The 72089-nt window shown below is 35.2% G+C and overlaps 3 protein-coding genes and 1 long non-coding RNA gene across 4 annotated transcripts; all 4 read right to left on the bottom strand.

Annotated features, from left to right (window-relative positions):
- Nucleotides 1-12417: 12417 nt before the first annotated feature.
- On the bottom strand, nucleotides 12418-26541 carry LOC143564262 (uncharacterized). Its single transcript, XM_077051592.1, has 26 exons — nucleotides 26270-26541; nucleotides 24993-25052; nucleotides 24808-24900; nucleotides 24359-24587; nucleotides 22988-23091; nucleotides 22789-22851; nucleotides 22598-22698; nucleotides 21891-21985; nucleotides 21496-21516; nucleotides 21318-21413; nucleotides 21099-21219; nucleotides 20023-20160; nucleotides 19350-19534; nucleotides 18732-18967; nucleotides 18353-18454; nucleotides 17411-17587; nucleotides 17129-17317; nucleotides 15835-16076; nucleotides 15603-15749; nucleotides 15085-15301; nucleotides 14620-14748; nucleotides 14403-14546; nucleotides 13808-13879; nucleotides 13549-13728; nucleotides 13403-13462; nucleotides 12418-12705 (listed from the first exon to the last, which is right to left on the bottom strand). Exons 1-26 carry the CDS (start codon nucleotides 26498-26500, stop codon nucleotides 12631-12633), a joined length of 3507 nt encoding a protein of 1168 aa, XP_076907707.1. The 5' UTR covers nucleotides 26501-26541; the 3' UTR covers nucleotides 12418-12630.
- A 5501-nt stretch (nucleotides 26542-32042) lies between these two features.
- LOC143564261 (protein PSK SIMULATOR 1-like) lies at nucleotides 32043-39765 on the bottom strand. Its single transcript, XM_077051591.1, has 12 exons — nucleotides 39020-39765; nucleotides 37351-37664; nucleotides 37173-37265; nucleotides 36350-36440; nucleotides 35602-35695; nucleotides 35328-35425; nucleotides 35197-35266; nucleotides 34988-35082; nucleotides 34728-34844; nucleotides 34225-34301; nucleotides 32991-33035; nucleotides 32043-32851 (listed from the first exon to the last, which is right to left on the bottom strand). The coding sequence occupies exons 1-12, from the start codon at nucleotides 39344-39346 to the stop codon at nucleotides 32347-32349; spliced, it is 1926 nt and encodes a 641-aa protein (XP_076907706.1). The 5' UTR covers nucleotides 39347-39765; the 3' UTR covers nucleotides 32043-32346.
- A 17043-nt stretch (nucleotides 39766-56808) lies between these two features.
- Nucleotides 56809-57963, bottom strand: LOC143564255 (cold shock protein 2-like). Its single transcript, XM_077051585.1, has one exon. It carries the CDS (start codon nucleotides 57665-57667, stop codon nucleotides 57077-57079), a length of 591 nt encoding a protein of 196 aa, XP_076907700.1. The 5' UTR covers nucleotides 57668-57963; the 3' UTR covers nucleotides 56809-57076.
- A 1553-nt stretch (nucleotides 57964-59516) lies between these two features.
- LOC143564253 (uncharacterized) lies at nucleotides 59517-60460 on the bottom strand. Its single transcript, XR_013140831.1, has 3 exons — nucleotides 60340-60460; nucleotides 60065-60225; nucleotides 59517-59967 (listed from the first exon to the last, which is right to left on the bottom strand). It is a non-coding gene; the product is annotated as an uncharacterized LOC143564253 (long non-coding RNA).
- Nucleotides 60461-72089: the final 11629 nt, after the last annotated feature.

Here is a 72089-nt window from a genome sequence, read left to right as displayed (position 1 = left end):
TTCAGAAAGGAATCGCTTGCAGGTGAGTATACAGCCTCATTTCCTTGTTTTGTTTTCGGGGCTGTGTGCATACTCGATGTGATTAGTGTCACACCCCAACCTACGGCGGAACTTGCTGGGGCGCGAAAATATTGTATCATAGCTCAGAAGACACTAAGTAAAATACACGTGTCAATATCTAATTTATTCATTCATATATCAAATTTCAAAAGCAAAAACATTGTCTCAAAAGAAATACCATAACAAATAAATATTCAAATCATAAATAACTTATAATAAACGTGTTCTTCATTCATCATAGCAACCTAAGGTATCATCTAACCTCAATACTTGATTCATCCAATAAAGCTACCTGCATCATGCGTGAAAATATATATACTTGTCAACATAAAGTTGAGCAAGTAAATGATAGTTTTGTGTATATATAATATGTAAAAAAGACAATTCCAGGCGATAATTGTAAATCACTACAACTAGTATAACAATAAATAAAAGTTGTCTTTTCACCCGAATCATATTGATAACGAGTTATTTCGACGGCGTATGATCATACTATTGAGGATGAGAATGAGGATGAGATACCAACCACCATAACAAAAGTAAACACATAGTCACATTCACACGTATAAACTAATCGAGTAATTTCAGTAAACTCATATATTGGAATCGTAGTAAAAATCTATAATAATTTTGATTGTGAACACATAACTCCCCCAAAAACGTAAAACGGTAAAAAGGGGGATATTAATTTACTTACCTTTAATGAGTGGATTTGTGAGATAATGAAAAGTTTGGATAGAAGCGGTCAAACTCCTCGAGATGCGTCAACAAGGATTCCTAGTTGTGAATGATAACATTAATTATAAACGAACCACTACTATGACGGATTTGGGATTCGATTGGGTTTCTCGATAAGATTTTGTAACCAAAATTTTATTAGTTAAATTGTCAGTGTTATAATAATAATAATAATAATAATAATAATAATAATAATAATAATTATTATTATTATTATTATTATTATTATTATTATTGTTCATATTATTATTACTATTACTAGTATTATCGATGTTTGCTTTCTTTACATTAATAAAATAGATATTTTATAAAGTAATATATACATAAAAGTCGGAAAAGCTAAGACAAAAAATGAGTCTTTATAATGAACAAAAATTTGGGTTGTTAAGCGAGTTATTATCACATACATATACATACATACATACATACATACATACATGCATGCATATATATATATAAAGATTTTATGGAGAAAATTAAAAGTCAAAGACAAGAAAACAACAAGTCTAGAGGTTCGGTTTATCCAATTTATGTTTATTAAATGTTATTGACATATATTAATATAAAATAAATGGTTTGAAAGTATAAAAAAATAAATAGCAAAAACCAGGTCCAGGGGGCGCGGGCCTGCGCCTGGATCGGTTCCAGAGTTTTAACCAGTTACGCACCAGCAATTAGGTTGGTGTGTTAATCTTGTTAGAGACACCAGTTGATTATTTATAACTAGTTACTCACATTACCCAAATTTAACAAACGAACCGTAAATCCTCAATCGGTAAAACTGATTATCGTGAGTCCGAATTGATTTAGGGTTATTGTTTGATGGTCAAAAACGATTTAAAAACATAAATTTATTACCGATAATGATGATGTATTGAGGGTGAACTGCGAAGTGGGTTTCACGGCTCCAATTTGATATCAAATCTGATATTAACGAACTTGTATGATGTAATTAGGTTAGGGTTTTGGTTTGCGCTGGTTCAAGGAGTCTGTTTGCACGATTAATTGAATTATAAACGAGTTTATATAGGGTTTTAGGAATCCGTTAGCCGTGCTTCGTTTTTTGGTAATGTTAGTTGTCAATTGATCATACATTCTACAATTAAAAACGTTGGTGTATGCGATTTAGGTTAACAATTGATTTGGCAAGATCAATTTCGTTTATTATGCCCGAAAATTAAGGTCCAAGCAATGGGGGGTCTTTGGCCGACGAAAGAGAGGGAGAAAGGAAAGAGATAATATATATATATATATATATATATATATATACATATGGGGATGGATCTTGCGAGAAGTGATATTACAGCGAGAAGTGCGAGAAGTGAAGATATAACTCCATTAATCCTTAATTTCACTCCATTTCATATGATGTTCCATACATATATGTAGGTTGATTGTATTTGTGTCTTAATTACATATTCAAACCTACCTACAAACATATAAATGTACCGAGCCACATTCAAACCTATGTACCTACACACATACATACACATATACAAACATACGTACACATATACAAAACATACGTACCTACACACATACATACGCCCCTACACATAAAAAAGAGAGTGAAATTAGGGATTAATGGAATTACACCTTCACTTCTCGCACTTCTCTCTGTAAAAAAAAACTTCTGAAATGATCCAATACCTATATAGTATATATATATTGATTATTTGCTAGTTGGTCCTTGTAGTTTGGTGTTGGGTACAAAAGTGAATTAAAATTAGTTGTGGGCTGATTTTGTACATGACTCATAGTTATATTCAATTATAAAAAGAAATAAAATAAAAATATTAAACAAATACCGAACTTTATTGATAAAATACCCGAACCCGAACCCGAACCCGGGTCAGGTAATGATTACAAATACGAAAGATTCGAAAACCCAAAATGTTACAATGAGTTAATACACTTACCTTAAGTGGTAAATGTATGCCTTATATGATTTATGTATGAATGAATGGTTGACGGTGCGTGAACGATCTTCGGATATTGCATGTACCGCGAGGTGATAGTTTGAATATGTGATTGTTTATATATGATGTATGGATGATATTTATATGTTATGTATGAAAGTTATAAATAAATATGAAAGAATGGTAAGGTACAGAAGAAGGGACCGGACCCTACTAATATTCGAGGCAGAAAGGGACCGAGCCCTCATAATACTCGATGAAGAAGGAACCGGGCCCTAATAATATCTTAGGCAAAAAAAGGACCGAGCCCTAATAATACTCGAGGCAGTAGGGCGTAATGCTTTTGGAAAGGTATAAGTATGTAAAGTATGAATAAACGTAAAGTATGAAAGAAAGAAGGTATATAATTACGTATGTATGGAAGAAAGATAAGCAGGTTAAGCATATAATATGTATCTTCGGATGCGTATATGAATGTATTGGATGTTACCTGATTAACTAGAACTCACTCAGTGTAGCTGACTTTTAGTATGCACGCAGGTAAATAGGCCGAAGCAGCTAGCCTGAGGGAGACATACGACAGGACTGACGAGACTGGCATCCGAAGATTTGTCATGATGTTTAAATAAGATACTTTTATGTTATGTTTTGAAAAGTGTAGGTCCCGTGACCGGATCAAACAACACAACAAACTAATTACTAGTCGTTCTTGGATCAACCTCTCTACTAGTTGGCGGAAACAACTAGCAAGGACCGAGATCTCGGATCTTGTGGTGTGTTAGGTTAGACCGAAAGTTAGTGAGGGTGAGGGAGGTAGAGAGGGTTTGTAAGTATGTAGAATAAGATTTGCAAAAGGGTTCACAAAGGTTGTGGAGAAATGGGTTAAGTGACCGTTTATATAGGGTCCCCATTTCTCCAACATTTACATTTTGTCCTTACAAAATAAACGTACTGAGGTACGTATTACCCCAAATTTTAGCGAATATAAAGACATATACAATCCTAAAACTAATAAAGAATATTGGCCCTACAATCTCCCTCTAGGATTGAGTATGTCCAGGAACTTTCATCAAGTTCCTTACTTCGTCTTTATTTCTTGAAATCTAGTACTTGCCTTGATCCAAGAGCTTGAACGAGATTGGATCTTGACAATTCTTTATTTTCCAATCTTGAAGACTTGAACTTCAATCTTATTTCCTAAGAAGGATCGGCAACAACAAATTTTAGAAACATCAAATGCGGGAGGCTCGACATCTAATTTTCTTTTGTTGACTTTCTTGTGCTAACATGTTTCTTTGCTTTGTCTTCTAAATGATCGTCAGACATGATCAGCTCCTTTTTAGGTTCAACCCCAACTGTCACCTTCTCGTTTTCTTTTAATTGCTTCAAATCGGCCACTTCAGTCTCTGTAGCCTAGGACACTTGATCTTGACCTACCTGTCCATGTACAGCTGCACAAAACTTAGAGCAAATAAGATTCGTTCACAGACCCCTCTTGAGGGTCAAAGAAGAATTTTCTTTTTCAAAATATGCTCCCTCAACTTGTAAATGATTTATATAAGTCCCAGGTTTCCAACGAACTTTGCATGAACGACCTTAACAACAAAACACATGATTTTGGATAAAAACAAAGATTTAACAAACTATGTGCGAACATAATAAAATCTTAAAATATTTTTGGCATTTTCAAATATTATAATATTTCAAATATATATATACATGATACTTTGACGTTGAAACATAAAATAAAACAAGAAAAATGAAAAAGATAGGAGTAAAGATGAAATTAATATAATATAAAAATAATATTACAGAATTTTCTAACTACTTTAATATTTTTGCGAGAAAGATCACAATATGGAATCACATTGATCGATAACATCCTAGATCACACTTCTATTTGGATATTATTATGCCAAGAACCCAAAGTCGATTGTAGATATATTTTGTCCACTTTAAACTTAACAAGTATTTTGATGTCAATGTGATATGTTAAGATATGAATTAGGCACTGTACTTATGTGGTCCCCTATTAATCCAACATGTTACAAACTCCATTATACCTCGGGCATAGTTTGTGTTCATCAGTATCACCCCGAATTGACTCCGACCCCCTAATGATGGATCAAAACATTTTAATGCTTATTTATACTTTTTGCAAATTTTCTTGTAAACATATGTAAAGGTTGAACCATGGACTTACACGCCATCCGGACTTACAAGCCTTTTCATATAAAGTGTTTTGGACTTACTTGTTTGCCCCACGTTACGTGGTTCTAATGTACCCCTTTTGTTTAATAATTTTATCAACATTTTTGTTGTTGATTTTGAATATTTTTTGAGCATTTTGCAGTTTTTCTTCTTTAACAATTCGATTTTCAATATTTGTTATATAAAGCAAGAACAATTTGTTATGGTGATCAGTCACTAACGGGCTCGTGTATGACTGACTAACTTCATCAATATGACTTATATCGGAGTCGAAAACCGCTTCATGAGAGTGTAACCACTAGCATAGGCGAGTATTTAGGTTTTCATCATTATGACACTTACTCATTTGTCAAACCTATCTACACATCAAACAATGATCTTGTTGCTTTGATCTACTCTTTTCATATGCTAGGATCATTATAGATAATTTCTTATCATTTTCCAAAGGTCGGATCAATTTCTCAAAATTTTATAACTTTTATATTATCTGACTCCCTCTAAATAGAAGCTCCCTCTAAACAAGAGAATATACTTTTAATTTTGGGATATTGGTTTTTAATACTCCCAACTTTCCCACATTGGTAGATAACACTCCCAACTTTCGATTTGTCAGCCACCACTCCCAACTTTCACCCTATTTTCTTGTATCACTCCTCGTCTAAATGAACACTAGCCTCGTTAATGTTTTGGACTAAAAATGTCATTCAAATTAGTTGAGGGGGTAAAACAGAAATTTTATTTTTAACACACAACCTCCATTCCCGGTGACCTCGTTTTTCCGGCTACCTGTTTTTTCTGGCGAATTTGAGTTTTCCGGCTATCTCGTCTTTTAGAACACCATATCCATCATTTCACCGAGCTTCACATATGAATTTGAGTTTTCAGGCGAACACCATATCCATCATTTCACCGCCCAGAACCGCAACCCCCGCCCCACGACACCACCAGTGTCTCACCCAGCCACCTTCCGAGATCGCCTACTGATGTGCTCAAAACAGTTAATTAATTATTAACTAAATTAAACAAGTAATAAAAACTAGACCTAAGACTCAACTAAACAAAACACCGGAAAGTGAACCGGTCAATTGTATTAAGCTAAGTAAGTCCGGAATATCGAACCCACAGGACTCTATAAATTACGTAAATTAACTAATTAGACTCGACTTACGATACGACTATTTATTATTAATGTTTTAAGGGGGTTTTAAAACTAATATTAAACTAAGAAAGTAAATAAACAAGCAAACGAGAAACAAGCAATAAATCACAAGATCAAAACCAATAAGAGAAGGAATCTACCTAGGTAAGAATCCCATGCATCAACAATCATCAAGCAATGGACAAATAACATGATTATGGAAACTGATTTCTAAACGTCTTCATCTAACAAACCCTAAGGACCTTTGACTGAATCAATGAAATCCCAAAGAACAATTATTATATTATTAAGCAATCAGTATTATTGATTTCCGCAAAGTCATCAATTAGGGTTAATTAATAGTATCTAAAGCAAGCAATCTTACGAAACACTAAACCCTAGATAACTCGATAAGCTAACATGACATCATGAACATGGATCAACACAATAAGCAAGAATATTGTCACTAATTATCCTAGCATGCAATTGACCAAGACACATGAACAACTCCTCACCTTACAGCTATTGGAATTTAGCAAAACATTCAAAATCCTAATCAACAATTAACAAGCTTCTATGATCTAATAGGCCTATTCAACCATAATAATCAAAACACCAAGTAAAGATTAAACATAAACCCTAAATCTAAAGAACACAATCAAAAGATAAAAGATCTATGTGAAGCAATAGTTAACAATTAATCAAGATAACAAATACTCATACGCATCATGAAAGCAAAATCAAGTCTTTACTATTAATAAAACGAAACCATAATCAAACAATTGTCCAAAGCAAGAATCAAATCAACACATGCTCATCAAACCTAGGTAGACATGAAGTCTAGCCTAGCATAGTTATAATCAAAGAACTAAACCAAAGAACAAAAGGAAACATCATGAAAGATAATGAACAAGAACAAAGATAAAGAACGAAAGAACCCGTCTTAATCGATCCTTGAACACCTGTATGAAAGCTCGATGATCTCCCTTGATTCCTAGCTCCAAAAAGACCTTCAACTTGGCTCTAACCTCTCCAAAATCGGCTGGAATAATTATCTCTTCGGCTAGGGACATAATGATGTTTATATAAGCGAATACCGGGGTTGGGCTTGCAAAAACGTGTGAAACCGATGTCATTGGCTATTTTTAATATACCGACCGTTCTGTTTTGGTTCGATTATAGTCAGGTTTTTTTTCAATTATGTGTAGACATTGCAAAAAAAGTTCAAGAATTGAAAATGAAGATTTTAAGCTTGTAAGAGCGTATTAGAGTGTTACATATATATTAATTTCAAAAATAAAAATAGACAATTCGAAAAACAAAAATAGGCACGTGTTACGTGGAATCATACGAATACAAAGTTGCTAAAGTAGTAGAGAGTTTAAAATTCAACAAAGTTCTTAATCATAAAACGCTAAAAGTTCCCGGTCTTCATTTATCATCTTATTTATTTTCAAAATTTAGTCTGAATATTCATAATCTTCATTACCATCAATGGTAAATCCTTTTGGTGTTTTGTTTCCAGTCATAACATCTAAGAAAAAAACACATGTAATTGTACATCGGTTCGATTTAGTTTTTTTTATTTTTTTTATTTTTTTTTTTTTGGTTTTCTAAAAATGGGTAACTGAACCGAAATTCGGTTTTTCAAAAAAAACAAAAAAATTAACCGTCGGTTAATGCTTCAGGTCGGTTAATTCGGTTTCGGTTTGGTTAATTTTCTGCTCACCCCCTAGTAAAATAACACCTGAAAAGAGGCAATGAAAGAGAGTAAACCAAAGAGGCAATGAAAGAGAGTAAACCGTAAAGATGTTTGTTTTGAAGTTATCAATTGTTATTGAAACTGAAATGCAATCGCTTTGATGCTTGTAGAATTTCTTCAAATAATGTGTCCTTTCTTGGCCTTTTAGCATTACCAACTTACTTTTTCCATACAGAAAATCTCATATAGGTTTGCATCTTCTAGAATAGACTTGACACATTATACAACCACAGCTTCGTTTGTCTAGTCAACTACTCACTCAAATTCCAGGAATCCAAACCCTTAAATATCCAACCAAAACAACTCGACATACTTGACGAGGAACTAAAACTAGAAATTGCCCCAAATGCGGCTTGGTATTGGTAAATTCCGGTCATTGAACTATGCTTACTTGACAGTTGACACCTCCATACCCAAATCAAGTAATTACAGCAACAGTGATCTAGCCCAAACCAAGCCCATCAAGCCAACGCTAGTCAGCTCTAGAAAAACTATTTTTATCCGAAAAGATAAGTCATTCCCACCGAGACCCTTGGCTCTAGAAAAACTGATTTTATCAAATGAAGTACAGTAAACCAGATATGGCACGTTGAAACAGCAACAGAAGAAAAATGTACTAAAGTAATAGTAGTAAACTACTCATGACACAAAATGGTGAAAAAACTATAGTAATAACATATAAGGAAACAAGAGACATAAATAAGTAATCACAAATCCACTTGAAAGTACCTATGCAAATCCCCTAACAAATCTATATTCCAAGACCGCTCTAAAGACACAACTAAGGCTAAGGGAACCAAAAAGCGTAAGAAAAGCTAAGCATTTAACAATACATGATGATATAGTAACCACTGGGAATGATCATATTCGTATTTAACAACTAAAGGATCATCTGCTTAAGCATTTCCAAACTAAGGATATTGGAAGACTTAAATATTTTCTTGGCATTGAGGTTGCATATATAGTCAAATGATGGGAGTTTCAATATCTTGATAGAAGTATGCATAGATATCCTTGAGAAAACAAGTTTATTTAGATTGCAAGGGAAATATCATATGTTAGATGGAGACATAGTTATCTGCAGGTACAAGACATCTCATTTGATGTGACCGTTGTAGTTCTTAAACTATCATCGTAACTCACATCAAGAAGTTGCGTTACGCTACGAATTCTGAAGGACATCAAAGAAGTTTCTGAAGAAAAATTATTCTACAAAAGTCAATGTCATATAAAGATGCAATGCTATTCAGATGCAAATAATAATGGCTGCCCTTTTATTAAACAAACAACTTTGGGATTCCTTGTCAGGGCCGGCTCAACGGTCTCGGAGGCCTAAAACTAACTAAAATGTAGAGGCCTTTTTCTTTTCTTTTCTTTTCTTTTCTTTATGCGTATAGCGCTATAGAGTATACAAGAACTATATAATATGGATGATATGTACTGATAATGGATATGAAGCAATTTTCATTAGCTTGTAGTCTATCAATGAGTTACTAATTCTAGAAGAACTCTAATATCAAAATCTCATAATACATAACACTAATTTAAAATGGAGGCCCTCTAAAAGTGGAGGCCTAAAGCCATTGCCTCATTTAGCTTGCCCACGAGACGGCCATGTCCTTGTCTAAAGGCAGTTTGGTGTCTGGGAAAGTAAACAAAATGTGGTAAAAAGGTAGGCGCCAGGGGCGGATCTACAGTGATATCGGGTGGTTCCTCGGAACCACCCGAGTTTTGAAATAATAGTGTAATTATATATAGAAAATAATAAAGGAACCACCATATAAATTAAAAAGGAACCATCATATAACCATTTGAAGTGTTTGTCTGTCTGGTAACACGCCGGTTTTGTAACCCGGAGGTCGCGGGATCGAATCTTGTTTTTTTAATTTTTTTTCTTTTTTTTATTAACTTACCTAACATCAGTTAGGGTTTTAAACAAACACAAACACATAACCAGCACAAACAACACAGCGCCTCTCCACCCCTTACCTGATTTCAGCCCCTGACTCGGTCACTCCCGCACTCCGGCAGCCTCACTCAGTCACTCCCGCACTCCGGCACCGTCACTCCGACCATCGCCGTCGGCCATCCCCGTCCTCTGTCAGCCGTCTCCTTACAGTCCTTACTCGAATCCTCTTAATCTCCCACTTTGAAGGTAATTTTACATTTATAATTCATTGTTAAATGTTAATTGTTCTTGATTTCTTGTTAAATGTTAATTGTTCTTAATTGTTAACTGTTAACTACTTAATTGTTTAAGTTATTTATTAAATTTAGTTTTAGTTTGTTAGATTATTGGTTTTAATTTGTTGCTTTCTTAGTTTTAAATTTGTTAGTTTGTAATTGTTGATTTGTAGGTATGTTGAATGTGAAGATATATTATCAAAGTGAACCATCGAACCTTGGATCATAAGCATTTTATTTTTAATTCGTACAGACTACTGTATAGATATTATGTGTTTTTTAATTTCTAATGATGGTGTCTCTTTTATTAATTTATCGTATATTTATTATGTAATGAACTTTTCCCAAACCATCGAACCGACCGGAACCTCAAACTGACCCGGAATTTTTTATACCCGACACGGTGAAATTGAAACATCTAAAAGTAGTGCACCACCCGAAAAAAATTTCTGGATCCGCCACTGGTAGGCGCATAAGCCAAGTATCGAGCAAAGAAAAACGCAGCATGTGAACTTTCATGGTTGGAGCTCAATATTGTAATACATATTACCTCTAACCTATTATTCTATGACCGAATAAAACACAATAAAATTGACTGTCACTTCTCCGGAGTCAAAAAGATAAGCTTTATTGATTATGTTAAGTCTAATGGACATTTCACGAAATCTCTTGGATGTCGGTTGAATATTTTTATGTGACAAGCATGGAGCATTTGACATTATATATGTTCCAGCTTGAGAATAGAGTGTTAAAATATATTTGGGTTAGCCCATTCGCATTAGAGCCTTATACTACGTATACAAGTATTGATAGATTGCAGCATACTAGAAACACAATTACAATAAAACATCTCTTCTCCCTTCACATATCACATAGACAATGATGTTAAATTCAGATAGAGACAGATCTTGTTGCTTGAACATAAGCATGCACATACAAAAAGAGAGAGTTTCCAGCAGCAAACCTTCTCAAACTCACAAATCTGCCCAACCATTGGTAATTTTTTTTTTTGAACGACCAACTAAGTAACGCCGGGTACTCCGTACGCGGCCCCCATTGGCTAAAGGTAGCCCGAGCCGGCCACTAGTCCGGACGGACGGAGCCCCTAGCGGTCCACCTATTGAAGGATTCACCGGATAAAACCCGACCCCCACGCCCGCCAAATGGCACGACAGCGAGGAGCCGGTAAAACCGGGTGAGATCAGGACTCGAACCCTGGCAAGCCAGGGTCATCCCTCATATCTCCCATATAAATTGGTGATAGTGAGGTTTGAACCTCCTACCTCTCACTACTAAAGTGAGTGCTCTACCATTGAGCCACATCCAATTTATATTGGTAATTGATAGTGTCGTTTTGCGCCTACAATCATTGGCTGAAATTACAAAAGGATTTTGGGTACCTCGAATAAAAGGTATTAGTAAAATGAAACAACACAGAAAACTATTCAAAGTTAGAATAGACTTTATGTTCTAGTTATAAGGAATGCACCTTAACATTTCACTGCATTTTACAACCTCAAAACAGATATCGTATTCTAGAATGCATCGAAATAATTTCAAAGCCACATCAATTTTAGTTGACAACTCAACATGGATCTGTTGGCTAGTGTAGCCAGCCGGCCATGTGGACCATCAGCATAGCTAGTATATATGTATTCAGTTTTCTCGGTTGGCCATTTATATTGGCTAGTCGTCATGTATATTTTAGCATGCGACCTCATTTTATATTAATGGTTGTATATCCTATCATCAGCTTAATTAGCTAGCTCTTTTAGCTATCTTAGCAGGCGGCTCCAAATGTTAACCTTCTACAGTTACTGCATGGTAATTAAAATTTTTTTCATATATACTTAAAATGTTTGTAAACATTGTAGTTTTTAGTGATGGAAATGGAATGAAGGATGTTTATTACGTTCCATTTGATTGTACGAATAGTACTTACCTTGATTTGATATCTTCGATTTCAGAACAGTGAGCTTTGGAAATATTGCAAAATTACCTTATATGTTTATGCTTACGTATCCAATCGCTTATATAGAATGACCGGATATAGAGGCTCCAATATGGGTGCTCCAACTAAACGAGTTAAACGATTCAATCCGAACACTACCCGTTTAACTAAACATGCTCACAGGTTTGGTCCTAAACTGACTAGACCTAGTTTTGACAAACACAAACCTGCAAAATTTATGAGGTCATATCTTCAATTCAAAGTAATCTTGATATACAAATTTGTTTTTACTTCCAACCAATTCAGCCTCTTTTGAACAAAAGGCCTGTTATTGTGTCCGGTTTAAGCCGAGGTGTCCAACATTTCCTCATGATTATGTGTTTGCATCGATCTCAACTCACTTTCAAGAACAGGAAACAAAAACGGTTTGTCAAGGCCCAACCAAGGACGATCATTTAACAAAACATGATATCGATCTCATAACAATAACAATTAATAATGATTCGAGTTCCATACAAGATTCTAAGCGTCTAGTTAGATGTACATCAGAAAACAATCAATCACACAGCTCATCACTTCTACACATAATGCACAACATCATGAATGCCTATTCTATCACACCAAAAACCATAATCAGTATCATATACTTATTACCAAAAAAAACACCTCATGATTGGCTAACATACAAAACCGGGACCAAGCCTGCCAGTTTACCATCCCGACCCGGCCTCTTTTTCTTCACCTGTCAGATTTAAACAATCAAAACAAAATATCAAATACCCGTAAAACAAACTTTGATGAACAAAAACTATGAATGCAAACGAGCCGAGCCAAAGAGTACACTACTCAATTCACGCCTATGTGTTTGGGCTCAAGCTAGGCTCAAGTGCAGAAACTGAAGCTCGAGATCGGCTTGGCTCCGCTCAACCCATTAAAACACTTTTAATTCCTTTTTAAACGGGCTTATTGAAAATTAAATAAGATTACAAAGCCATGTAATCAAATTTCTAGAACTAGAGCTGGCTCGTTTCAAGCTTTATTTCTAAAGCTTGAGCTTTGATTGTTAATTGCGTATTATTATATAATTTATATATATATTTATTATATTTGATATATATTTTTTAACTATAATTTTTATATATAACATAAATATATTAAGTTGTATTTATCATAACTTTATATATAATTATAACTATATATAAATATATAATCACAATTTTAAATAAAAACTATATAAATAAAAGGCTCGTAAGGATATATTAATTACTTTATCTACATTTATAATTATTTTTTATTAAACTTTTATGAAATTTTTATATATAACGTAAATTAATTATTAGCTGTTTTTATCATAAATTTATACATAATAATAATTATTATACAAATATATATTTACTATATTAGACAAAATATATAAACAATAGGCTCGTGAGTCTTACGTAGAACCAGCCATCAACTTCGTACTCGATTTCAACCTCTTCTCCAGCAGTTAAGTTCAACTGTAACATAGGAATTCTTAAAGTTATAGGTCAAAAAAAGGTGTAAATTAAAATAAAAAAGGGTGTTGACTAAAAGTCAAAAGTACCTCATCATCACCACCAGCAGTAAAATCATAGAGTGCTGATCCAGTTTGTGCATTCCCTGAAGAAGATCGTTCTTCTTCATGAGAGTCAAAGCTGCTTGACCCCTGTCCAGCCAAAGGATTCTCAAATGACTCGTATCTTTGGTGAACGGGTGATGAGTACGGAGGTGGCTCTTCCGTGATCTGTATATATAGAAAATATAGTCAAATAGTTTGACCAGCTAACTTTAAAGGTTTGAGTTAAGTGGTTAATGACACTAACCGGAGAGCCGTAACCCTCATAAGACGAGGAACCACCAGATGGCTTTTTGTTTCTGCTCGTACCTGACTTCTCCTGAAATTGTGGAGAAAAATCTATCAACACATTTAATTGTAAAACTGGAGAAAATTTTTTCATAAAAATTTATAAAAGATTAGGTATTAAAAACACATATTAAGCAACTTTTGACCTGTTTGGCCCATTGAACCTGTTTCTTTTTCTTAGATATTTTGTATTTCATCCATGGAAAAAATTTGATGTATATATAGGTCGGATCTAGAACAGACGGTTTATCAGCTAAACTAAAACTAAATGGTCCGGTCCGGTCCCGTTTTGAATACTTTATAACGACCCATTAAAAAAACTTTGAAAACCGACTGTAAAACCATTTTCATGGTCTGTTTGGGTGAAACAAACATCTAGTATTCAGGCATCTAGTTAGGATAGAAATAAGCCAGGCATCTTGATAAACGATAAAATGACTTGCAATTACATGGATTATAGAATTAGGATTTAGGAGGATCAGCACCACTTACATCATCTAACCAACTTCAACCATTAATGAAATATTAATTTTCATGATTTACAAGTTACATACCGCAGGTTGTGAAGACCCGTAAGTTGATGGTTTTGAACTGAATAATGAAGGATAATTCATTCCTCCAAAGTGGGACGAAATCGATGTCTCAACTGACCCTACTGAATCTGGAGAAGAAGATCCAGAAGACCTGCCATCATCATCCTGCAAAAAGCAAATATACATTTTACTTCATCATGCATAATGACAAATGCAGATCTAAAGGCACGCTACTTACATCAGCTTCCGCAGTTTCTAAGAGAGTTTTAGCCCACATGTCATCATAACTCATAGAAGGTCTAGATATAATGTTCTCATCATCAACATCAGGTGCGTCAGTACCAGCACCAGCGAGAAACTCGTTAACCTACAAAAACAAAGACCATGTTTATATTTTAAGATCTTCAATAAACCAGACTTAAATAGTTAAATCAAGTCATGCCATTGGTTCATTGCATAAAAGGTAACTACAACCCGTTTACCTATGAACGGGCCCATTTGGGTTATGTTCTTGGTATTTAAAAAGCGTGTAGGTGAGGCATAAAGTACTTATATTTTAATAAACATGGTTTAAGCTAACGATATATTAATAAACGGGCCATATGTTTAGTTTCATTGATCAATACAAAAGAGATTAATGATTAACAGACAAGATCAAAGCAAGAAAGCTTATTAGTGAGTAGCAAACTAGATAACAGCTCACCCTATTCATTGCAGGAGCATTGTTCCACAAACCATCGTCTGCAAGACCTGTTGCCCAAGCATTTACTAGATCATCATCAAGATTGTCAGGCTCCGCAGGTGCTGGTTTAGTAGCCTCGTATATGAGTTCAGATATCCCTGTAGCAACAGCAACATCTCTCATGCCACTTGATGCAGTTATATTATGCCGGTTCCGATAGATCTCAATAAGCTTTGCACTGTTGTACATTGAAAACAACACAATAAGTGAAACAAACTGATCAAAAGACCCAATGAAGGTCAACACTCAACAGCATTGTTACAACTGTAGTAAGTTAGGGTCAAATAGTAAAGGAACTGAATTGTAAATGGTGATGTCCGTTATATACAGATTGAGCTAATAAATAAGGGGTTAGCTTGATATTTGGATTTGGATTAGCTTCTCTCTAGTTTCCTTCTTTCAATTCTAAGCCTAACAAGCATTGGTCAATGAAGGTCAACAAGATACGTCAACGAAGGTCAACAGCATAAGACAGGTACCTTGTGGGCCCAAGAGGTAGATATTTTGATCTTGGGACATAACAGAATAGTGAAACAAGATCGAGAAGCCTCTCATGTGTCTCATATAGCTTCTTCAGTTCATCATCGGTCCACTCTTTTTGGGCATTATCATGGTTACGCATGTCCCTGCCACCACAAATAATGATTACCCACGATTAAAAGAAACAAATTTGAGAAAAAAAAAGTAAGAAAAAAAATCACGTGTGCGCACTTTATGAGATCATCTTGTGCACTGTACATGTCATCAAGGACCTTGAGCATTGGACTGAGCAAAGATCCAAGCCCAGTACCACTAGCTCCTTGATCTTCACCATTGCTAATATGCATATCTGAAAACTGGGACTGCACACCACCTTGTGCTAGAGCATGTAAAAACTCATAGATCTGTATTCTGTAAGGCTCACCCGATCTGATTGCCATGGTGGTAAGAGCTTGTGCAGCAATTATACGAACCTGAAATGAAAACATTGATTATAAGGATAATATAAGAAAAGACAGCCAAAGAATAAACAGTAAATCACCAAAAAGAATCACGCATAAACTGTATCTCCACAGTCTAAAGTCTATGAGTGTGACAGTTCACTTCTTTAAAGCATCTATCTATACTTACTAATACTAAGAATTACTTTGAAAGCCACAAGTGCTTCTATCTGATGTAGCATTCTATTTGATTGTCTTTTTGGAGGGAAAAGGTTTTAGCCCCTTTTCCACCTAACTCCAATTTCATTCATTCAAAACGACCTAGTTTTTTGTAGCCAACCACAAGTTGGCATGTGTTCCACTTCTCTTTTTTTTCGTTTATAATTATCAATATATGATATGTTCTAAAGTTCTAAATATACCGTTGTGACATTTTAACATATCTACATGTCGATGTAATTTTTCATTCAAACAGAGTTGTACATGATAATGTACAAGACAGCTAAACACTTATGTGCAAGTCGTTACAGCTGTATACATAAATCACTTAGCTTTGAATGTTATATTATGGCCTCAAAAACTTACAACACGTCACCTCTACTATTACATAACTTTTTTAAGCGTGGGTTTATGTAAACGTCTTTTAACATATCTAAATATACCGTTGTGACCTTTTAACATATCAAACAGAGTTGTACATGATAATGTACAAGTTCTAAATATACCGTTGTGACATTTTAACATATCTACATGTCGATGTAATTTTTCATTCAAACAGAGTTGTACATGATAATGTACAAGACAGCTAAACACTTATGTGCAAGTCGTTACAGCTGTATACATAAATCACTTAGCTTTGAATGTTATATTATGGCCTCAAAAACTTACAACACGTCACCTCTACTATTACATAACTTTTTTAAGCGTGGGTTTATGTAAACGTCTTGGTTTCGACAACCTCAGTTTAGGGCGCCACGACGTGTGCGGGTTTAATTCTAGTATATGAAATAGTAACATACATTGTAGGTACATGAATGAGACATGCATATTACACTAATATATATACATATTATACTCATATATACCTCCCAACTGCCAATGAAAGCACATCGCTGTAGTCGAGTGAGAGCATTAGCTAGAGTAGGGTTGCGAGAACTAGCAGCTGCAACCATTTTATCTGCATCTAACATCATGAGTGCTGTACCAGGAGGGGTTGCTGATTCCCATGCATACTCAGATGCAGCATAATTTGCATTTTCACCAAGGAACCATACCTATAATAAGTATGTTAAAAAAAGACATTACAATACATACTCAGTACTAAATATGTGTTTGAAAGGATATGATGATGATGGTTAGTATTGTACCGCTGCTTGGACTAGTCTCTGTAAAGCTAAAGCTGACTTTGGATCAGATGCGAATACCCTATCGATTGATGTAAGACCGGACATTGAACCAGGTTGTGGAGGTGGCAGATCAAGAACTATAGTAACTGCCTCAAGTGCTGTATGTTTCCCATCTGGACCAGCTCCAACCAAACATGTCTGAAAAAGAAAAAATATATATATGCATCAAGTATAAGAAAGAATGAGAAGAACAGTTAACATAAAAGTTCAGATTCCACTCAGTGTTACAAAAGTTCCAGATACGACCACTGAAGAAGCCATATTGGATTTCCGCCATTGCTTCATTAGCAGCTAATTGTTGGATTAAACCTCCCAAAATACTAAGCATGGATTAGTCATCTTTTCCATCTTGTTTTTAAAATAGTTTTTTTCAACAAGGAAAGAATATTTCTATTGTTTGAGTAACTGTATTAATGGAATAATGAAACTAGCAATTTAGAAAGTAATTATATTAAAATAGTAATCCTTATAATTTTACAAATCTAAAAACATATATATAGTATAAATTCAAAAGTTCCTTCATGTAAACATACAAGAATCAAATTATTATACGAAGGGGATTCAAATTTACTTCAAACAAAGGACATGGGGGAGTCCTGAGTACTTTTCAGGCAACAAGGTATAAACATTTTATTTTAGAAAAAGCACATTTTACATACATCTTTGTTAAGTATGGTGTTATACATGGGTAGTAGATACCTGCCATATATCATGATTTATGCAAAAACATTAAGCATTTAAGTTTCTCAGTGATCTAGGATATTAGATTGTTAAACTACGTTTTCCATATCAACATTATCTTTTATATAAATACATTGAACACTCTCTCAACTCTTAAGATAGTGTCATACTAATACAGAAGAAGTAACACACTGTAATTGGGAAGAATAAAGAAAAACCTACCTTCCAGAGTAGTTGCAGTACATCAGCATCAATTTTTCCAGGGACTTTAGTAGCAAATACTCTTGCAATTTCAAGTAGTGTAACTGCCATATCTGGAGTAGCCTATAATAAAGTATAGAACAACAAAAAGGGACAATAAGTATAAAAATTAATTAAACAAAACAGGGAATAAGATAGCAGCTTGTACAACAGGTTCAGGTGATGCAGTACATTAAAAAAAACAACTAAGCATGTCCAACCAGAAAATTTAAGATATATGGAAACCAGCTAAAGTAAAAAAAAAGTCAACACGTATCACATCAAAACATGGAATTCCAAAAGGCATCTCTAAAACATTAATACAGAAATAAAAGAGTTATTAGGTATAATAAACAATTACCTTGAAACGAGCATGCAAAGTAAGCAAAATATCATTTAATAAAGCTGCTGACCAAGCAGGATCAGAGAGCTCTGATGCAATCATGGATTCTAATTCAGCAAACGTTTCTTGTGGGCTTTGCATCCATATAAGTGCTTTAATCACCATTGCACGAACATAAACACATTCGCATGCCACAGTTGTACGAACCACCTCCATTAACGAGGCCAATAGACTTGCAACTGTATCCTTGTTACCTGCTCCATTTTACACACAATGAATAACCTAAAGGGAGTGCAAAAGAAGGAAAAAAGAAGTGCAGTAACATATGTATTCTAATGCTTCCTAACATGGATGATGAAAAGTAACATTCAACCCGATGGACCCATTTGACTTATTTCTGTAACAGCTAGTTTAAACTAGTTGTAAGTAGGAAAAACTTCGACCCATTTGAGCTATTTCCTTTACAGCTAGTTTAAACTACTTCACCCATTTGACCCATTATCAAAACAATCCAACACGAATCGACCTGTTTTCGCATGAATAGGTTCAAATTGCAACCTGTAGTCAAATACATAAGAGCTATGGTGCACATATCAATTATCATAAATACTTAAAATTGGAATCATATCCATTTACCTTCATGTTGAGATTTTCCATCTTCCTGATCATTATTATCGGCAAAAGTATTAACATCTCCTCCTTCATCAATTTCATGCACCCCCAAAGAAAAAGCAGCAGCACGACTTTTACCCATCTCCTGCACAACTCTGGCAGCTGCATGAAGTACGGGCCGGGAAAAACTACGAAAAGAACTCTCTAATCTGCAACAAATTAACAGAAAAATGTAGAAGTTTTTTACACGTATAATTAAAAACACAAGACATTATTGTTTTTTAAGAATTACAAACTGGCAATACATGTAATTAAATATAAAAAAGAGAAGACCCACAAACCAAAATCAATATCATCTAGATATGAAAACACGAGAATGGGCAGATAGGCAAACATAGCATAACTTAGCAAAAAAAAATAAGAAAAGAAGTGAATGTTGCTACTAAATAATAAACATTTTTATAGAGAAGAAATTGTAGTATTTTTATGATAAAACAATAAATTGTAGACTGGACTAAGAAACTAGCTTAGAACAAGCCAATAATACATACATATATATGCACACAAACACACATAAAAATAAAAGTGTTTAAAGGTCAACCTGTCCTGTACCAAAATTACCTATTCTGACCCATTACCCGCCCCAGCTCTAGGAATTCAAAAAATATGTATAATTATATTATATAAGCACTCAAACCTTCTCATGACAAGTTTAATAAGGAGCTGTGGACGTCTCGTCTTGGAAGATTTATCCTTGTCCTTCACAGAAGGTGCTTCAGGGGCCTTGAGAACTTCTCTCGTTAGTTTATACCAGCCAAGAGCTCGTTCTTCAGTCCTGTTGGCAAAACATTATTGAAAACCAAAAAGTCTTAATAAACCATAACAAAAAAAGACTGCAAATTACAAGTCAAAATGGGTAGATTTTCTACAAGTCACATCTACCCGAAACATTTATCCAATAACTTTATTTCTACTATGAGTAATTTGTGTGTTAGAATTGACTATGCAATTACAGTAATTCAATAGTAATTTAACTTTTTTCTGAAAAACAACATGCAAGATTAAATGCAAATAAATACATGTTGAGAGATAATTTAGCCGATTAACTTAAGCCGTACATGAACCAAATGTTTAGTGAACCATTCATAAACCGTACGGCATAAAGTTCATTTATGTTCGTTTATTCAATGAAAGAACAAGAACATAAGTTGTTCGTTTAGTTACATGAATGAACATGAAAACATGTCCACTCATCCAATTAACTTTGTGAGCGTTCATTAACGTTCGTTCATCTAACGTTTATACCAATTCGTTCATTTACGTTAGTTTACTTAGGCTTGTAAAGTTTGTTTCTTTACATTTGTTTATATATTCATTTGAATTTCTTAGGCCTATTACAATTCAATCTAGTTTATGTTCATTCACTTATCTTCAGTTATGTTCGCCTGTTCGTGTTTGTGAACCGTTTGTTTATACTGTTAACGAACGAACATAAACGACCACGAACACGTTCAATTTCTTAACGAACGAACATGTACAAGAAAACCCTGTTAAGTTAATTGTTCGTGTTCGATCGTTTGTTCAGTTAAAGGTAACGAACGAAAACGAATATGCCCCGTTTGTGTTCGTTCGGTTAGTTTACAAGCCTAAATTAACTTGTATCATTTTGCTACTTTTTCCCCAATAGTACCCGTTAAAAACAAAAGGTAACCTGAATCGACCCATTTATAATAAATGGGTCGAGATGACGCCAAATAATTCGTGAAAAAGTACCTGTCAGCAGTTTCCGATTTCCCCAATACACAAAGAATAGCCTCAAAACAAACTCTGTCACTGGGATCAAGGAGGAGTTGATACAACAAAGACGTAAACTGGTTTTTAATGTCTGGCCTTTCTGTAAAAAAAATTAATAAAAGAAAAACATTTCAGATCTTGATAAACAGTTACTTTTCAAGAGTAAGCAATAAAAGTTAACAATATCATAACGCTTACCATCCAGTGGCTTAGCTCTAGATATTGAATGACACAATCTGGCCAAAGCAACTCTAGCAAGCACATCATGTAAGTGCAAAACATCCTGCAAAGCTCCTAATTCATATAAGATCCACAAATTAGTGGTGAAATTATTAATGATGATACTACCCACAGATGAGCAAAATATTCAACTTACCACCAGGCTGGGCGAGCTTCCCTGCAATTAAAAAAAAAGGAAGATTTAAATGCTTATTAGTGGTCCAATTACCCTTAAACTACTCATGTATATCTAAATAGTCAGTAGAATTCAAATATGAGAAAGGTATGTATTAGTAAACATGATCATCTTATTACTGATATGAATATAAGCAAATAATATAATGAACATTCTTTCAGCCACATACAAAAACATAAAGCATGCACAGTAAAAGCCTGATCACTTAGAAGACTTAGAAGTTTTGCTTATCGATACCATATCATGTTTAATTTGATTAAATCAAAGATATATGCCTCAAAGAAAAGAAAGAAAGTCACTGAAATAATCAAAACTTCATGGTTTTAAGTTTCAATCTTTTGATATATTAACATTACCTAAAGCCATTGCAACAGCATAAGGATCTTTTGTAGCTAGCTCAGAGATAATCTCCAAAGAATGTCTAACAGCCACAGGATCAGAAAATGAAACTCTGCAATTGATAATGAGATTAATTTAGAGTAAAATCATTTTATTAGCATTAGTAGAAAGATGCAAGTAATCCTCAAATGAACTTTTAATACCCGTAACTCAAATCAAGAACTTTCAAAATGTTTATGACTCTTTGAACTGTTATTCAGGTTAACACATAGCAAGTGTTGAGGTGGTTTTGACACTTTGTCCTTTATTGTGCATTTAATCATAATAAAACCATGTATTATACTATTATTTACATAAAGGCCACTAGAAATAGAAAGCAAACCCTGGAGTTTCCAGAAAATTGCCTGAACCTATAGTTTCTGGTGTGATGGCTTATTTTCGTGGGAATAGAGTTTGAGCCAAACATCACCATTTAAAAGAAGAGCCAGTAAAAGAAGTTTTCACAATTCAGACCTTCAGCCGGTCCGCATAAAAAATTAACAAAATAAAGCATGACATTGATTAAATCAATTGTTGCTTTAAGGGATAGAAAATATATTACTCATTTATCATAAGAGGTGCCAAAAGAACGATAACTGAAGCATAAAGCTAATTATAAATGTTAAAGAGGCCAAGTAGTTACTGGTGAAATCAAATATTATAGAGTAGGAAAAAACGAACTAACCCCTGAACAGCACGATGGAGAAATATAGGATTTCCTGGATCCAAAGGAAGTCTTCTCAATGCACTTATGGCACCGTATTGGAGATTACTTCGAATTACAGACTAATATTTTAAATTAAATTAATAAGGACACATAAGAGCATTAACTCATCAAATGCTGAAAAAGTAGAAACTGCAATTATCCAAGATTACCTCTTTATCACCACCCTTTGCCCCAAATATGCCTTTCTTACGCTTATCAGGTGTATCAGCAACCTAATCATCAACATAAAAAAGCAACAAAACATTATTCACAATTTATTGCTACTTTGCTAGTCCCTAAAAAAACACATAGGAACAATATTTAAACTAAAAAATCAGGAATAACGTGTAGGTGTTTATATGAACAAACCTTATCAAGAATACCAAATACAATTTCGTACAATTTTTGCAAAATCTCAGGACTATTAGACGCATATGTAAGAGCCTTCAGTGCTTGAAGCCTTCGTGCATGAACTTCAAAAGGGAAAAAAATTCCATTAAATTAATATCATTACAAAAAAGCACATATATAAGTAAAAAGTGAATTGTATGATGATCACTTGAAGACAGATGATAAGCAATTACTTGTTATTATGCTAACTATATTAGTAGAGAAAATTGCTTTCAGAAGAAAGCGTAGAGGCTAACAGTTTTGGCTAATGGTTACTAGTACAATGAGTAAATTTCATGAAATAAAACTTGAGTTGACTAGCAATAAGTTATATTAATTCAAGTTTTATTTCTTATTTGTTATGTTTTAAGATAAAAAGGGTTCACGGCTGAAGTCAAAAAAGAAGTCCCTGAATAACCACACCAACTATATCATTGGTTAGATATTGAATGTATAAACATTTAAACAAGTTAAGATTCAACATCTCATAAATATTTAAATGTCAGTCATGCTAACACTTGAAGTTCAAATTCAAGGGTACTAAGTTTTTGTGTTACTTAGAAACTGAGTTAATCAATGGCAACTGAAAGAATAAGTTACTTTAGTCTTATCAGAAAATAGCAATCAATTACACAAAATAATAAAAAAGAACACTAAGCAGGATATTATTCATAGTTCATAAGGTGAAATTTGCAGCAAACATATGTCAATGACTCAATGGCATGATTAATTACACAATTATAGTGGCATACATCTCCAAATGAAGATTGACACAAGCTATAAAGTGGTTAATTACTTATAGCATAGAAATTTCTTCCCTTCAATTTACAAAAAGCAAAAAAGATACCACAAATTAGAGACCTCCATGTGGACCAAGAGCACCATCATTAGATGATAAATCCACTGCAATATACCAGCATAAAAACTGACCACCAATTTTGGTTTGCTTATTAACCTGATAGCTTCTAAGAAACTTATTTCTAAATCTCGATTTTCAGCAATTACCCATTGCATTGTAATATGATCATGAATTCCTTAAAAGTATTTTCATACCATTAGGGTTTTCATCTTTCCTGCATTTGACTCTTAGCAACTCCTATGTCCAGCCTAGTGAATATCAAAAAACCTATAAATTTTCCTTTTGACACAGAAATGTGATCAGACCCTAGTTGTGCTTAGTGCATAGAGCCAAATATTAGACATTACAATCAAACTCATAAAATACCTCAAAGATTGCCTTCTAAACTTGAAATCCACAAAAATGTAACCAATAATGGAATCTGATGGATATATAATATTAAATACTTAAAACTAACACCACAATGCAAACTAAAATAGATAATCACTTACATTCAGGATCAGGATTTACAGCTTCTGTAGAAAGACGATCTAGTATTCGAGGTACAACATCTGCTCGAGTGACCCCACCAACAGCATCAACTTCAGCTAAAGCGTCCCAGTTTGGTGTGGGAATCCCACCACCTGGAGTTAAACCTTGTGCTCCAGTATCAGGCAATATTCTTGCTAAGTAATAATAAACATACCGTAGAATAGTCCTATCTTCACATTGCTGACCAAGCTACAAAATAAAACATAAAAGAAGACAAAAAGAAATTAAGTGTAATTGCACTTTTAACTAATCAGCAACCAAACCCAAGCCAAAGTTTTTTTTAACATAGAAAGGGTGTAGCATTAATTGTAATTATGAATACCCTTACCATTTGTAACTCATCAACAATCATCCAAATTCCAAATGTTTGTATTTTAGAAAAGTAAAGCTTATGCAAGTAAGTTCATACCATAAGAAGAGAAGGTGCAAGAGATGGATCAACAGAGTTGTACACAGCAAGTTTCGGGAACACATGATGCACCAACTGTCTCTGTGACTTTTTCTGCAAATCACATACAATAACCACTATTTAGTGGCTACCAAATGTAATATAGACTTTCAACAGTTATTCAAGTTTAGGCAAGAAACCCATACTTGGTCAGATGAAGCAGCTAATTCATGAATACTCCTTGCAAGTTGTGCATAAGAAACCGGCTACACAAAATAACTAAAAAGAATCAACCAAAATAAAATAACCTCAAACTGTAAATATAACCATATACTTAACTCTAACATAGAAAGAGCACACTGAAATCAACTCAATTAACCTAAAACTCCGCTTAATTAATCATAACTCCAGACGATTATTTATCTCTCATAAACATTGCAGCGATTTTCATACTGTGATGCCTCGCATCACTAGATATATGTGAACAAAAACAAACTGTAATAAGCTCAGGGGCTGGTTGGCAACCTCTGCACCAGTAAGTGTCGTAAGAGGTATGAATGGTTAAGAGACTCCGAGACAGTAAGTGTTGAATCAGTATCAAGTACCCCAATGTAATGGTGAGGGAGGTGGTGCGTGAGTGGCAGATTGAGGGCTATGAACACATGTGAAGGGAAAAATGGGTAAAACTTTCATTCAGCGTCATATTAAAGCTTATTTGGTAAGAGGTTTGCTGACCGATTCAAAGGTGTCATTCTGGTGAACCAAAAACACTTAATGCTTACCAGTTCACAGGTAGCCTCTTAACGGAAACATTAAGAGGCTACCAAACAATTAACCAAAAACTCTGCTTAATTAATCATTATTCAAAATTACTAGTTATGTCTCAAAAACATTGCAGCATTTTCTATACTGTGATGCCTCACATCACAAGATATAATAAGAACAATAACAAACTATAATCAGCTCAGTTAACCTAAAACTTTGCTTAATTAATCATAATAATTATGTCTCATAAGCATTGCAACATCTTCCATACTGTGATGCCTCACATCACTAGATATATGATGAGCAAAAACACACTAAAATCAGCTCAGTTAACCTAATGATCAGCTTGCAACATCTTCCATACTGTGATGCCTCACATCACTAGATATATGATGAGCAAAAACACACTAAAATCAGCTCAGTTAACCTAATGATCAGCTGCAATGATCATTAGGTTAACTAATCATCACTAGATATTCTGCTTAACTAATCACTAGATATTCTGCTTAACTAATCATATTTCCAAATGATCAGCTGCAACAATTTCCATACCGTGATGCATCAAACTAAAATTGGCTCAGTTAACCTAAAATTCTGCTTAACTATTGTTTATTTGCAATATCAAAATCTATCATCACACATTCATATAATAGCTAAACATCTACAAAATAATATCCTGCTTTAAAGTAACAATTCAACATAATATACAGAACTTTACCTTCTTCTTCCTATGCTTATGCGGTATCCGAACAGCGGAACGTGCAGCGGACACCGCATCACTCTGGATCTGCATCAGCGTGGACCGCTTAGACTTCCGGTCAGTAGTGGCGGTGGCCGTAACCGGCTTACTAAACGGACTAGCGGCCCTTGCCGGCTTGGCAGTTGAAGGCTGTGATGACGTGGAAGAAGGCGGAGGCGCAGAAGTAGGATCGGAACTGATGAGATCCATGAGCGTTGTTCCGGAAGAGTCCTGATCAGATCAAGTATACGAGTCAGTCAGATTAATAGATCAAGGTTTGAATTGATGTAATTATTAATAGAGATTGAAGGTCTTACTGCCATGATAATTATCAACAGAATGAATGAATGAGAATTCGGTTAATTCGATTGTATTGAGTATTGTATTGACTCGGAATCGAATCCGATCTCGTTTTCGCTGTCTTCCGTCCGGTGAGTTTGGCTCCACGATATGGGCTCCAAATGAGTCTCAGTTTGTGAGCCTAATAATATTGTTGGGCCAGAGTAACGGGTACTACCGGGTCGGGTTCGGGTTTGAACCGATTTTCATATAAAGGGGTGGAATCGGGTAGGCTTTTTACGGATATGAACAGGTCTAAACAGAGTAGGGGTGTGTATAGTTCGGTTTGGTTCGATTATTAGTATTAAAAATACATTAAATGTGTATAAATATATGAAATTGAGATATTAGTACATGAAATGGAGATATAAATACAAAAAAAAGATAGCATTAAACTATTAATACATGAAATAAATGAAATAGAGGGAAAACGGTTTAAAAATCTAGAAAAAAAATGAAGAGTTCGATGGGGTTTGGTTCATCTCGATTATTTTGGTTCGGTTACGATTAACGATTCGGATATTGCTCACCCCTTTAACAAAGTATTTGTCCCACGGGTACTAATACCTTACCTAGTCCTTTTTGTGTTTATGAAGATTCTTTTTTCATGAGTATCATAGCTGGGATAATATTATTACTTCAAATTCAAATAAAGTCGGTTATGCTTTTTAAAAAAGAAATCAAATACTATTCTTTTTCCTATATACTTCTTATGTATGTCAACATGAATTTGGCTTCCTCTTTCTCATTTACGATCAACATCTTCTCGAGCCCTTATTGATCGAATATATTTCTATGGAAAAATAAAGCAGAAGTCTTTGTTAGGGCTTTTCAAGCGAATTTATTATTGTTCAAGATTCTTTCATGCATTAATGTTTGTATCAAGGAAAATCAATTATTGCATCAAAAGTAGGGTTGGCAATTCGTGTCTTAACAGGTTTAACAGGTAAGAGGCGACGCGCGTAACACAAATATCAAACTTGAATAAAACTCGTTTAACTACTTTATATATCATGGCTATAAGACAGTTTTAGGTTTTGTGTGCCAATAAGGGATAATGAGTGTGTCTAGCCTACTAATTTCAATTATTTAAGAAAATAAAAAATTAACATACCGCACTTTTTTTATTAACAGGTCTTATCTTGTCTTTAATATGTATCCAATTGTCAGCCCTAATCAAAAGGGGTGTTTCGTTTGATAAGGGTTTCGGATCAAGTACAAAGTGTAAGGTCAAAAACCTGGTATTTTGCTCCTCTATTACCAACAATATATAGAAATACTTGCTTAAAACTCGCACATTGTACAAAGACACGACACAAAATCAGTTGATATTGGTTGGCTTCGTTAGAATATTATGGAAATCGGTAGTTATTGCTCGTCTCTAGAAGAAAACCTGCGCATTGTGGCGGGTCTTCGGTCTCAAACTAACAGGTTGGCTTACTATGTTAAAAACTTGTGGGGTTGTTTGTGCAACTTAGTGGAACTTGAGAGTTACTGTATTAAAAAGTTGTAGAATTAAATTGTGTAACTTAGTAAAAGTTATGGAATACTATATGTAAATAGGTGCGTGAAGTTAATTATGTAAATCGTGGCACTTCAAAAAAACTAATGAGATTATACAATATTACACTATGTAAATACTTTACATGGATTTCGAAAGTTTAATTTCTTTTTTATAAGAATGTATTTTCTTTTAGGTGTAAATTCTAGATTAGATTATTATTTCTTTAAAGAATGTATGTACTTTCTTTTTAGGTTCAAAAAAACTAATGAGATTATACAATATTACACTATGTAAATACTTTACATGGATTTCGAAAGTTTAATTTCTTTTTTATAAGAATGTAATTTCTTTTAGGTGTAAATTCTAGATTAGATTAGACGTGCACAAAAAAACGGGTTTCGGAACCTAACTGGTGGAACCGAACCGGAACCGGTTCCAGTTCCTACCCGGTTGGTCCAATACCCGGTTTGGGTATTTTTGTACCCGAAAATCGTACCCGGTTCTCCTATTTGTATGTCCCCATCGGTTCCAACCCGGTTCCTACCCGGTTCTTAATTGTAACCGGTTCGGTTCGTACCCGAAAAAACCGGTTCCGGCGGGTTTTTTTTTAAGAGTCAAACAAAAGTCAAACTAGCCGTTGGAACCGGTTCCAACGGTAATATAGCCGTTGTAACCGGTTTTTGAGACACCAAATAGCCGTTGTAACCGGTTCCAACGGTAATATAGCCGTTGGAACCGGTTTTTGAGAGACAATAGAGCCGTTGTAACCGGTTCCAACGGTAATATAGCTGTTGGAACCGGTTTTTGATGCCCGAAACCTATATATATATCTTGTTTTCCACCACTTGTTTCACCACCAAACTCAAAAACAAACTAAAATACTACTCCTTTAGCAAACCCGTTCCGTTACCCGACCATCCAACTAAATATTATTATGGCAACCATCAAAAAAACTAACAAGAAGGCTAAGAAGAGTGTTTTTGTTGCCCCCGTTCCTGTTACGGAGGACCCAATGGTTGTTACGGTAGTCAACCATAACCGCAACGAAGACATATGGAAGAATTGGGATTTGATTGTGGATGACGAAGGTTATCAAAAGGCTCGTTGCAAACTATGTGGTTCAATATTAAAGCACGATTCCAACTCTACTTTGAGAAAGCACATCGAGAAGCCATATTGCAAGGCGTTGAAAGGGATTGGCGCGACCGATCAAATTGACTTGGGTAAAGATGGTACACTATTTCGTTACAACACGACTCAAGTTCAAGATAGAATGACAAAGTTCGTTATTCAACGAGGTTTGCCGTTTAACCACTTTGATGACCCGGATTTGACGTCGTTGATTCGCGAAACTCTACAACCGAGATACACACATGTAAGTCGTACTACCTTAAGACGTCATTGTATCAGGTTGTGGGAGTGTGCTAAAAAAGAGTTAATCGAGTCTTTTCATTCTTTAGAAGCCATGGTTAGTTTAACTACCGATGTTTGGTCGGCACCACACGGGTTGCCCGAATCATACATACGTGTCACCGCTCATTGGGTTGATCCGGTGACATGGCAATTGATGAAACGCACCATCGCTTTTGAAAACTTCCCATTCCCACATACCGCCGAAAAATTGTTTGAATTACTTGATGAAGTTATAACGACTTACAACTTGAGAAATAAAATATTTTCGATTTCGTTTGACAACGCTTCAAACAATACTAAGGCGGCTGAAAAATTTATCATTAAATATTCACCACCTTGTTTCGGGGATTTTTTTCATGTTCGATGTGTTGCACATATCATCAACTTGGTTGTTCAAATAGGTCTTGACAATGAAAACATTTGTGATGATTTAAAATACTTTAGACTTATGTTACAAGATGTCTTCAAAAGTGGTAAAAGAAGACATCTTGAATATAAGAACTATTGCAAGTCGGTTGAAAGAAAGTATTTGGGGCCGAATTGGGACGTTCCAACCCGTTGGAACTCAACTTGTCATATGTTAAAGTGTGCTTTTGCCCAACGCCAAACTTTACAAGGTTTTCATAACAATCTTGTTGAAGAACGCGAGGCCGATATGTTTCCGGAAAGTGTTTGGGTCCAAGTCGGTTATTTGTTGGAGTATCTTGACGAGTTCAAAAAGTCAACAACAAAATTATCGGGAGTCTATTACCCTACTAGTTGTTGGGTTTTGCAAGAATTGTACTATATGTCTTGTGTTTTTAAAAGCTTTGCGGAGAAGAACAAACTCTTCAAGAATATTGTTGCGGTGATGAAAGAAAAGTTCATAAAATATTTTGAAAACATACCGCCGGTCTTTACTTGTGCCGCCGCATTAAACCCCTATTGGAATGTTAATGGGGTTGAAACAACGATTGAGGAAATATTCGACAACTTAGGTATGCACGAGATCGACCCGAAGTTGTCGACGGAAGCGAAGGACAAGTTCAACAAAAACCTTCAAGACCTTTATGACAATTATTTTCAAATGTATGGTCCAAGCACGAGATCGTCTTTTGTGAAAAAAACAACAACTAGTAGGCCATGCAATGACCCACTTATAAACTTGATGAATGGGATTCGTGAATCGGCATCTAAGAGGCAAAGAGGAAACACACCAACTAGCGAACTTGGTCGATATAGTGGAGCAAACTATGTTGAGGGCGCAACGGTCGACGAAATTCGCAATATTGATTTGTTGGCTTGGTGGAAAGGTAAACAAAACGAATTTCCCATTCTATCCGCCATGGCTCGTGATTTGCTTGCCGTACAAGCCTCAACGGTTGCTTCCGAATCGGTTTTTTCTCTTAGTGGGAGGGTGTTATCTATGCGAAGAACAAAATTAACTCCCGAGTCTCTAGAGGTTTGCATTTGCCTAAAGGACCATTTGGATGCGGTGGATCGTTTACAACACAAGGCGAACTTTGAAGACGAAATACCATTAGAGCGTCATATTCATGATGAGGAGGCGGAGGACGGGGTTTCTTCCGATAACGAAGACGAGGGTGAAGACGAGAATGAAGACGAAGAAGAGTTGTAATTATTTGTTTTAGTAAAATTATTTGTAACTTGTTCAACTAATATTTAGTTTTGATTTGTTTTATTATAATTACTTTTGCTACTCATGATTAATTTTTGGTTACTTTTTTAATAACGACGAACATTTTATTTATTTAAACAATAACTATTACAAACATTATTAAAACATAAACGATACTAAACATAACAACTAAAACTTAAAAAACAAAGTCCGTCGTTTTAATCCGGGAATACTTATTTTTGGGTTGTAGAGCCGGACGACTCTCCCACTTCCGTTTTTTTAGCATCCAAACTTCTTTTCTCTCGACAATACTTATTCGTATGTTTTCGTAATGTCGAGTTGGACCCTGCTTTAAGAAACTTCGAGCAATATTTGCAACGTGCCATCTCATGTGAGTCGGTCATGAGACACAAATCGTAATGAACCCAAACATCGGGGCATCTTGTTGTTTCGATCACCATAACAACGTCATCATTAGTTGCCATTTGTTGTCGGTTCAAGGTTAATTGTGGTTTGGAGTGTGTTTTATAGTTTTGGAAGTGGTTTAACAAGTACACAAACAAACCTTGCTATTTAGAGTAAAAAAATAACCTATTTATAGTTAAAAAACCGGCTCCAACGATCAAAAACGGCTATATAGCCGTTGGAACCGGTTCCTAACGGCTATAATATTTGAATTTAAAAAAAAACCGGTGGAACCGGTTTTTCCGTAAAAACCGGTCCCGGTTCATACCCTACCCGGTTCCTAAAAGTTAGCATATCTTTTTAGGTTCCGAAAAGTTAGCATATCATTAGATTATTATTTCTTTAAGGAATGTATGTACTTTCTTTTTAGGTTCACCAATCTGTTAACCCGAATCACCAAACCAAAGGGTTGGTGGCGGTGTTGAAAACCCGAATCACCAAACCGAATTCACTATAGTTCACATCCACATCAAATTATTAAATCCGCGACTTTATTATAACTCATCTATTAAAAAATATAACATACTTTATACAATATCATATAAAATATAAAATCATTTGAACACCTCCTTAACATGAAAGTCTATCGATTCCAAAGAAGACAAAGTATTTACATATAAAGCTAGTCGACTCATGTGCAATTGAAATCTCTAAACAACAAAAATCTATCCAGCCAACATTAACTCGTATTCCACATAACCCAACCCAAAACCCGTCTTACTCACACGCTCTAATATCGTCTATAACATCCATAGCCTTGATCCTATCGATATCAAAGTTAATAGTCGGAACAGACGACGGTCTCTTGATCGGAAACGGGTCCCGCTTTATTTCTCGGGTTGGGGAATAACTACAACTTTTAGTTAGCCTATATTGCTGGCTTAACCGGTCTCGATCAAATTCTTGACTTTTACTTATCACAGGGGTCGGTTTTCGTTTGATAACGTCTCGAAGCATTTCTTGGTCTTCGGTTGTGAGTGTCGGTGAGGGAGAATCGGGCCGCTTCACTGAGAGTTGGATTCGTTTTTGATTTGGGGAACAGATAGGGGATTTTGCGGGTGATTTTGTGTCACTGTTTACGGCTTTTGATAGGCAGACGAGATGGTGAAGCAAAATGACTAGTTTAAGGATGCATTCTTCCGTTTTTTCTTTATCCGCGTGGTGGAGTGTCTCTATTTTTAACGAGTCAACCAGGCATGACGGGTTTCGGCTTGCCTCGGACCTACAGAAGATTAATTAGCTGTTTTAATGAAACCTTATAATGCATAAAACCTAATAAATCATTTTATCTAAAAACAAAATTTATATATACTTGAGATAGTATAACTATTGTAATCATCTTTGTTCAATCTCCAACTTACCCTGTATTTGCCCATTCTCCAACCCAGCCAAAGCCATGATGAGCCCTGTATTGACATGATGCAAGAATAATGGTTCAAAAATACTTAAATAACAAAAATAAAACTTCAACTAGTTTTTATATATATTTGACTAGGCTCATGAGCCTATAATTTATAAAGCTTTTATTTAATATACTACATAAACACAAAAATACGCGCACACGCACACACGCATATATATATTTAATATATTATATAAACACATAAATGCACACGCACACGCACACGCATATATATAACAATTATACATGTATATAAATAGAAAACTTAAATAACTAATAAGTAACAAGCGATCCAAACTCGAGCTTCTGAAATAGAGCTTGAAACGAGCCCAGCACGAGCTCCCTTAATTTGGAGTCGAGTCCATGTTTAGATGAGCTTGGGCTCGGCTCGTTTACCATAATTGTAAAAACGTAATATTATCTTTAAGCACCCGTGATTATCTGATAAAATCATTTTCTTTTCTGTACGGGTGCAAACGAGTTGAGCTGCTCACGAGCTACTCAATATTGGATCAATAAGAAGCTTGAAATGAGCCAAGCCTTATCGAGCCCGAGCCTCAAATAAAGCTCGTTTAATTATTGAGCCTGAGCCTTACATGTGAAAATCATTCAGAAGTCTTTTGGAATTCTATGTATTATTTCACACCGCACAACCGAGCTCAAGCCGAGCTTTAAGCCTTTAGCTCGTTTAAGATGCTGCACATGCGATGAGCTCGAGCTTGGGAAAAAGAGATCAAAACTAGCTGAGCTCAAGCTCTTGTAAATCAAAACAAGCCGAGCTCAAACCTAGTTGTGCTCAGGCTCGGCTCGTTTACACCCCTAATTTTCTGTATTTGATTCTCAAGAAGCCATAACCACTTTGAATATGCACACCAAATATCGATTATACAGTGTTTCACAGTTTTTCATGCTAAGTTGACGTTTAGATGTGTACTTAACCGATTATTGTGACATCAAGTCATAGAATTCCAACTGAAGTGCACGGCACAAATTGATTATGCTATGATAACAGTATTCCGGTTAATTGAAAAAAATGGAAGATTAATTAATTGCCCATTATCTCATTATGGATTAAGATTCTATAAGTCATAATAATCACTTTAAAATTCACACCCAAAAGGGCCAGGTCTTTTTGAAATTCCAGACAAAGAATATTGCATTATAAGACCAAGAGAATAAGAGTTAAGAATTACTTGGTTGTGTTTGTTGCAATTGGAACAAGCCACTGCAGAGTTTTCTCCATCTCTGCTTTAAGTCCAGGAATGGTAAGCTACAATCACAAACAAAAACAACTTATTACACATGTAAAACAAATAGCAAAACATTGATAATATCATAATAAGTGTTTGAAAAGCAATGTTTAATTTTGTTGTTCAAATCTTTAAAACAATTTAATATAATTATATATATTCTTTTACATTTTTGGCAACAATTATCTTACTATCCAGAACATATTTCTTGATCCCAATTTTATAACCACCATATAAAAGAACATTTTCTTCTACCGGTATATGTTGTTTAATAATGAAAATGCCTTATTTTACCCTAATGACAAAATTCGTTATAAAACAGTTGCATTTTGTCCTTTCACGTGTTTGATGGGCCAGTTGGCTAAAAAAATGATACAAATTAAAGAATCTAAAGAATCTACTAAATGCAAATTAAAAATGCGCAAAAGCAAATTAAGCATGGGTACCTCTTCCTTTGGGTTAAACGAATGTATTTTGGAACGCATTGCTAACTTAATATTAGGTGGCAGTCCTTGGTACAAAGAATCCCTAGTACTCGGAGGCACAAAACCTGAGCGGGTGACCTGATAAGTATCATTAAATACTTCATTACTAATATTTATTACAAACTTCTATTGTTGTTGTTATTGTTATTATTATTATTACTATTGTTAAAACATCGGCAACTTCCTATTAAACAAAACATCTTTAAAGAATAGAAACTCACCAGTGTATCTATGTGAGTAATAATATTAGCATAATGAAGAGAAAGACCAGCAGCTCCCAGCTTCTGTCGGTTGCTTTTTGCTGTCGTTTGCGTATCTGAAATAGCACTCGGAAGGTAAACAACAATAGTAATAATAATAATAATAATAATAATAATATATTCCTCAATTAAAATCAAAATTAGATGAGTTGCTCTTTTTGGATACCTACCAGCTGTTCCAAAAGCATTATGAATCTCCATGTGTATGAAATGCACAATGTCTACAAGTTGTTCCATTACCTTAAAATTATAGATAATTAGTTAAATATTACAGCCCTTGCAAGTTAGTAACACTTATTACCTCTTCCAAAACCTTGGACCAAAGTGACTTCTTTTGCAAGCTTCTCACGTGCTTCTTTTGACTTTTCAATTCTGCCCTCAAAATAGCAAGGCTGTCGCCTACATATAATATCCAATGGATTTTAGATTAAAATTGCATACTTAAAGTCAAAACTTTAAAAGCAAATGTTGGTGCATTCAACTTTAACGAGCCATATATAAAATGAACTTGAAAATAGAGAATAATAATAATTATCATAACAGTTATTACTCAGGTGAGTCAGGCCAATGGTTACCTCTTGGAGGAGCGTTGGGATTCTCCTCTTCTATTTGCTTACGTTTAAAATCTTGTTCAAACCGGTTCAACGTGTGTAGCTCATGATACAATTCCTGCATATAAAATACTTTACTCTTTTTTCCCAACACTAAACACACACAACACATATATATATGTAGGGGCGCTGGTAGAAGAGAGACAGATAGACGGTTTTATGTTGTTACATAACCGCAATATGTATCACATTTAAAGCAATGAGTACAAGTGTTTATGCAGTTTCTAGTTAAAGTTGGCTGTGCATCGGACCCCAACACACCTATATATGTTTGTGTGTGTACGTTGTATGGAGAGTTCCAATAAGAACTATTAGAACCATTCAAGGAAGCGCGCAAAAAGTTCCAATATGTATCGCATATTTCACATGCTGGTGTGCAACTTGGATTCATTTGGAAGGAATTTAAATGCATCCAAATTCCACTCCTGCATTTGACAGGGGTGGCTCGCATACACATTCATATATATTATTGAGGTACTATACTCACATCTCATTAGATTTTTTTTTTCTTTTTTTAAATAAGCTTCGGAGTTATTGCTTTGAATTAAAATACTGCATCATCTTTATTAGTTTAATGAATTCCATAATACACTTTATAGTAGTAACGACTGCTATTATTCTTGATATATCTTTTAACTTTATTATTTTATTTTCCCTTTCAAATATGCAAATGGTATAGCACATATTTATTATAAGAGAAACAAATACTCACTGCAGTATACTGAACCAAATTCTTCAAATGCTCCATTGTGGTTTCTGCTTCTTCTTTTAGTTGTTTCTGGGGAGTTAATTCTGATCCCAATCTAAACAATACAACAAAGACACTAGCATCATGCACCAATCGTATTCAACAAAATAGATTTATGCTATTCAACAAAATAGACTTATGCTAAGGTGGCAAAACAGGTCGGTTGGGTAACAGGTCAATACACTAAAACCAGCTATTCTTCAATACAGGTCAGATTGAAAAACTGAAGCACTTTTGTCCATTTTGTATTATTTTTTAAATTAATTAATTAGTGTGTCGAATAAGATTGAAGAAATTAATATTATTTGGATAATAGTATACTCTTTAGAGCAAAATGGTTTAGAAAGTTTGACTCGTTCCTTTTTAAGAAAATTTCTTTTACCTGTTTGACATATTACCCATATGACGAATTCATAAGCAAGGGAGTCAAAATTGCCAGAGGGTGGCGTCATCGGTTCATATATTGGTTTACTCGATTTGTTTTTAATTTTCTTTTGCCCTAACCAAAAACCGAACCAATCCGAATTAGAAATGTGGCTAACCAAACCAAATTAGACCAATATTTGGATTATTTTAGTGTTAAACCGGTTATTTGGTTCGGTTATCCGAAAAAGCAAGATTTGTGGAACCGACATCCGAATAGAAAACCAAATTCCCAATTCAGATATGCATAGGAACCGAAAAGAAAAACAAAAACCGAATTCACACCTCGGTTTTGTTTTTTCTGTTCACGGTTCGGTTTCTGTTTTTTTTTTTGCCACCTCTAATTTATGTCCACAGACATTACTTTTCAAAATAACGCTCCAGATTGTGCCATTGAGGATCTTTGCATCGGTTCCCAAAACGAACCACTTCTCCAGAAAAGATTTTTAATTCTTCCCTACAAACATAATAAAAGCAAGATCATTTAAAACACACCATAATAAACAAAAAAAGCAGTAATATTTTATTGTTGTGGGACCCACCTTTTATCATATGCGGCAATTCTAAGAAGCTCATCCATGTCTTTTGATATCAAAAGTTGCACACCTTCTGAAGGCAAAACAACCTCTTTTAAGTGTTTTATGTTATCCTTTGAAAGTGATTGCATTAAAGTGGCGCCTTTAACGATCGTGTTTGCTACTTCAAATGATAATATTGCTATTTTATTTCCTTTTGTTGCTACCCCCGACACAAAGCCACCGCTGATGTGTAAACTTGACACGCTGCTGCCAAGTGTATCCAGCACTTCTACCGCCTTTCCTAGACCAACGGTCCCCGCTTTGCCCAAAAGTGAAACCTGCAAAACGGGCCGTCGGGCAGGTTAAGTAATGGTTTTAAATGGTAGACTTCTTAATACGGATCAGGTCGGATTGGGGTCAACACTCAACACCTTTTTTGTCATAAGTCATAACTGTTTAATGAAACTGAATAAGATTCAAAACAATAACTTAAGTTTTTTCTTTTTTTGATGAAATGATTTAGGTTATAAGCGCTTTAAAAAACTTTGGGTTTTTGACCCATTTGACCATTTCACATTTTCACCTATTTCCTTTTTTGTTAACTTTTACACTATTCGACTCTGACCCAATGAAGATAAAGCAAAACAGAGTATAAATAGACACGATTTTAAGATGCCTTTGTAATTAATCTGACATAACCAACGTATCTCCTTCATCAACCCATTATTACTCTTACTAAGATTCGTTTATAAATACTCTCTATGTGGGTTTACTTTGACAGCCTAATCATCTTACCTACAATTTCTTGCATATCAGTCACTTTAAATATTAAAAATAAATGAAAACAATCTACCGGACCTTTATACATTCTAGTGTAATATGGATGTAATCGCAATTCGCAACTAAGCGTCACAAAGTTGACATCAGCTCATAGTGCTTTTACTTCTGGTGCTCATATATGAGCAAAGATAGCACTTCTCTCTCAATTTATACTCATTCAAGGTGTTAAACGGACAAAAATCGCATTGCGTCATTGAAACGAAATTTGAAGAATGTTTGGAACCATATGAAATGAGAGATGATTTCATTGGTTGGTTATCTCAAAGGAATCTAGGGCTCGTTTCCTAATATGAATATGCAAATGGGAAATAGTTTTGGAGGTCTTTAACGTTTAAGAACACACGATATCTTCTATACGTCTTTTTATTTAACATTGCTTCATTCTTACATTGATTATTTTATGCATGAAATACTCAATTCATTAATGACAAATCATTCTAATACTTCTATACCAAAGTAGATTCACGCATTCTTCATGCTTAACTTAGAAATTAAGACAACTCAAGTTGTTGGTTATTAACTAATATTGACAATTCAAGTTAAGACATTAATAAGCATACTTGGCTTAACAAAAGCAAAACAATTGAAAGAATTTATCAACTTATTAACTAATGATATTGTCAAATACCTTTTAAGTAGATGGACCCTTTAAACAACATTTAAAATCTTGAAACTCCTAAAAGCTAATATTGTTAGAAATTCGCAAACCTATACTTTACGATACCGATATCAAAGATTAATGCAAATACTAGAGCAGGTTTAGCTTTCTAAAAGTTACATAGGGAGTTCACAATTGTCATTAACTTATGATCATAATATCAACAAAGTCACATTACCAGTCATACATACATACCTTTGAGACTGCAGCCAGATTTGACTTGGTTAACCTTGATTTATCAGATAAAGTACGAGAATATCTAGGAATCCCATCATTATCATCCAGCGCATACGAACCACCACAGTTCACCTCCGGTTCTCTCAAACCACGCTTATTATTATCATCATCATTATCATCCGCACTTTGACCGACAACCAAAGGCGGCTTAGACTCTTCATTCATTCGCTGAACAGGCAACCCTCGAGAGCGGTAAATGACTCCGGAACCAAAACTTAATCCACGAGTAAAGGTTCCATTATCATAATTATCTTCAGTAGATCTCCTTGAACATATTCCCCCCATCTTCAACACCTTATAAATATCAATTTCCACTTCAAATTCATACAGAAACCCTAACCAATCAAACACCTCACTAATAAGCTCAACTGGAACCGGATAACTGCAATCACAAACACAAATAGTTTACACAAACTAAATCGATGAACAATTTAATAAAGAATTAAGCAAAATTAACCTAGAAATTGGATTAAGTGGAATGAATAATACTAGCTAGCGTCAACGGTGATCAGAACTCAGAGGTGAATACGGAAGCATATAATATGAATCGATCGGTGAGGCTACTAGTATATACGATGGAGTATCAAAGGAAGCAAGAGATAATAATAATAGCTCGAAGACGCCATGGATTGATTGACTGTCGGTTCTTCTTCTTCTTTGCTCTTGGTCAAACCTTAACGAAACAACTAATAACAAACTAACTTATTATTATTTAAAGGGTGGCTAGTAATGGTGTGACGGTCAGGTCATCTTTTATGACTATTTGACAAGCTTTTTGTGGCTTAAGTATGATCTGAAATTAAAGGTGTTCAAATTAATGTTATTGGGGTTGACCTTTTCGTCTAATGATAGTTCTAAAAAGGTTTTCTCATGTTAATAAGTTTTTTTGGATTATAAACAATTGACGTTCTAAAAGTTTACTCGAGAGACAATGATAATTTTATTACGTGAGAGATTATAATTCATTTACAATGAGAAAAAATAATGATTACTTGATTTGAAGTAATTTTATCAAACTCGTTCGCATTTACTTTTTTTTTATGTTTAATCCAATATATTTATTATCTATTAAATTTAGAAGTGTTCTTTTAAATTCATATTATTGAGTTTGAAAGAAAAAAAGGTAATAATTGAATTCAAAACTTCAATTAATTTTCATTAAATTCTAATGAACCAAATGATACTTAAATGTACATTTATTTATTAGCAAAGAAAAGCGTTGACTATCAATCTAGATTTTCTTTTAATGAATATCAAACACCCTTATGTGAAAATCTACTCTTTCGCAGGCTTAGAGTTATGTCTAAGGTTGACTCCTCGACATTCGTGAAACCGTATCGTCCCTTCACCCATATATCCTTCGAAACGACTCAAGTGAGAATCGAACATATGTCTCCACTAATGGAGGGCATGCATCTTACCACTAGACCAACTTCTTAGAATGATTATGAATGTAGATGTAAGGAAGAGTATAATTTAAGTCACTTATCAGGTTACTATTGATGGGCTTGCCATTGATTTGTTTCATTGTCGCAAGTTACTAATGAGTTGCGGACGCGAGTTGCTACTAAACAGTAGGTAGTTCTTATCGCACGTACGGTTCATGCTAATCGTGTGAACGTAGGTTGCTAGTTATGTAACATTGTGAAAATTTCGAGTTCAAAATGTCAACTTTCCAAAGTTAAGGGACTGAAAATGCCAAATTCCAAACCTTAGGGTTTAAAATGAAAAATCTGATTTCTTGTCATATCGCGATACGCGATGGACAAAAGAATAAGCCCATCGCGTACCGCGATGGAGCTACTGACACATCGTGACACGTGTGCCACGTGGCACACGGTGGCATCAGGTGCCGCCACGTGTCACCACGTGGCACCACTGCCACCACGTGTCGCCACGTGGCGCAATGGCTCAGACCAACCCTCTGCGTCATCAGACCTATATCGCGATACGCAATAGGTCAGCCCAGGGACCCATCGCGTACCGCGATGAGAGCCAATTTTATGTCTATAAATAGCAAGGTCCGGGATTCATTCTTGGCACACCAAAACTCAGCTTTGCTTTCTCTCTCTAACATCTCTCTAAATCCTGACAATCGTATACTCGATCCACCTCGATAAACGTGCCATAATTCCTCGTTAAACGTGTCCCGATCCTTCGTTTGTAAACCAACGTTTCCTCGAAGTTTGTGCCACCCTCCACCCACACTCAATCAAGAAGGCGTTAATATCATGGTGATGAGTCTCGAGAAACGTGCCAACGTGTGTTGAAGATTGGCGTCCATCGATTTGTGTGTCGAGAAAAGTAAAGCAGCGTTGGAGTGCTGCTCGAATTCCTAGAGTTTCCAATACGCCAATAAGGTTAGGCGTAACGACAAATTAATATAATATAATATTATATTAAAAGGCTTAAGCCCTAAGTCGAGGTTATACTAGATACCTCGATAAAAGAAAAGAAAAGAAAACATAACAAAGAAATGAATGAAAGATAAGATATTGAATATATTGAATACGTATATATGTGTGTAAGTATATATGTATATTCTTTGTTATGAAAATATTATTTAATGAATAATGAGTATTCTTAAATAATAAAAGAAAATGATTACGTTTCTTGGAGAAGAAGAAACGTCAGGTTTCAATATAAACTAAAGGTTTATAATTTACTTTTAAACTAAAGGTTTTCAAGTAAAAGAAAATGAACTAAAGGTTCATCGAGGTTGAGTTATAAAATAAGACTAAAGGTCTTAAGCCGGATCGTGTATCCGACTAACAAATATTTATACTCGTACTATAAGTGCGAAATAAAGAAGGGAAAGACCCTTGGACGGTGAGTGAAGTCGATCCTAAAGAGACAAGGTGAATACGCCCCCAAACTTTTATAAACTTGTTTTCAAATATGTCAAACATGTTATATGAAATTGTTTACAAGGAACTATGTGTTCCTAAAACCGTTATAGATAAGGGTATAAACCTAGCCCTCAGGCTGTGGTATACGTATGTCTGGATCCTTACATAGGTGGTACTATGCGATGAATGGGCACATCGCACCACCCTTGGTCTTAGGACGCTCTCCTGCAGGGAGTACGACCGTTGTGTATATTTACGGGTACTTAACTAAGTTTTCTAACGCTGCGGTGTTTGCTGAGGTGACCGAGTAGAGGCTCGTATTTATAATGTGTTATTTAACTTTGTTATTCCTAAGCCACGTTGGGCCGAGGCAGGCGTAGTCTCGAGGGTAATAAAGTAAAAGAAATATTTTGCGTCAGCGTGTTCACCAGCATTCGTTGCTGACGTATTTCTTACATTTTGCAGGTGAACAAAGTTAGCACTTGGAGTGACGAAGTGCTTTGAATATCCGATGGCTCGGATTTATTTTGTAAACATAATATATGGTGGTTTGTAATTATGAAACAAGTAATACTTTTTGTAACAACTTAAACTGGTATTTTTATAATCCCGTCTTTTGAATATATGTAAATATTATATTTCGATCCTTAAAGTTTTATAAGTCTTCCGCAAATTAACGCAACTCTGATTTATTTACAATTATGGTACCAACTGTTGGATCACACTCCTAGGCCTTAGATGGGGGTGTGACAGGTTGGTATCAGAGCCATCGATCTTAGCGAATTGGGTATCATAAAACAATACCCAAGCTTCGATCCAAGTATAGGAATTAATTGATTATGTGTTTTAGGGATAAGATAGGCTGGTAACCTTTCTTTCCCTCTCTACATTCTAAACCACCCATAATAATAGATGTCATTCAAAGCTCATATAGAAGACTTTATGCGCAAGGCAAAGGAGGCCGGAATTGCCGAACCTTACCCTGAAGACAACATGAGTGATGGGTATTATGAAGCATACTTCAACCAAGATGTGGAACGCGACTTGACCAAACCCGTGTATTACCCCGGAAGCTGGCACTACCCAACAGATGTTCCCGATAGTCCACCGAAGCAAGAAATTGAGCCACAAAGACACTCAAGTTACCATTCACCAATAATACCGATGTATAATCCCTACAAAATACCAACATCAGAGATCCCCACTTACCAACCCTCGGAAATACCACAATACCATCCAACCGGATACCTACCAAACTCTCAATCATCCTCCGAGTGGATGAAATATCTCTCTGAACAACAAGAGTGGCATACCAGAAGCTCCACTTTCAATGAAATTAATTCCCAACCAAACAACGGTGAAGGACCGTCCCGCAAACCAAAGATGAGGGTAATGATACCCTCTGAAATTTTCCAAATGCCCCCAATAAACAATGAAACCACACAACCCATGGATGAAGATGGACTGGAATAAGAAGAACCTGAAGAAGAGGAAGAACCTGAAGACGAAGAGGAGGACCCCGAAGAAGAGGAGTATCATGAGGAAGAACCGGAAGAAGAGCATCCTGAAAACCCCAATGAGATATCAAGTCCAATGGAAAGATCACTCACTTCCCAAAACCCAAGTTATGGTTCTGTGGACCCATATGTTCAATATCTCGAGAAACTTAGGAATCAAGCTTCGTCAAGCTTCCCACCATTTCAAGGAAGGATTCCATCAATTGAAGAGCAAGCTGAAGAAATTCGAGAACAGAACCAAGCTGCCAGATCTTACCTCTACCTTTCATCCGATATGACTTACGTTCCATATCCAGAACCGAGGAATCACTACAAGATGGTGACACTGGGTTACCGTGACCTACCTCCACAGTATGGATACCACAACGTAGTCCCGCAATCGTATGAATAACATTTGGATCGTGCACTGCATGAAACCGACGATTGGAGGAAAAAAGTAGATGAGGAAGGAAAGAAAAAGAAGAAGGTAGGAGAAACACTCATTCGTAAGTGCAGCAAAATAACGAAGGTTGTGAAGAAGTTCTTGAAGGACTGAAGATGGTGAAGGAGAATATTATGTGTAAAATAATTTTGTATGATATGTGTAATAAAGAACGTTAGAAACGTTCTTAGAATAAGGATAAGATGATCTATATATATATATTGTTGGAACGATATATATATATGTGTGTGTGTTTGTATATTATGAAAATATATATATCCTTGTGATATATATAATGAAATAAAGATGCGTGTTTTATAAATAAATTTGCTAAATTTCAGTTAAAAGACATATTGAGAGAAAATGTTTGAACAAAGTAATAACGAGAATGTTCGTAAAAAAAAGAAATAAAAGATAAGGGGAAAGGCCCCGAGAAAGAACAAGAGGAAGAAATTCCCAAAAAATATATAAGTATAATACAAAAGATGATCAAGAAAGCGGTTAGGGAAGAATCTGAGTTTAGATCTCAATCTAGACATTATCAATCTAGACAAACTAGAAATTCTCAATCCGTTCATCTTTCCAAATCCGTTAAATCCCGTCCGAAACAATCTCGTGTCGAGGAGAGTGTTTATGAGTCTAACGCCGATGGAGGAGTTAGACGTGAGTTCAAGAAACTCAAGATTAGTGGGTGTTCGTTTAAAGACTTCAAGTACTATGGACCGAAAGAGTTCCATGATGACAAAGGAGCCATTTAAACCGTGAGGTGGATTGAGGAGATGGAAACAATTGTGATTACTAGTAAGTGTTCCGATGAGGAGAAAATTCAATATTCTGCCCTTATGTTCAAGGGTGAAGCACTTGAATGGTGGAATGCTCTGTTAATGAGCAAAGGGAGAGAGATGATGTATAGCTTGACGTGGGAAGAGTTTAAGGCATTGTTGATGGCAAAATTTTGTCCCATGCATGAAACCGACCATATTCAAACGAAATTTCTCAATCTTAAGGTCGTAGGGACGAAACTTTGTGAATACAACACCAAGTTTCACGAATACTGTCGCCTTGTTCCCCAACTGGTTAACCCTGAGTCCAGCAAAGTCACAAGATATATTTGGGGATTGCCGTGGGAAATTCGCAACATGGTGAGGTCTCACCTACCACAAACCGCCGACTCCTCAATGGAGTTAGCTGGTTATTTGATGGGCGGCTTGGTCCACAACAAGGAAGAAGATAAGAAGGTGACAACAACAACTGCCCAAGGGAGAACTGGAGGAGGCGCCAACTACAAAGGCAAGAGCACAAACCAAAGTCGATTCAATACAAGTGTTATGCCTTGCAAAACATGTAGGAGGTACCACAAGGGTCGATGCAATTTCACCCCGCCTCCTAAGGTTTGTGAATCATGCAACCGTACGAGGCATACAGCTGTTGACTGCTGGAAGAAGAAGATGAATTGCTTCAATTGCAAGGAGATAGGCCATCTCAGTTTCGAGTGCCCAAAGAACAAACCCGCTGTTGGTGGTGCGGGTGGAAGTGGCCAAAACAAGAAAGGAAACGCTCGAGTCTTCGTACTCGACACAAAGAAGGCCGCTGACATGCCGGAAACTATTACCGGTACGTTTCTAGTCAACGACACCTATGCTAGAGTTTTATTTGATTCTGGTGCCAATTTGAGTTTCATAGATTATAATTTTTGTAGTCTATTAAACGAACCTTTAATAAAGTTAAATAAAACTCTAAGCTTCGAGACTGCTAGTGGCGAAATCGTTAAGATCTCCGAAGCCCTTGAAAACGGAAAAATACTTCTAGCTGGTTATATTCTGCCTATTTGTTTGTTACCCATGAGTCTGGATGGTTTTAATATTGTACTTGGTATGGATTGGTTATCCAATAACCATGCCCGTATCATCTGCAATAGCAAAACTGTTGAACTTCATGTCACACCCCGAAAATCTCATAATAATAATTTCAGCTGAAGTCTTTACAACTAAACAAATTTTCGGGCGGTGACCGTTGTAACGAATAGCCAATCATAAAAACACAACGTTTAATATAATTATATTAAACATAATTTAAATATCAGAGTACACATAGTTTTTATTATTTAAAAACTACCATAATGGTCCCATACAACACTTTTATTCAAACACCGACGCCTCGCTCCACGCTATCACACGAAACCGTCATTTACCTGCAAAACATTATCAAATAATATTTGGGTCAACACGAATGTTGGTGAGTTATTCCCGAGAAAAACTTATTATATAAATATAGACAATTTATATATAAACAACACATGAATATAATAGTGTACGGCCATTATACTCCCAACAATACCGATCTTTACATGACACAACACAATAACGAAACCCGCATTTTACCTTTTAGCACAAAAAGCGTTAGTTGTAAGCTAGCTAAGAATACAACACGTGTATGACTACCAATTTGAAAACTCGAAACGTACCATACTCGAAATATTCCCACTTTTAACCCAACGCGAATGGAAGTGGGGGGCGTCACCCCGATAGATCTACCAACATTTCTATGCCCTCAATTCGGTTAACAGTTATTTAACCAAATTGATACATCCCACAATAACGACAATTTATAAAGTATAATGCGCTTTCAAAACATATATATAAATACGAATATAGATATACAATATGCTTTTCGGAGGAAGAACTCACCTTTGAATCCGATGTTTGTATAAACGCTCGTGTCGTATATTAGTACTCGTTCGTTAATTTTAAATTCGGGTTTGACCAAAATTGGTTAATTATATACATGTTTGACCAATATATATATATATTCTTATTCTAAAAACCCACACAAGCACACAACACATAAAGTTTACTACTTATAATTATATAAATACACACTTAAAAATATAAACAAGAAATAATCAACTAATAATTGTTTTATTTAATAATTTAAATTAATTATTAAAATTTATAAAAATTATTACTTTTAGTTGCTGGAGTGTTTTGGAAAATTTAAGTTATTATTTTATTTAAAATTTTGACTCTATTATAATCGGTTTTGCCGGTTTCGTCGGTTTTGAGCTTAAAAACGAACCGGTTGTTATTTTGTGAAAAAATTTAGTCTAAATTATCTAAAACGCTTTTTATATAGTTTTTAGTCAAGTTTTATTGGTTATTAAATAAAAATGTTATGGTTTTTGTTTTGTTGCCAATTTCTTAAAAATGCCAATTTTTAACGTTTTCGTGTCGGTTTTCGCGACACGAATCGGGTTGGTTTAAGTTTTGCTATTCTTGACTTTTCTTATACTTTAACTTATGTTAAATATAAGAATATTATGACTTTAGGAGCTGTTTTAGTTCAGTTCCAAAAATTTATGTCGGTTCACTTTAAAAGTCAAACTTTCTGACCGTTAAAGTCACCGACAAGTTATTTAAGTCACAATGTCAAAACCAAACCATTTGGTACAGTAAATATACATATAATAACAAGTAATATATCATCACATCCATGTTTGATCATCTAACACCAAGTATGCACACAAAACAAATTTTTAACTATACATGCTCAAGCCTTAGCTTAAGTTTTCAACTATACAATAAACATGTTATTTCTACAATCTCTACAAGGTGTTTATGTACCAAAATTTCCAGATCTTAATAACCCATATTAACCTCTTATTTCATCCCATTATCATCCTTTAAACAAACACATTCTTGATTCTTTAACAACAAAGTTTCTATTACTAGTAAGTAGCAATTTTTAACAACCTTATTATCATACCAACAATCTTTACAATAGAGTTTACTAAAGTAATCCTAACCACAAGTCTTTAATTATCCACACAAGATTATGTTCACTTATCAAATCATCTTACAAAACATCTTGTACAATTTACAAAGCTTCTTTATTAGTAAGTTTAACACAAACTCTTGTTTATCTAAGTTACCATATTTCATGCATCCTAGTACTTCTAGTAGATTTTATTCTTTTCCATATGTCCCATTCAATCACTTAGTTTGTCATTTTCAATCCATACCAAAATCAATACAAGACAAGTATGAGCTTTATGATCAAAATCAAATTTTGTATTACTTGCATGTGTAAGTAACTTTTCAAAATAATCAAATCTCTACACTTTTGTCAACCCTTTTCCAATATCCTTTTTACCTTTTCAAAACCATTATTAGTATTACTTACAACTTTTCAAGCAATCTTTAATAAATCAACCAAGTGGGTTTTCAAAATTATCATTTATTTTTAACCATTTTAACATTTAATTAAGTTAACAACCTCAATCCAACAGCCAAACCAAAACCCACGGATCTAATGGGTGTTTTTACCCATAACCCATTTCCAATCTTTTGACCATTTACATATTTACTTCCAATACTTAACCCATTTGTTAAACAAACTCAAGTGACATCAATATGGACAATCTATACAAGCTAAAATGCAATCATAATAAGTCCTAAGGTCAAAAAAATCCATCTTATACATTCACATGCAAACTCATGGGTCACAAACATGCATGCATACATCCATATTATAATTGCACGCACACTATCAAGCATACTAAAATCAAGCTTTAAACATCAAATAACAACTAATATACACAAATCTTGAAGTGGATTACCTTAGATTTTCGGATTTGATGTCTAAGGAGGTGATAATATGGCCTTAAGTTAGTTTATGACTCCTTCTTTAGCTTCCTAAACTCCTATTTTGCTTAAGCTTCCATCAAGAACTCTTAATCTTCAACAATGGTGGGGTATGGTGGTTTTGAAATGGTGATGAGGGTGGAATGGTGGTGGTGACCAGTTATATAGAGAGAGAAAGAGGTATAGGTTTATGAGTTGGATAATAGAGTGTGAATGTGTCCATATTTGAAGCTTCCAAGTAATCTAGGTAATCATTGTATGTATGTATATATTAATATAATAATGCAAGTAGGTGGTTTTGGGTGAGAGTGGCGGCCGTAGAGGGGGTAAGTGATGTGCACGAAGTGGTATATAAATCTCTAGCAAATAATGACCAAGCACAACGAGTAATAAAAACCTAGAATACCTTAAACCAAACCACTAGCAACAGGCAAGTAAACCTATCGGGTGTAGAATAACTATGGGAAGACCGGGAATATCGAACCCTAGAGACACTTATTTAAATTAACGAGACTAGTTCTAAAAACTAATTTAAAGTAATAATTAAGAAAGTATATATTTTTGGATTATTTATTTATTTTATTTTAAAAACTAATAACTAATTAAAATAATTACTTAATTAAATTAAAGTAAACTAGAAAATTAAATTACTGAATAAAAACTTTAGTAAATTCAAATGAGAGCAAGAATTATCTAGGCAAGGAATCCGAATTGTGACGACTCGGGATTTTATCGGTTACGGGAAAATGTTACGGGAACCGGGAATATAAAGATATGAAAATCTAAGAAACTTAATGGATCCTTAATCACTCTCAAGATGTCACCGAAAAAGAAATCTTATAGATCATGTAAAAACACCGGCTTATTAGTTCACCTGTCAGTTCACCAATTATGATTAATTACCCTATAAAACAGCTAACCCGTCGGTTTCACTATCTCAATGCACCAAAGTACACGGGGTGGTTTTGAACAGTTTAAAGGACACGGGTAAACAGTGAAATTAAGGCAAAAATAGGCAAACTTCCTATTAGAAAAAAAAAACCTAAAACCCTAACAACGCAGACAAACCCGACAACTTATTACCCGTCGGATATCTAAGTAGGTAAGAATATAAACTTCTAATAATATGCCAAAAATCAGTTTCTATGATGAATGAGCTCAATAAACCATAAACAAGTTGCATACACACAGTAAAAACCCTAACATGCAACCTATAATCGAAAAACAATCAATCAAGTAACATATGAAACATTCATTAAGACACAAATCAAAAGTAAATACGCATGAGACACATCCAATAAAACTGATAAAAACTTTTAATTAATCAAAATCCCATAAACAAAAGCCCGAAAACCGACAAGTCCAAAGCAATCAACAAAACATTATTACAAGCCTAGATAACTAAAAGTGTTTAGCCAATAATCATGTTCAAAGCAATAAAATAAATAAGTTCAAAAACTAACTTCATAATATAATAAATAATTTCAAACCAAAAGAAAACCGTGTTTGGATGTTGAAACCAAGTGCCTTTACTTGAATAAATAAGATCCCTTTTCTGTTACCTTTCTTGCATGTGAACAGAAGCTCAAAATAATAATAATTTTGTTGTGAAACTTCTGCTTGTTGCGTCTGCTGTAACCTCACTTGACCTCCAAGATTGCGGCTCACACACACAAAAAAATCCCACGTAGGGTTTATTAATAATAATATTATATGGCGGCTCACATTCAAAGAATATTAATAATGTTGACGGTGGCTCCCCCTTCCCAAAACCCTCACGTATGGTTTTTATATCATCTGATCTAATTATTTAATATAGATTATGTAATTTGCCATCCAAGAAATCTCACAAGGCTCATCAATCGTTTATACTTTAGTGCGATCCAAGAAAATTATATATGTCGCCAACGTATTCTGTCAATTTGTGACATATAATTAGTATCCACACAATAATTTAACATTTCAAATTTAAATATATATAACTCATACGTAAATCATGTGTGATGTAACAAGCAAATACATACAATAATTAATCTCTCTCTTTTTAACTAATTTACTAGTTTCGGCTCGTTGTCGCTTTAAACCTTTAAAATCCAAATATAAGCCAAATAGAAATATGTTCAGTAAAAACATGGCTCAAAAGTACGAAAAAATGTAGAAAATATGAATAATAATAATAAGTATATAATTTAGACCACATCAGTAAGGGAGTGGAAAGGTTTGTGATAAATAATAATATATGGCATTATTTAGGTGTTAAGGTTTAACGTATCTCGTATTTTATCTAGTCAAACGACTTCCGTTTCTAATAATTTTTATCAGACTTTGAGCGAAATTAGATTACAGTCAATGTCTGTATAAGAACATAATTTTCTGAGAAACTTGGTGTCGGGTCCTTACGGTGTCCTATACTGGCTTTCGGTTACTTATTTTTCTAATTTTTGCGATTCGAACCTTCTAAAATTAAGTTTATATACTATCTCTAATATCCTATCACAAAAATTAATTTTTCGAGGTCATCTTGACATGTTTACGAATTTATCCGTTTCGAGATATTACCCGGTGTCAATCTGTACAGTGTCAGCTACACGACAAAATTGAAATTTTTCGGGTTCCATATTTTAAAACTCAACTAAAATCAAAGATTTTAGGTAAAAATATTATTCCTATATATTTATTTGACTAATTAATACGCGATTACGGTTAAGATAATTACCAGATTAGTCTAATTTTTGGCGGTTGTCACACTTCAAGCCCTTGATAAACGAACGATTCGAATTGAAGGGGACAAAGACGCTGGCCAAGTTAGCATAATCTCCATGATTAGGGCTAACAAATGTTTAAATTAAGGATGCCTCGCATTCATGGCATACGTCACTGAAGAATCCAAGCCAAAAGAAATCAAAGACGTTCCTATCGTTTCTAACTTTTCTGATGTCTTTCCTGATGAACTTCTTGAAATCCCTCCCGATCGTGAAGTAGAGTTTAGGATCGATCTTATTCCCGGTACTGCTCCGATCGCCAAATCTCCGTATTGCTTAGCACCAACCTAAATGAAGGAGTTGAAGAAACAGCTCGATGAGCTTTTGGAAAAAGGTTTTATTCGACCGAGTTCGTCGCCTTGGGGAGCGCCAATTCTATTCGTCAAGAAGAAGGACGGATTTATGCGAATGTGTATCGATTATCGTGCATTGAACAAGGTCACAATAAAAAACCGATATACACTCCCTCGTATCGATGATCTTTTCGACCAACTTCAAAGTGCTAGCTTCTTTTCAAAAATCGATCTTCGTTCCGGCTATCACCAACTCAAAGTCCAATCTGAAGATATTCCAAAGACCGCGTTTCGAACAAGGTATGGACATTATGAGTTCACAGTCATGCCGTTTGGACTTACAAATGCCCCAGTTACGTTCATGGACATGATGACTCGTATTTGTAAGCCATACTTAGATAAATTTGTTATCGTATTCATCGACGACATACTTATTTACTCTAAGTCAAAGGCCGATCATGAAGTCCATCTCCGAACCTTACTTGAAATCCTTAGGACCGAGAAGTTGTACGCCAAGTTCTCGAAATGCGAGTTCTGGTTGCACGAGGTGCAATTTCTTGGTCATATCATTAACGTCAATGGTATTCAAGTGGACCCCACTAAGATTGAAGCTATCTCTAAATGGAAGGTCCCGAAGTCGCCAACCGAGATCCGAAGTTTCTTAGGTTTGGCCGGCTATTACCGTAGGTTCATTGAAAACTTTTCTCGTATCGCCGTTCCTCTAACTTCTTTAACTCGTAAGAACATCAAGTATGAATGGGGAACGAAGCAACAAGAGGCGTTCGATATACTTAAAACAAAAACTCACCCAAGCACCTATACTGGCCTTGCCAGAAGGTACTGAGGATTTTGTTGTCTTTAGTGACGCGTCTCATTCCGGCTTGGGATGCGTACTAATGCAACGCAAGAAAGTAATCGCCTACGCCTCTCGTCAACTTAAAGTACACGAAAAGAACTACACGACTCACGATCTAGAGTTAGGCGCCATAATCTTTGCACTTAAGATATGGAGGCACTATCTCTATGGAGTAAGATTCACCGTGTACACTGATCATAAGAGTTTGAAACACATTTTCGATCAAAAAGAGCTTAATATGCGCCAACGATGCTGGATGGAAACTCTAAACGACTATGATTGTGAAATTGTCTATCATGAAGGTAAGGCCAACGTTGTGGCCGATGCTTTGAGTCGTAAAGAGCACGGAAAGTCAAAAAGAGTCTGAACGTTAAGGCTAGAACTTCAAATTGACCTTATTGACCAAATCAAATCCGCTCAAACTCAAGCGATCATGAAAACCAAATCTCCGACAAAAAAACGTAACGACACCATTAACTCACCAGTCAAAGGTAACGATGGTACCATTAGAATGAGAAACCGAATTTGGGTACCAATCGTTGGAGACTTACGTGAGAAAATCTTGAATGAAGCTTACAAATCCAAGTACATGATGCATCCCGGGAGTGACAAGATGTATCATAATATTAAAGCAAATTATTGGTGGAATGGAATGAAAAAGGATGTCGCTTCGCATGTTGCGAAATGTTTGACGTGTTTGAAAGTCAAGGCTGAACATCAAAAGCCTTCGGGATTACTTCAGCAACCTGAACTTCCCATTTGGAAATGGGAGTTAATCACGATGGATTTCATTACCAAACTCCCGAAGACGACTCGACAACACAATGCAATATGGGTAATTGTGGATCGTTTGACAAAATCCGCACACTTTATACCCATCAATGAGTCATATTCAATTGATAGACTAGCGCGTATTTATGTAAACAACATCGTTGCTTTGCATGGAGTACCGTTGTTTATAATCTCTGATCGTGACAGTCGTTTTACGTCTCACTTTTGGAAAAGCTTCCAACAAGCTCTTGGTACGAAACTAAACCTTAGCACCGCCTATCATCCGCAAACTGATGGGTAAAGCGAAAGGACGATTCAAACGTTGGAAGACATGCTTCGGGCTTGTGTGATCGACTTAGGTGGAAGTTGGGATGACCACTTACCCCTAATGGAATTCTCGTACAATAATAGCTATCACACAAGTATTCAAGATGCACCATTCGAGGCGTTATATGGTCGTAAGTGTAGAACACCCGTGTGTTGGTCTAAAACCGGAGACAATCAATTATCTGGACCTGAGATAGTCCAATAAACCACCGTTAAAATTCTCCAAATCCGAGAACGACTTAAGATGGCACGAGATCGCCAAAAGAGTTATGCCGATGTTCGTCGTAAGCCACTAGAATTTAATATCGGTGACAAAGTTTTATTAAAAGTCTCGCCTTGGAAAGGCGTAGTTCGCTTCGGTAAGAAAGGAAAGTTAAGTCCACAATTCGTTGGACCTTTCAAGGTACTTGAACGAATCGGCACTGTTGCATACCGATTGCGACTGCCCAAGGAAATTCAAGGAATACATGATGTATTTCATGTTTTGAATCTGCGTAAGTGTTTGACCGATGAATCTTTGGCTATGCCATTAAAAGACGTTGAAATAAATGAGAATTTAAAATTTGTAGAACGTTCAATTCAAATAGAAGATTCGAAAACAAAGAAATTAAAAAGAACTTTGAAAATTGTGAAAGTAAAAAGGGACTCGCGTAGAGGGCCTGAATATACTTGGGAACTCGAATCGGAAATGAAAAAGAAATACCCCCACTTGTTCTTGTAAAGTAATCTCGAGGACGAGATTTATTTCAAGGTGGGGAGGATGTAACATCGTGAAAATTTCGAGTTCAAAATGTCAACTTTCCAAAGTTAAGGGACTGAAAATGCCAAATTCCAAACCTTAGGGTTTAAAATGAAAAATCTGATTTCTTGTTCTATCGCGATACGCGATGGACAAAAGAATAAGCCCATCGCGTACCGCGATGGAGCTACTGACACATCATGACACATGTGCCACGTGGCACACGGTGGCATCAGGTGCCGCCACGTGGAAACACTGCCGCCACGTGTCGCCACGTGGCGCAACGACTGCCACGTGTCGCCACGTGGCAGACCTACCCTCTGATTCATCAAACCTATATCGCGATACGCGATAGGTCAGCCCAGGGACCCATCGCGTACCGCGATGAGAGCCAATTTTATGTCTATAAATAGCAAGGTCCGGGATTCATTCTTGGCACACCAAAACTCAGCTTTGCTTTCTCTCTCTAACATCTCTCTAAATCCCGACAATCGTATACTCGATCCACCTCGATAAACGTGCCATAATTCCTCGTTAAACGTGTCCCGATCCTTCGTTTGTAAACCAACGTTTCCTCGAAGTTCGTGCCACCCTCCACCCACACTCAATCAAGAAGGCGTTAATATCATGGCGATGATTCTTGAGAAACGTGCCAACGTGTGTTGAAGATTGGCGTCCATTGATTTGCGTCTCGAGAAAAGTAAAGCGGCGTTGGAGTGCTGCTCGAATTCCTAGAGTTTCCAATACGCCAATAAGGTTAGGCGTAACGACAAATTAATATAATATAATATTATATTAAAAGGCTTAAGCCCTAAGTCGAGGTTATACTCGATACCTCGATAAAAGAAAAGAAAAGAAAACATAACAAAGAAATGAATGAAAGATAAGATATTGAATATATTGAATACGTATATATGTGTGTAAGTATATATGTATATTCTTTGTTATGAAAATATTATTTAATGAATAATGAGTATTCTTAAATAATAAAAGAAAATGATTACGTTTCTTGGAGAAGAAGAAACGTCGGGTTTCAATATAAACTAAAGGTTTTCAAGTAAAAGAAAATGAACTAAAGGTTCATCGAGGTTGAGTTATAAAATAAGACTAAAGGTCTTAAGCCGGATCGTGTATCCGACTAACAAATATTTATACTCGTACTATAAGTGCGAGATAAAGAAGGGAAAGACCCTTGGACGGTGAGTGAAGCCGATCCTAAAGAGATAAGGTGAATACGCCCTCAAACTTTTATAAACTTGTTTTCAAATATGTCAAACATGTTATATAAAATTGTTTACAAGGAACTATGTGTTCCTAAAACTGTTATAGATAAGGGTATAAACCTAGCCCTCAGGCTGTGGTATACGTATGTCTGGATCCTTACATAGGTGGTACTATGCGATGAATGGGCACATCGCACCACCCTTGGTCTTAGGACGCTCTCCTGCAGGGAGTACGACCGTTGTGTATATTTACGGGTACTTAACTAAGTCGAACGCTGCGGTGTTTGCTGAGGTGACCGAGTAGAGGCTCGTATTTATAATGTGTTATTTAACTTTGTTATTCCTAAGCCACGTTGGGCCGAGGCAGGCGTAGTCTCAAGGGGTAATAAAGTAAAAGAAATATTTTGCGTCAGCGTGTTCAGCAGCATTCGTTGCTGACGTATTTTCTTACATTTTGCAGGTGAACAAAGTTAGCACTTGGAGTGACGAAGTGCTTTGAATATCCGATGGCTCGGATTTTATTTTGTAAACATAATATATGGTGGTTTGTAATTATGAAACAAGTAATACTTTTTGTAACAACTTAAACGGGTATTTTTATAATCCCGTCTTTTGAATATATGTAAATATTATATTTCGATCCTTAAAGTTTTATAAGTTTTCCGCAAATTAACGCAACTCTGATTTATTTACAATTATGGTACCAACTCTTGGATCACACTCCTAGGCCTTAGATGGGGGTGTGACAAGTTAACAGTAGAAGGTTCTCACTAACGATCTTTGCTAAGTCCAATTCAACAATTCATGTTCCTCGTATGTTATTAGTGATGATTCATAGGTATCAGAAGGGTATTTGGTTTAGACGGAACCATTAAACCAATTAAATTAAGCTAAAAACATTTAATGCAACTTAATTTTTTGTTTTGTTCACTTTGGTGATTTTTGTTTTAGTATAAAGTGTCACCTTAATTGGACATGTACTTCGATGAACAAAAAATCACAACACACTCATCAATCAAAGTTCGAGTTCTTAGGCCAAATGTAATGAGCGACAAGGGGCGAGAACACCGCCCCATAGGCGACAAAGGGATGATAAGTGGGGGGGGGGGGCATTTATTTGTTGCCTGATGTGTATATAGAGATGCTGACGTGGTGATCAACTATAGGGGGGGGGGGGGATTCTGGGTTACAACACCGCCCTTTGAGCTACATATCGTCCCTATTGACCACGTGTCAAAAAATTCTCTCATTATTTCTCATTATCTGTAATTGTTTTTTATTTCCTTTTAGTCTCAGTTATAATCAACACTATAATCATTTTCTTGCTTTAGTATAATTTATGTTGCTTCTATATTATTTTATAAACTGTATCCCCGAACAATCTAATTCAAATTTAATTATTGGGTTGCATATTGTGACGTACATAATTTATCTTTTAGAGTATACACAAAGTTGATAAAAATATGTTTTAGGCTTGATTCTTAGCAATGTAGTATAAAATTATATCAAAAATACATTTTTCTTTGGCATAAAACACACCAAAACAAGAAACAAAGAAAGACAAATTAGTGTAAAACAGGAAAAAAAAGTATTCAATTTACATCAATGACATTAATCTTATTCATTAGGGCATTCTTTTGCAAAATGCCCTTCCTCCCCACATCGGTAACATGTTCCACCCCGGCCACCACGACGGCCACCACCACCACGACCACGGCCTCGGCCTCGACCATTCTCATAGCCTTGATCACCACCACCATCATCATTACCTTGGTAACAGTTCCTTGCAAAATGACCAAAACGCCCACAATTATAACACTGTGGGCCACCAACTTCACCATCAGCATCATCATTACCACCACCATCACCACCACCGCCACCTCGTCCAAACCTCCCACCATACTCTCCTCTATATCTTCCAAAACCACCCCTTCTCCCACGGCCCCCACGCCTCGGCCCCGGTTGATATCCTCTAGTACTCCTACCAAGAGCCACCACCTCCACCGCCTTCTTCCGCCCATCCTCACCCGAATCCACAGAAAACTCTACCCTTTGTCCATCTCTCAGGAACCGAAAACCCTCAGCCTTGATCTCGGATTGATGAACGAACAGATCACTGCCACTATCATCTTCGGGATCAATAAACCCGAAACCCTTTTGTCCATTGAACCACTTAACAGTGCCTTCATATCTCTTGACTTCTGCCATGAAACAAGATGTAGACCGGTTGTGAGAGCATGCATGCACATAGTGGCGCGTATAAATTTTAGACCATATTAGTTATTATCTGTTTGAGATATTGTTTTTGGTTGGTTCAAGTTGTGGCTAGAACGAATGGACGAGAGGTATTATTAATATATAGGATTGGGTTGGTTACTTTTCTAGCAAGTGCATACCGGCCGATTACAACTTCATATTTTATAAGTTGGATAGAAGTGATCTACAAATATGTTTATATGCTACAAATTAACAACTACATATGTAAAATCATTAATTAATTTAAGTTTTTTTTTCCTATTCACGAGTCGAGCCAGGGTGGGTTTGAGCTCGAAGTTAAACAAGCCTAAGATCAAGCCAACAAGGCAAGCTCGGGTCGAGCTATGCTCGATTACAAAAATGAGCTAGTTCGGCATAGGTCGTTTCAAATCAAGTATTTTAGCTATTTATTCGAGCTTTTATCGAGCGAGCTACGATCAACGAGCTTTTGAACAACCCTAGCTAGATGTGACGCAAACCTAGAACGAAGGTGGTCTAAACGAGTTCGGATTAGTTTATTGATATATAAATTTTGTGAATTTACCTAAAATATGTTTTATAACATCGAAACCCTACGAGATCAATTTATTGATACTGGGCGTGTTCATTTCACAGAATGGAATGGAATTGGAATTAGAATTTGCATAGGATTTGGAATTAGAAGGAATTGGATTTGGAATCTAAACATTCCCATAGGAATTGGAATTGAAAGGAATTGAAATCCAATTCCATTTTGATGTGTTCATTTGACAAATGAATCGGAATTGAGTTTTTTTTAACGAGGATAACGGCGGAAACATTTTAGTCTCTTTAGATTTTTTGTTTTTTATTTATATTTTGCGTTATAATTTTTTTTATTATTTTTTTGAATATTTAATGGGTTTTCTATTAAGATAAAAAACCCCTCAAAAAAGTATTCAAATATAATAATAAAAAATTCATAAATCAAAATATAAAGTAAAAACCAAAAAAGTAAAAAAGCTAAAATGTTTTATTCGTTGTCTTCGTTAGCACAGAAAAAAAAAAAAACTCGAGAAAAGATTCCAATGAATTCCTCCACATGTTGGGAGGATTTGAAAAATCCTTGTATTTTAAGGAATTTGAAGAAATTGAATTCCAATTTCAATTCTTTGAACCGAACACACTAAAATGGAATTAAGAATCCAATTCCAATTCCAACGAAACGAACACACCATGTCATGGGATTTTAATTCCAATTCCTTTAAATTCTCATGAATTCTGTGAAACGAACACGTCCTTATTTTGTGATTATAAATTTGTTTGGGTCTTAATCCATGGAGAAGTAAAGCCGTAAAGGTAATTATTTTATGGGAAAAAGAATGTGAATAAGTGAATAACTTTCACGTGGATAGGCATATGGATCAAAAGAAAACTAATGGGCCTTGGGCTAAAAATAATTGGTTCAACAGTGGACCGAAAGAGTTTTAGGGGACAACAATTAAAAGACAACTAGGATTTGTGGCCGCGTGCGGGTCAAGTAGTTTTTATTTGTTGTATGTCTTATGAATTTGACATAGATTAGAGCTTAGATTGTGGAGCTAAAGAGAAAGGGCCCTTTTGCATACATAAGCTATTTACATACATACTTAGTTATGGTTGTTTGGTTCAAAATACATTATGGTTTTAACATACATGATAACTGACGGGTCTGCATATTTCATTTTGATCAAAAAGCAGGGCTCCTTGTAGTTGCACTATGCTGATATTTAATCCATGGTCAATAGTAGTTCATATATTCCAAAAAAGGCTTTCTTGAATCCATGGTAAAAAATAGACATGACTGCGTTAATTCAAATTTTCTGTTTCTTGCTATGGTCTTCTGAACCTGTAATTAGATCGTGTTTTAGTTAAGAGTAAGAATGTGAAGGTATACAAATTGAGTCAAAATAGTTGATGTAAACATAAATGGTGTATTACCAGATTGTTCCAGTTGTGGCCTTTTGCCTTGACCTTTTGGTGCTGGTGTGGTGGGATGAATTGGTTGTGTAACCGGTTCTGCTTCTTTCATGCTGTTGACGGTTAATGTGCGGTTGGATTTGATTGTTACCATCATGTCAATTGGTTTTCCAATTGTTGCGAGGATGGGTGGCGGTGTTGTTTTTTGGTCTTTGTAACCATGGGTTTTTATCAGGTCAACGCATGATTTTCCAAGGAGGGTTACCATCGCTTTGTTAAAGAATACAGCAGGTATGTCAGTGATGTTATCAGTAATTGTTGCGTTCACATAGTACCTGTTTAGATAATACATTATTGTTCGTATATATTTTTTTGAAATATATCAAGTAAAAATAGTAAAATTAGTGAGTACAAAAGTTGTAATCGGCTTACATGAACTTGGGTGGTTTGGTTGTCTTGTGGTCCTCGCATACAAAGCCGTTCGGATTGTTTCTTTTTGGGTGCATATGCTTGGGGCATTCTGGACAGTGAATGTAGAACCATTTTGTGTCAGTTGAAATTTCCTTTATCCATGCGATGCACCTGTGGTTGTTCTGCCAAAAATAAAAAATAAAAAATTTGTGTGTATTTAATGAGTATTTTCATTTTAGTTAATACGAATAAATCTAGAAGAAAGTTTGTGTTTTATTTTGTAAAACGTGTGTTACCGGTTGTTGATGAGGGTTCTTTGTCAAAATTTGTGCAAGTGTCAACCGATGGTCTTCGTTTGCCGGTAACATAAGGTTGTTCAATCTGTTGGGAAGATATTTTATGCATGTTAGTTTGCATGTCACTACGTGAATATTGACCTTCGGCCACACGAAAAAAGTGTGGCCGTAGGCCTTTAACCACACACATTTGGTTCAGGTCATATGTGGCCAAAGGTCGCGACACCGTGGATATGATATGGCCACACACAGTTTTTAGTGACCTTATGTGGTAATAAGTGTGGCTAAAGGGTACAGACATTAGTTGCTGGCCATCAAGAAACCTCTCCAATAAGTGTGGCTAAACGGTAGAAAATGGCCACATGACTATTTACTATGAGTGACCATTGCACGTATAGAGCCACATGAATTAATGTTTCAGTCACATGAATTTTATAATAATGTAGCCAATAGGGTTGTGTTAAGCGTGCATTGTGACCTATACCGTGTGGATATAGCAAAGCAATGACCACTTAAATTTAATAATAGTGTGGCTAATTATATTATATAGACACTGGATATTACATTAAAAGTGGCTAAAAATGTTTACTTGCCACTCAAACACTCCTTTGTAGATTATAGTGTGACTATTGTCTTACCGTTTGTCACGCATAATGCTTTTCGTAATTTAAAGTGTGGCTATTGTCAAACTTTTCGTCACACATAGTGAGGTATTGTGTGGCTAATCATATCATATAGACACTGTAGGTTATTGTCAATGTGGCTAAAAATGTGAACTTGCCAGTCTAACACTCTTTTGTAGTTTGTGGTGTGGCCATTGTCTTACCGTTTATCACACATAATGCTTTTGTAATATAAAGTGTGGCTATTATCATACTTTTGGTCACACATTGATAAATGTGGCTATTTCATAAGTTTAACAAACACAATAACATAAATTCAAAACAAGTTGACATTAAACATTCACTAATAAGTTATGAATTCAAAATATTTGAAACTACTACTAATTACTACTAACCTCAAACTTTCTCATAAACTCATCAAATTGTTTTTGCCTCCTTTCTTCATTTTCCTTAAGTTCTTTTTCCATTTATTCCATTCGTTGCACTCGTTCTTCCAACTCGTTTATTGACTTCCTTTCATCTTTTTTCCATTTCGGCTCTAACTTTTTGAATCTAAAATTGTTAAAATATTAGCATCATAACTAGTAAAGGGTTAATGTGAGGCGAAACCTCAAAGCACGACGACTATCACGCACAATCACATTAGACATAATGTATACACAAACAAAAAACTTGAATCGACGACTAGTTGGTGATAATAATAAATGTCAACTGTACTAAAAAGTCCTAACATGTATTTACACATCGTATCATGACAAATCAACCAAACATTCATCATACAACTTAACTTATGATCACTTAGTTCACGAGACAGATTATAGCGTGTACAAACTGATTTTATTCACTAAGAAAATTTGAAGTATAAATTCTACAAAATTTACCACAGCAGAATATATGAACTAGGTTTCTCAAAAAATTTTAATATATTTTTCTCATACATACAAAACTCACAATAATTCAACCATTACAGATATGTACCAACAGTTCAGCAGATTGCACAACAAACACTTGTTTAATGGTTCTATCAACTCATTAATCTAAATTGTGCAAGACCAATTGAGTTGTCTTCAAAACTCATAATACTAACTTTCAGAACTGGAAACAGCCCGTTTGGTTTTGTCATTAGGGAGTTATGGTGTCGGAAAGACAGGCCAAAATATAACTCCCCGAATCAGCTTTGATAAGTGTTTTTGTAAAATCATAAAAACTATTCAAAACGTGTCCAAAAATTACAAACTTTACCTTTCTGGAAACTAGACTCATAGTGCTATATCATAGAATCAAAAATCGTTAAGTATTCATTGTTTAACATCTAGTTACATACCAATAAATAAACGAAAACGAATCTGTCAGCAAACTGTTGTCATCAAACAAGTGAAATACATACATTTTTAGCAATGAAAGAAGATGTATTAAGCTTCAATTACAAGAAATAACACTTAAAATTGAAAATCCCCAAACTTGGTTCTTAGGGTTCTTCACACTCAACACGAATCCGGCAAAAATCGAGATAGAATTGATGGAAACCGACACCACACGTGAATTCCTCTCACAAAAATAATTAGATTATAGCCCGGAATCAAAGGATTTGGTTAAGAATTGAGTGAGTTAGAGAATTAATGATTGAGGATTATGGTGAGTGTAAAGAGATGAAGAAGAAGAATAATAAGAAGGAATGAAGAGAAAGAAAAAAGGTAGGTTAAATATGTGGTCAAATTAAATTTAAGAATTGGAGGGTAATTCAAATTTTTTTGAAGGAAATAGGGGGTTTAATTTAATTTGAAATTTTAAGGGAAGTGAAATTAATATGAATTAAATATGAATTTAATTTATTTTTAATAATTAAAATAAAGAGTTGTTAGTGTAAATATATATATATAACAACTAATTAAACCTTAAATACTATAAAAAATTGTATTTTAAATATAAAAACATATAAAATAAATACAAGTGATATTTATAGTTGCTCTAAAAGAGTTGTATAAGAGTGTAGTAATCAGTGTTAACGCCCAATAAATCATACTTTCATTAGTGGGTCATACTAGTTCTTGATAGGTGTTAGTGTCCCATTATAGCATCTATCATGTCACAGTTGCTCTAAAAGAGTTGTTGTAACACCCCGTAACCGCAGCGGAAATGTAAACGGGATGCGACAGACACCTCTGATATCAACCACATTGTTTATAAAGAAAACCGAATGCATTAATATACTTCAAAATTACATTATCTCATCTTTCATTACCGTCTAGGTGATACACACATCATACAATACGGTTCATAATTCTATCTATTATAATGTATCCTAACGTCCAGCACGCAAACCTTACACACATCAAGCACTTAGCACGTAATCAATCACTTTATCTTAGTTGTACCTGAAAAGCATGTGAGAAAACGGGTCAACTACGAATAGTTGGTGAGTTTCACAATTTTAGTAAACCATGATAAATCCATATCTTAATATAATATTATCTGGGGACACTGTTAACCCATAAACACATTTAATAACCTCTGGGGACATTGTTGACCCAGAACACTTCCAATAACCTCTGGGGACACTGTTAACCCAGAACACTTCCACTAACCTCTGGGGACACTGTTAACCCAGAACACTTCCAATAATCTCTGGGGACACTGTTAACCCAGAACACTTTCAATAATCTCTGGGGACACTGTTAACCCAGAACACTGTTGCGGGACCTTTCAATATAAACAACTCAGACAATTACCATTTTAATACATTACCGTACGATTCCCGTACAATAAACATTATATAAATACATTCATTTCCATGCGATCAGCATGTACTTAAACCTTTTGATAGAAACATACTTTCCGCCCCGGGAAAATATTTAAAACATTTCAGTAAAAAGGGTCTCGTGAAAACTCACCTTAGCACATGCAAGCAGGTAACAACAATCATTATCAATTAACACGTCCAATCTGTAATATGATCCCTACGATCGTTATTATACAAATATTGTTTATATAATCTTTAACCTTATCAATCGGTACATCTGGGGACACTGTTAACCTAGTACTGTACCTGTTCCGGGGGCAATGTTAACCCAGAAATACTTCTCCGGACTCAGATTGTGATGTCGTTTAGAGTTCCATGGTCACAATTTCTATTAGTCGTTTTCTCGTTTTGCGTGCCTAGCACGAATATCCGTTTTATGTTTCAAAAATGAGTTTGGTCACACACGACCCGAGAATAGTGGTTGTCTGATAATTTAATTCAAAATGTGAAATTATAGCTCGGTTTAGACGTCTCGATTGGCCGCGGGACTCGTTTCCGTTTTTGGCGTACCGGAAACCGTTAAAATCGGTTAAAAATACCCAAATCATCCGACTTATTTTCGGATGATTCATTTTTACTTGTTTAACTCAATTATATGAAAATAGTCCATTTTTAAGTTTTTATACACCAGTCAGCTCGCTTAAGCGAACTTCACCGGTTTACGCGTTTTAACTTTAAAAGTTTGATAATCAGCACGATTAATTATCCGTTTACTCTCGGATCTTGAAATTTTGCAAAAATCACTTTTTAATAGTGGGGAATTTTATAAAAATATTTCCAGAATTAATTCTTATATTTAAAATTTATTTATCTATTTTTAAACACTATTTAAACACTAAATATGTCGTAAATACCAAACGACCTTAGAAAATCCCAAATTTTTCCTGGATGTCCCCTGCCATCCACATAGTCCCTTGTAATTTTTCCAGAACCAAAATCTTCTTTTACATGCCCTTTTTCCAAAACCGAGCTAGAAATCCCTAGAACTCGTTTAACCGAAAAGCCTACTTAGACTTCCCCAACGGACCTCAAATTTTGTGTGTGACTTATACATGATATGAAAAGCTTATCTGAAATTTTCCAGAATTTTTCATGATATTTAACCATTTTTCATCATTTTTGGCCAAAACCGAGCATTAAATTCACCAAATATTCATCCATCCAAAAATTACCAAAAATTCACAGAACTCATATTTTCATGTGTTTAACACCTCTGTAAAATTTCATGACCTAACTCTAAAGCATCAACAATCTGTCCAAATTTCCCAAAACCGAACATAACCGAATATACCTTTCGTTTTCCGCCACTACGAGCTACAAACTCGTCTTTCCGCCTTATCTACCACTAAACACAGAACCTACAACCAACATATCACAATACCAAGCAAGTTACACTCACGATCAAGCCTTTTACACTATAGTTTCGGTTATGATATCAAAACAAAGATTTAACCGTAAAAATTGGTTTTTGACTCGTTTAACTCCTTTCTTGGACCAAGATCCCTTGTATATCTTGTATACATCACTTGATCATGCAAGAATCGGTTTCATCTCGGGTTTTCACCCATTTTTCACTTGAAACCTCATTTCCTTGCAAATAACTCGAAAAAGGAAGATGAAAATGATTATGACTCGATCTTTACCTCGTTGTTCTTGCTAGAAAACTCGGGTTTTAGTTTGTGAACTTGAGAGAAAGGTTGAAGATGGATGATTGAGTTATGAAAAAAAATAACAAGGAATGGGTATAACCCCCCTATTCCGATCGGATAGGCTAAGGGGGTGGGGTGGGACCCACATGTCCAATCTTGGCCACTCATTTGGATATCCGCAATCCGGATAATGTTTTGGATAATTTGGTTTAGTTCGTTTCTCGGTTAAACGTTTAATTCGGCTTAAAACGAGGCCAAAACGGTTGTTTTTCGACTAAAAATGAAATTTATATAAAACCGATTTACTAAAGGAGGTGGGAGTTTCTGTTGATCGCATTAGGGTTATTGTTCAGTGGGTTACACAATCGCTGGCGAGATTGAAAAGATTTAAGGACTTTTCGGTGTTGGAAGGAGTTGAATGTGAAAAGTCTTTAACTTTGGATGTTCCTGCTCGTTGGAACTCTACTTATTTGATGTTGTTGTCGCAAGTGCGTATAAAAGAGTATTTGAACGTTTTATAGAGGAGGATTTGGTGTTTTTTCGTGATCTTGAGGAGGGGCATGGGGTGCCAGATTTAAACGATTGGAGGAATATAACAAGGTTGTGAAGTTTTCTTCGTCATTTTTATGAGCTCACCATTAGAGTTTCAGGTATTATTTATGATTTTATTTGACTTTTTAGTGTATATATAGTTATTGTGTGATGTTAATAAATACTAGCAAAAGTGTCCGCGCGTTGCTGCGGGTTTACAAGTTATCGCCTCATATTGGTTTGTAGCGTTTGATGTGGTGTGTAATGGGTTACGTGAGTTGATTGTGCACATACATAGTGGCGTATGGATATATATTGAATCGATGGTGTTATAAATTAATTGGTACTTAACTTGCGAAAACAAAAGGTTATTATTTTAGGCATTACAAACTGATAAGTAGGAATGCGATGGGAACAAAGAAAACGATACATATTGACATAATTAAATAATGGGAAAGACATTATCGATGATGAAACACTGAATGTGTCTTTAATTTCGTAATAATTATTGACCTTACATGATGTATGCTGTAAGTATGGTGTACATAGATTTAATGTGATTTATATCGAACTTCTAATGCAAAAATTGTATTGAATATGATTGTTTATTTTTCTATACATTAAACATTAGATTGATGTGTTAGTGAGAAAGAGAAAGTTTTTTCTAGCAATCGATCATGTGATGATTATAATTTTTGATTTCCTTGTAGATCGTATAAAATTATGATACATGCAGTGTCCGGTATATTTATTGATTCAAATTAACTGTAAACAAAAAAAATATCCTTATAAACCAAGTAAAACATAATAAAAAAAATAAATGAAAAAAGAAGGATAATTTGAGAACACAAAATTCTAAGTTTGTATGATTAAAATAAAGGGGATGATAAAGCTAGATTGTCAAAGTTTGTAGGGAAAGAAAATCTTTATTATGGGATTGCTAGAGTCGCGGTATAAACAATGACTTGTTGTCTTTGATAGTGCAGCAAAGGATAGTACGATTCGTCACCATTCTTTTGTTAGTTTTTATTTATATAATATTTTGAAAAAGTTTAGAAATAAAGCTTAGTTTGCATTTTGAAAACTTTACTTAATAATTTGTTGCTTTGAACTAATAACTCTCATTTGTGTTTACGTAGTTAGTGAAGTGTCTTTAACAGCTTTGCCTAGTTTTATACCCAACCGATCAATGTGTAGTTTAGTGTCGCAATGGCAAAACTATGATTCTATATGTTCTAAACGGAAACACTATTTGTTTAAAGTAAACACAACTCGTTTAAGTGATGTGTAAACGGATTATTGTCATCATTAAAAGAAGTCAAAGTAGGGGGAATCATAAAAATTATAATGTAGTATAACTAATAATATTTCATAATAGTATTAAATATTAAACGATCATAATAGCTTACATGTTCTCAAAACTCGATTTACTCAGATTTGACGTGAAACCAAGTCTTTTTTGAATCCCAAAAGCAAATTACCCTTGTACGTTAATATACGAACATATTAACTTTCAAAGGATCCTGAATCAATAGTTGTAACATCTTCCGCCAGTCCAAAGAAAGTAACATTTTGGGTCGCGGTGTTATCTGCATGCCTGAAAGTATTATATACCCAAATGCTCAAAATGTTAATAAATATGAAAACCGAGAGGAATATTTCCATGCTTGGTTCAGTTTATGGATAGTTAGCAGCCTTAAAACCAAGTTTGACATTCCCGGAATAAAAGACAAGATGAGATAACGTTATACGTTTTCTTTTGTTTTAGTTAAAGTAAGACTATGTGTAGTCATAAAGCTCCACATCCAGGGGTTATGCGCCATGTGGCGCCCAGTCAGAGTTATGGTTTTGTACAAAAACAGGCTGTAGTTATAACTCTCCACATCCAGGGGTTATGCGTCACGTGACGCCCGGTCATTATTAATTTTATTTGTTTTTTTTAAATAATAATTCATTTAAATAAATTAACATAAAATTAAAAATTACATTAAACTTTCAAATAAAAAATACATTAAACTAAATTAAAAAAAATACATCAAATTAAAATAAAAAAACATAAATAATACTAATAAAACTAAAACTCATTTATATTTTTCTAAAATTTTCGCTCGTCGATTGGCTTTTAGAGATTGGACTATCGGGTCGTCTTCGGATAGCTCGTTTGATAAAATCTCGATGTCTTTGTCCATCTCATTCCTTCGAAGTAGGTTGACGACGTCCAAATTTACTTGAAGTCGTTGAGTTCCAAGTTGGTGTAAATCTTGGAGTCGAGAGTTCATTAATTGGAATTGGCTTTCCAATTCGGGTTCGAACCCGTTGCCGACGACGAACCGGCCCCTTTCCCCTTTCCTTTGCCTTTGGTTCTTCTACCCCCCGGCCGAGGCATGTCGGTAGTATTTACGGGGTCATTATCGCTTAAGTTGAAGTTTCGAGCGTCGGAACGGGGCGTGTCTGGATCAACCGAAGATGATGTTTTAGACTTTTTTTTACGCGGACCACCTTCGGCTTCGGCTTCGGCTTCGGCTTCGGCATCCAACACCAAGCCCCATTTTGGGTGAAACCTCAAGAGGTCTTTCCAAATGCCAAAGTAGTTGAAGGTCCCGCCGACCTTATGTTGAAACTCAACCAACGCGTTATCCATGATTTCCGCGTCCGAGACACCGCTACTCCTAGTTCGATTCATCCGAGAGAAAACCGTATGGAAAGCCATGCATTTGGTGTTTATGTCGCCCCATTTCGACAGTAACGAATCTTTTTCTCAATGCGAGTCCCCGCCAAGGTTGTGAAACCTCTCTATAATTTTGTGCCAAAATACCCCGTTTGTTTATAGTTCGCTAAAAAAATAAAAACATTACAAGTTTAATGTTTGTTATAAGAAATTTAAAAATATATATATGCATTTTAAAAACCTACCGTATTTGGCATCTTTCGATATATGGCACCAAGCATGAGCACATAGTACGCACTCGTCGATACTCCATGCTATCACCGTCTTTTTAACCCGATGTTCGCCGGCGGGCTTCTTTGCGTGTTTTTTCGAACGTCCGCGTTGGCTCGAACCGCCCTCGGGTTGTGTCTCCGGCACGAACTCGACCTCGGGTTGGGTCTCCGGGACGGGTTGGGAACCTGAAACCGTAAAAATGTTTGTCATTGGGTTTTGGAAACCGGACACCGCATTTGGCATAGAGCTTTGTAGAAGTGCAAAGTACGCGGCCATTTGCGGGTCATACATTTGCGGGACGGGTACGGTTGGCGTCGGGGCGGTAGATTGGTTGGCTTGACGGGCATATTGACCGAAACCGAGAATATTTTGGTTGTTGTTTGGAAACATGATGGAAGAAATATTAGTGTAAAAGATATAAATAGTTGTGTAAATTGGTAGATCGGAAGTAATGTGTTAAAAAATATGAGTTTGGTTTGTTTATATAGTATAAATATAATTAATTAATTTTTTTTAAAAAACCCCAACGGCTCCAAGCCAACGGCTCTAAGACCAACGGTATTTTTTTGGATATGCGTGCCATTCTCGCGTTGTATCTAAAACGCACAAAAAAAAAATTCAACATAACGCAGGGGGAGGGTGTACCCCCCGCGTTTTCACAAAACGTTGGCCAACAACGTGACCACTACACCTGGTCTAATAAATACCATAGCTTCCGTGAAGGACATCAATATTTACCCAAACAAGAGAAGAAATCATACAACACATTCTGAAGGTCTCTAGGAATTAGGCCATGTTTGGAATTTTTTATTTGCACCTCCTTTTGACTAACATAAGTTGTTTTTGTTAAGTCACTCACTACAACTTATCAACAACTCAACTTTTATTGTTTAAAAACCTAAAAAAGTCACATTACCCAAACATTTTTTTAACTTATAAAAGTTAAATAAGTCTTAAGGAGGTAAAAATAAGAAAATCCAAACACTCCCTCGGTTCACATCACATATTAATCCTAAAACAACTTTACATAAAATAAATTTAGCGGTAAACTTCAATGTATCAGTCTGAATTAAAGATAAAAAACATGTCATAGTTCACACTTTAATCAAGTATTTCCAAGGAATTTCTCAAACACTTTTTCCAACAAGAATTAACAATTTTGAACCGGATGTCGATTTTAAAAAGTTAAATGACTTTCGTCTTTATTTTCTCATTAGTAGAGGATATTTCACTGTATAAAAAAATAAGTCAACCAAAGAATGTCATCTATTTAATGGAATTCAGCAAGGTGGGTCTAGTCAACAACCTCGTTTCCAAAAATCCATTTAGTACTTGATAGATTCATACACAGCCACATGTTTCATCTTTCAACTCCGGAATAAAAAAAAGCTTGTGGCTCGCTCAATAAAAGCTCGTTGGTAAACGAGATGAGCCTGCGCCAAGATCAGCTCGCCTTATAGCTCATTTGTTAGCTAGCCAATTGGCTCGTTCAAAATTAAAGCCCAAATGTATGCTTCATATTAATTTGTAACTTAAAGCAGTAGGGCATTTTCTAAAGAAAAAAATTATATTGAAAACTCATTGAATATCTATTCAGAGTTGGCTAGTATAAAGGCCAAATAACCCAAAACTCGTTAATAATATGCAAAACCTTACATAAAGAACGAACCTAAAATATAGAAAAGTTGTAAAAAAAAAGTTATCCAATACATTTGAAACTACATTGAACAAAAATGAAAACGGTAAAAACTTATTAAAACTCAAATTGCTTACAACTTATGAATTAACCAAAGAGTCTGATTTAAAGGTTCCTTTTGTTAAGGTTACAAGCAACACTACATATCCATATACAATAAAAAAGATCTAAAAAAGATCACTATATATAAAAACCTAAAAGTCTAGTTTACCTAAACAACAGGTGTTGTAGCAGAAAGAATTGCATGCGCCAAGAAATGTAAACCATCCTGAATTTTACTCACGCATGTTGTCCAATTAACACAGAGATCCTCACAAAACGAGTTGAGTTTATCTTGAATTGACTTTCTGATAAAACCTTAGAAGAATCAGATTTGATGGCTCCTGTATAAGCTTCTGCTACATCTAATATGCATGTTTGTCAATTTTATATTTGGCTAAATACCATCTTGAAAATATATAAAAAACATAAACTACACATACCTTTCACAAAACTAAATGCAACTGCCTCCAAGTATTCAGCCATTATTGTTTTAGCTTTCGAAAGAATCCTCAGGCCATTCAAATTTCACAATATACATGTCATCTGCACAATCATGGACTTGGTTTGTAAAGGTAGCACATTTATGAAAGTCTGCACAAATACTAAGTATTAATTTTCTTTTCAAGATTCAAGACTGTGTTAGGCCCTTCATACAAACCTAATGGTGTTCAGTCATTTAACTATAACCAAACAAAACGATTGAACATGAACAATTAATTGAAGATGGTAACAAAGTTTTCTTGTATTTATGCGTGTTTGTTTACGTTCATTCGGTAGCATTGTAAATAAATGGTTCACAGACATAAACGAACGAACATAACTGAGCTAAAATTAATTTAAAAAAAATGTATGAACTGCTAACATTTATTTAAACTAAAACAAAAATGAGGCTTAATAATAATATTATTAATGAACATAAACAAACGTAAGTTAACGAATGTAGACAAATGTTCACAATCATAAATTAACAAACGAGGCTTGTGTTTATGTTTGTTCGTTTATGTTCATGTCTGTTTGTTCATCAAATAAACTAACTTCTGGTTGAATGGTTCATGAAACGTTCAGTTCGCTTGCCAGAAAGTTAACGAGCACACCTGAAAATTAATGAATTTGCTGGCGACCGTATTCAATATATCGACGTCCTAAAAAAATGAAAACGACCAAATAACCCTTCCAATCTAAACATTTCCGTTTACATTTGCAAAGTATGTTACTTTAATTTTGTAGATAATCGTTAGTCTAAGGCTCAAATATTTTCTAGACTATCTACAATCAATAATCAACGATTTTTGGACTACACAATTAACACATAAAAAGCTCGTTGAGAAAGAGGTATTTAATGTGTGTCCCTCCATCCCTCCCTCCCTCCCCTGATTGTTTAAACCATACAACTTTCAAAGATCCTTTCAACCCGCAACTGAACCAAATAAAGAGATGTCTATCCCTTCCAACTCTGTGATTGAAAATC

Source organism: Bidens hawaiensis, unplaced genomic scaffold, assembly GCF_021521415.1.
Source record: "Bidens hawaiensis isolate Kalapana, Puna unplaced genomic scaffold, B.hawaiensis_p1.1 tig00021843_1, whole genome shotgun sequence".
NCBI classification, from domain to species: domain Eukaryota; kingdom Viridiplantae; phylum Streptophyta; class Magnoliopsida; order Asterales; family Asteraceae; genus Bidens; species Bidens hawaiensis.
The sequence above is the reverse complement of the archived record's forward strand: the minus strand, read 5'-3'. Positions and strand labels throughout refer to the sequence as shown.

Coding starts and splice junctions, on each gene's coding strand:
- LOC143564262 (XM_077051592.1), bottom strand. CDS start 26,500: ATGGATCTCATCAGTTCCGATCCTACTTCTGCGCCTCCGCCTTCTTCC. Junction 18,968..19,349: donor TGGAAAATCTCAACATGAAG/GTAAATGGATAT, acceptor AAAATGGAGCAG/GTAACAAGGATACAGTTGCA. Junction 17,318..17,410: donor AGAGACTAGTCCAAGCAGCG/GTACAATACTAA, acceptor TACTTATTATAG/GTATGGTTCCTTGGTGAAAA.
- LOC143564261 (XM_077051591.1), bottom strand. CDS start 39,346: ATGGGGGGAATATGTTCAAGGAGATCTACTGAAGATAATTATGATAAT. Junction 35,426..35,601: donor TCCCAACGCTCCTCCAAGAG/GTAACCATTGGC, acceptor TATTATATGTAG/GCGACAGCCTTGCTATTTTG. Junction 33,036..34,224: donor ATTGCAACAAACACAACCAA/GTAATTCTTAAC, acceptor ATGTCAATACAG/GGCTCATCATGGCTTTGGCT.
- LOC143564255 (XM_077051585.1), bottom strand. CDS start 57,667: ATGGCAGAAGTCAAGAGATATGAAGGCACTGTTAAGTGGTTCAATGGA.